The 68,684-nt window shown below is 62.3% G+C and overlaps 2 protein-coding genes across 2 annotated transcripts; both read left to right on the top strand.

Moving 5' to 3' along the window:
- Positions 1-35,934: 35,934 nt before the first annotated feature.
- Positions 35,935-46,446, top strand: CTSD (cathepsin D). Its single transcript, XM_066374538.1, has 9 exons — positions 35,935-36,121; positions 38,169-38,328; positions 39,989-40,112; positions 40,683-40,801; positions 42,766-42,992; positions 44,809-44,931; positions 45,194-45,338; positions 45,429-45,527; positions 45,611-46,446. Exons 1-9 carry the CDS (start codon positions 36,051-36,053, stop codon positions 45,776-45,778), a joined length of 1,236 nt encoding a protein of 411 aa, XP_066230635.1. The 5' UTR covers positions 35,935-36,050; the 3' UTR covers positions 45,779-46,446.
- A 204-nt stretch (positions 46,447-46,650) lies between these two features.
- Positions 46,651-62,190, top strand: IFITM10 (interferon induced transmembrane protein 10). Its single transcript, XM_066359992.1, has 6 exons — positions 46,651-46,676; positions 47,383-47,503; positions 47,675-47,786; positions 49,586-49,923; positions 50,793-51,245; positions 61,575-62,190. Exons 1-6 carry the CDS (start codon positions 46,651-46,653, stop codon positions 61,722-61,724), a joined length of 1,200 nt encoding a protein of 399 aa, XP_066216089.1. The 3' UTR covers positions 61,725-62,190.
- The last annotated feature ends 6,494 nt before the right edge of the window (positions 62,191-68,684 follow it).

Genomic DNA, 68,684 nt, shown 5'->3' with positions numbered 1-68,684 from the left:
CCAAAACCAAGCCCCAGGCTACAAGGATTCTCAACACACATTAATATCACCTGGGCAATGGCCTCTAACAAAGTGAGCATAATACATTTTATCTGCCCAACAGATGGGTCCCAGTGAGGGCTTGGCCCAGCCCCGGGCAGGGCAGGGACAGCCTTGGACCCCTGCCACCACCCTGCAGGGTGCTCAGGTCTGGGACTCCCAGGCCCGCCCCGGAGGAGGGGCAGCGGGGGCCTGTCTGCGGATGCCTTCGGAAGCTTCTTCCTGGTGACACTCATCACCTGCTGCTGGTCAGCTGGGCTGCGTGCTGGCTATGGTCAGCTACCTCGCACTGGCCTAGATGTAGCAGAGCTAGACGGCATGGGATGTGGGGCTACGGAGGGTCCCCCATGAAGCACCTCCCCCAACCCGGCCGAAGTCCTGGGAATAGACCTGTCTGGGGCGCACAGTCTGTGCGTCTCTGGACGAGGGTCCCACACTGAGGAACCCCTCTTGGTCTCAAAACCTTCTCCCTCTGTGGCTCTGCTGAGCCCCGGAGCTGGCCAGGGTGCCCCTGCCGGTGTTGTTCCGTCTGCTTGTGGGCATGTTCTGGGGCCAACCTCATCCTCTTGTCTGTGGGCACGTCTGACTCCCGGGGACCCAGGTGACACTGGCCTTTCTGTGGGTCTCAGAGACACGTGGGCATCCTCCACTTCATAGCCAGGCAACCCTGCACAAGCTGGCGACGGCCCACCCCGTTTCCTCCTCCGTGGCTGAGAGGGCAGCAGGGCCCCCCCGGACACCCCAGGGGTCTGTGGGATGATGGTGCGATGTGGTTTTTGTAAAGAGCATTCTTGCCCTGGCTGGGTGGCTCAGCGGTAGAGCATCAGCCCAGCGTGTGGAAATCCCGGGTTCGATTCCCGGCCAGGGCACACAGGAGAAGCGCCCATCTGCTTCTCCACCCCTCCCCCTCTCCTTCCTCCCTCCCTCTCTCTCTGTCTCTCTCTTCCCCTCCCGCAGCCAAGGCTCCATTGGAGCAAAGTTGGCCCGGGCGCTGAGGATGGCTCCATAGCCTCTGCCTCAGGCACTAGAATGGCTCCAGCCACAATGGAGCAACACCCCTCAGTGGGCATGCCAGGTGGGTCCCGGTGCAGCGCATACAGGAGACTGTCTGTCTCTCCGCCTCTTGCTTGTCTTTTAGACGTGAGAGCAGATCAGGGCCCGCAGACGAGGAAGACACACCTCTCAGGTGAAATGACATAGCACAGCGAGAGGGACTCCATGTGGCAAAGGAACACGACAGGCCGTGACTGCGGAATCCGGGCAGGGGTGGGACCCTCTCTGCGCCCTCGAATGTGCGTAAAACTCTCCGAACTGTCTCCGGAATGGCACTGACTGCCGATTTCTTCAAGTGCAAGCCCACACGGAGCTCACAGGGACACCTGCCATGTCTCCGAAGCCCCCTTTTATCCGTAAGCCCACCCCCGCCCCCGCCCCGATCACTGCCGGGCCTCCGCCGAGGGACCGAAGGCGTTCACGACTCTGCGTCTCTCGGGTCGCCCCGGCCTTGCTTCCCTGCGCTCTGGTTCTCGTGGGACCCGAGCGGTTTGAGGTCGAGTCTCCAGGCAACGCGGTTGCTGCTGCTTCAGTGGCAGAGGCCGTTTCCCGTTGCGCCGCCGCGGACAGCACCCCATGCCCACGCGTCTCCGGGCGCATGCGCCGCCGCGGACAGCACCCCACGCCCGCGCGTCTCCGGGCGCATGCGCCGCCGCGGACAGCACCCCACGCCCGCGCGTCTCCGGGCGCATGCGCCGCCGCGGACAGCACCCCACGCCCGCGCGTCTCCGGGCGCATGCGCTGCCGCGGACAGCACCCCACGCCCGCGCGTCTCCGGGCGCATGCGCCGCAGCGGACAGCACCCCACGCCCACGCGTCTCCGGGCGCATGCGCCCGAGCAGTGGGCGGTCGCTCACCATGCTCCCCTCCCAGCTGTTTTGCAGCCACTGGTGACATTGCTACACCAGGGGAAACGCACCCCACCTGTGTGTGTCAATAAAGCTTTATCGGCACCTGGCCCCGCTCCTCTGTTCACAGACCGTCTGGGCCTCTTTGGTGGTCCAGTGGCTGGATTCACAGGTGCCCCCTGAGTTCCTGTCTTAGTTCCTAGAGCTGTGGGACCACCGGGTGAAATCCCCACTCCTGTGCTTGGGGCAGGGGACCTGAAAACAGAGACGCCATCAGGCAGCCGGCTCCAACCCCACGAGGCTCTGAAAGCCATTGGCTTCTTCAGCTGGTGTCAGAAAAGCTCCCCGGCGAGAGTCCGATGTGAGCGAGGTGTCCCCACAGCTGACACGGAGGGGGTGTGTGCTTGGATGGAGCAGAGGGAGGCCCCCTGCTGACAGCCAGCCGGAAAACGGGACCCTCGGGGCCACAGCCACAGGGCACTGGATGTGACGCTTCTTCCCCAGGGCCCACGGGGTGTCAGTGGTGAGGTCCTGAGCAGACAACCGGAGGAACCCTCTCTCTGGACTCCGTCCTTCAGCCCCGCGGGCCTAACGGGGTCGGCCGGCTCCTCCGTCTCACAGTAGTGGAAAACCCAACGCGCGATGGACTCGGTGGCGGCGGCAGAGGTCACGCGGCCGGTGACAGTGGGAACAGTGGCCGTCCGGCTCTGGCAGGAAAGGGTTAGGGGAATCTCAGCCTGGGCACCACTGCCCGTGGGGCCCATGTATTCGTTCTCTGTGCTGTGTATCAAGTTGGCACAAATTTAGTGGCGTTGAACGACTCCACATCCGTTACTCTCCTGGGTTTAAGGATCGGAGCCCAGCGCCACCTGGCCGGTTCTCTGCGGCCCAGGGCTCGGGGGCTCCAGGCATGCGCACCTGCCGCCTGGACGGGGGAAGGGGCTGTGGGCGGAGCGACCAGTTCCTCATGGTTACAGAATGGGGGTCTTCACCTCCTCCAGGCCATGATGGGTCTCGTCCGTCCTGGGGTGTGATTCTTCAAGGCCAGTGGGACAGAGTGGCTCTGGCGTCCTCCGCGACACAGCCTCGTCACAGGAGACGTCCCAGCCCCTTCGCCTCGCTCTCTTGGCAACAAGCCGGGCACAGATGCCGGATGGAAGAGGGCTCCACGCAGGAAGACCCGGGCGTCACCCCAGGCCAGCCCGCCACCGCCCGGTCGGGCTTTCAGGAGCCGTCCTGCACACAGTAGGGGGTTTATCTGCAGCCCTGCGGGCCACCCACCGATGCCTGGAGCACCCCTCCGTCACGGTCACCGGCGAGGTTTCCAGAGATCGTTGCGGGTCCTCTGGGGACAGAGCCACCCCCCCACCCCCACTGAGGACTTCTGCCCTGGGGCCACTTCTTCATCAGGGTGACAAAGCGGCAATTTTGCCAAACTAGCCTTTCCTCAGCATTTATTTGTGAGAATTCTAAGAGGCACCTCCCCATAGCACAAATTCAGAACAAGGAAAACGCTGACTACTTCAACTATATATATATATATCTCATTATGAACTCATGGATGCAGACATTTATCTAAATATATTTCCTGTGTGGAGTCATTTCCCACAGCTGTGTAACAATTACCAGGAGCTTAACAGCTTACAACGTCACGTGATGCTATCTTGTGCTTCCCAGTGTCAGTCAGGAGTCCCGGTGTGACCCAGCCGGTGGTCTGCCCTGGGCCTCCTGAGGCTGAGGTCAGGGGATGCCGGGCTGCATGCTTCCCCATCTGGACACCGCACCGGAGATGGGTCCACGCAAGTCCCTGGCAGAAGTCACCTCCTACGCAGCTGCCGAGTTCGTGGTCTGCTGCCTCCTCCAGGCTGGCACCGGAGAGCAAAACACAGGCGCCGTACGTCGAGCCTCGCGTGTCAGGCAAGGCCCAGACACCGCTGGCGAAGGGCCTGCCCTGAAGGTCTCGTCCACCAGGAAACCCCTCCCTCCCGGACGAAGTTGGAAGTCCACGGAGGAGGGACCTGGACGACCTCCGCGGGTGACCTTCACCCCCGCCCTAGTCTTTTTGGTTAGAAGCCAGTCACAGGGCACCGCCCACCCCGAAGGGAAGGAGGCGGGTTGTGCAAGGGGGTGACTCACCGGGGGCCACGTCGGGGTGTGTCTGCCACCGTGCGTTTCAGGACGTGGTACTTATCCAGACTGCTGGCCACATCGCGGCGTCTGGGGCCAATGGGAGCCCGACCAGTCTGCCTCCTGCGCCAGGGTGGGATGACGTCACACCTGGGAGAGTTTCTGTGCGTTCCCCCGACAGGACCGGAGGTGCCAGGCACACCTCGGATCGGATCCTGTCCCCGGCTCAGCACCCGCCGGTGCTCAGGGAGGGAGCCCGGGCTTTCCTCCGAGTGGGACGTCACGGACGGTCAGGGGACCCACTGCCTGTCGCCTGCTCGGGGCTGCCGGTCTGGTCATTGTGTCCAGTCCGCTCTAGTGGACAGAAGTAGGAAGTTTATATTTTTCCAAATGTTGATTGTGGTGACGTACCCATCACACAGGTGACCCCCCTAACCATCGAGTGTATAGCTCGGTGGCATTGGGGAGCTAGAGAGACAGACTCCTCCTGCATGCGCCCCAACTGGGATCCACCCGGCAAGCCCCGTTTGGGACCGACGTTTGGACCCGCTGAGCCACTGGCTACGAGAGGAGAAGAGAGGGAGGAGAGGAAGAGAGAGGTGGGGAGAAGCAGATGGTCACTTCTCCTGTGCGCCCAGACTGGGGACGGAACCCAGGACGTCCACACGCTGGGCCAACGCTCTATCCACCGAGCCAACCGGCCAGGGCTCACTCACGCTGTGGTACAACCGTCATCACCATCATCATCCGCGTGACATTCTGTCTGCCCAAACTGACTCTATCCCAACTAAACAACGGCCCCACCGTCCCCCCCAGGCCCGGCCCCCACCACCTCCCTTCTGCCTCTGTGGATCCGACTCCCCCCGAGGACCTGCCGTGAGTGGGATCAGGCCATGGTGGCCCTTGTGTGTCTGTCTGGTAGAGGAAACATACTTTAAAATGTTCGTGTGCCCCCCCATCCCCGTTGATTTAAGAGAGAGAGGGAAAGGCCGGAAGACAGAGAGAAGCACTGATTTGTCCGGCTTAGCTGGGCACCCGTATAGCTTGCTTCTCACATGTGCCCTGAACGGGGATCGAACCCGCGACCTCGGTGTGCTGGGACGACACTCTGTCCACTGAGCCACCCGGCCAGGTGTAAAAATCGCATCTTTTTAAAAAATAAATTTCTGATTTGAGTGCAAAGCATTTCACTGTGGTCTTGACTCCGTAGATGCGTGTAATTGCTGGAGGTCCCAGATCAGACTGAGTTATATGCAGAGTCAGGGTCCCCTCCCCGTGTCTCTCCCCCAGCTGGGGTTTCCTCCCTCACCCGCCATTCCACCCTCTGACACGTGAATCCACCCAGACGGGCACTTTCTGCTTGGACTCCGCTGCCTGGCTCGGCGCAGCCTGGAGGGCCCTCCCGATGGGGTCCCCAAACCCCCCCACCCCAAAGTTTGCCCCGACAGGAGCTCCGTCGGCTCCTCCCCAGCGGGGACGGCTCCCAGGTTCCCCTGGAGACTGTTCAGAAACAACGTTGTTCAGAATTAGCCTGGTTTTCTGTAGAGGAGAAGTCTGATGCCGATTTCTGGGACCCAAACTGTCCAGACGATTTTGAACGTCACGAAGAAGCCAGACCCAGGAGACTGACCCGCGTGTCCCCCGGCACCGGACAAGGAGAGAATGACCTTCTCAGGCCCACTCTGTGACAGGTGACTCCCTGGGAGTCTGTCCCCTGTCGGGGACTGCATGTGGTGTCAGCCCCAGCCCCGGCCTAGACCGCAAGCCAGAGAAACGGAACAACGGGAAGAGAGTTCGAAAAGCGCCGTCAGCTTCCGGAAAAAGGACGCTGTTGTGTCCACCCGAGAGTCGCCTGCAGTGGGAGTGAGATGGGATTCAGAACGAAGCCAAGTAGGAGACAGAAGACACCAGCGGTCGGAGTCACCGCCGTGCTCATGGGAAGAGTGGGAGCCGCCCGGGGCGGACGAAAGGCTGAGGCCGGGGACGTGACCACCGAAGGTGGGACGTCAGAGGAGGCAGCAGAACAACCCGCCCCAGAATGCGAAGGATGCAGATTGCCCGAAATACAGTCGGAATCAGTGAAATCACAAACAAAGATGCGTGAAAGTGCTCACAATATCCACGGGAGTTCTGTGTCAAGATCGAGACAAGTTTTTTTGAGAAGAGGGGAAATGGTGAGACATTCTCGCATATGCCCTGACTGGACCCACCTGGCAACTCCATCTGGGGCTGATGCTCAAATCAATCGAGCTATTTTTAGTGCCTAAGGCTGATGTGCTTGGACCAACTGAGCTATCCTCAGTGCCCGGGGCCGATGCTCAAACCAACCAAGCCACTGGCTGTGGGAGGAGAAGAGGGGGAGAAGGAGGAGAGGGAGAAGGGAGAAGCAGGTGGTTGCTTCTCCTGTGTGTTCTGACCAAATATTGAACTGGGGACGTCCATATGCTGGGCCAACACTCTATCCACTGAGCCAACTGGCCAGGGCCGCTGGATAAGACCAACTTTTGTTAAGTCAAATCTGGGCTCATCACTGGGAAAGGGGGAGGGCTTGGTCCACAGCACGGTGAAAAGCGGACGGTCAGATGCGTCCAAATTTTCTTTCTTTTTTTTTTTTTTTTTTTTTTTGTATTTTTCTGAAGCTGGAAACGGGGAGGGACAGTGAGACAGACTCCCGCATGCGCCTGACCGGGATCCACCCGGCACGCCCACCAGGGGCAACGCTCTGCCCACCAGGGGGCGATGCTCTGCCCCTCCGGGGCGTTGCTCTGCCGCGACCAGAGCCACTCTAGCGCCTGGGGCAGAGGCTAAGGAGCCATCCCCAGCGCCCGGGCCATCTTTGCTCCAATGGAGCCTTAGCTGCAGGAGGGGAAGAGAGAGACAGAGAGGAAGGAGAGGGGGTGGAGAAGCAAATGGGCGCTTCTCCTGTGTGCCCTGGCCGGGAATCGAACCCGGGTTCCCCGCACACCAGGCCGACGCTCTACCACTGAGCCAACTGGCCAGGGCCGCGTCCAAATTTTCAAACCACATCAGAGCACGTGAGGGACACTGCGTGCCCAATAATTTGACGTTGTGTTTGAAATAAATAAATTTGCAGAAAAGAACATCAAACTGATCGGATGAGACACCAGAAAACCTGAATGTATCCACCACACTGAAGCCCGTTGGGTCAGAGCAGGGGTCGGGAAACGTTTCGGCTGAGAGAGCCACGAACGCCACATACTTAAAAATGTAATTCCGTAAGAGCCGTACAACGACCCATGTACGTTAGGCATTATCCAATAAAAATTTGGTGTTGTCCCGGAGGACAGCTGTGATTGGCTCCAGCCACCCGCAACCATGAACATGAGCGGCAGGAAATGAATGGATTGTAATACCTGAGAATGTTTTCTATTTTTAACGTTATTGTTTTTTTTATTAAAGATTTGTCTGTGAGCCAGAGCAGCCATCAAAAGAGCCACATCTGGCTTGCGAGCCATAGGTTCCCGACCCCTGGGTCAGAGGTCAGAGGTTATAACTCCCCCCCCCCCAGCGGGGTGGATACTGTTTCTTCTTCTTCACTCCCTGAAGGGATTTCACTTACTGGTACTGACGAAGCAATAGGTCTTCCCAGAAGACTCCTGGTATCACCCGGTCCCTTCATGCTCACTCTGAGATCCCCTGTACATAGAAAAATTAAAACACACGGGTTTTATTCTCTTTTCTCTTTTTCTTTGTCTGTTGTGCCGTAGAAGACAACCGTGTGGTGTTCTGAGCTTTTTTTTTTTTTTTACCTAACAACGTGTCTCAGAGATGCGTCCCTGTGAGTGCATGCGGGGACCCTGTCCATTCCTGTCTTTATGATAGTACGTGCCCTGCACACACGCCCGGGGATGTCTGTCCAGCCCCATCAGGAGGGACCTGCAGGTCTCGCCGACCTCGCCGTGGCGCGCTGGTGAGGCAAGGAATGACCCTGAGTGCGCCACGCTCGGCATGGGAGCGGGTAGGGTCCCCGACGAGACCCTAGGATGAGAAGGGCTGTGTCCCGGGCCACGTGCACCTGCAGTCCAGTGGGTTGTCACAGCCTCGCTCTCCACGGGGGTGGGTTCAGTGACCGCTCACTCTCCCCTGCCCCGCCCAGGAGGCAGCCGGACCCCCACCTCTCACACTCTTGTTGACAGACTCGTGTGTGTTACAGCTTGTGTTCTGACGCCGGCTGGCCCCGACCGATCGTGGGTAACCCACAGTCTCCGCCTGGGTGTTTCCTTCCTTCTGAATGTGGGTGGATCTCAGTGCTGGCGAGGTTTCTGTTGGGCTCATTTCTTTAAGAAATGACTTACAGGAGGTTCCTCTTATTGTCAGGGAAACAGAACCTGACTCTTACTCAATTCAGAGCTCGTCAGTGGCCTTTTGACTTGAATGTCTCGGTCTTTCGAGTCCTGGCTCCCGGGGTTCATGCCCTACTCGGCACGGCCTTCCCCCGCCCTGACATGCTCAACAGCCCAAACGAAAAACAGTAACAGTAAAAATGGTGAGTGACAGGGGCCGGTGGTGCGTGGAGTTGAGACGATGTGTGTGTGCGGGGTCAATGGAGGACACACAGCCAGCGTTCACAGGGCACGTCCCGGGGGCACAGAGCAGCTGGGGGGTGAGCCTCGGGCACCACCCCCACGCCGTGCAGCCCCCCCCCACGCCGTGTCCCTGTGCGTCTAAAGATAACACACCGTTGCCATGTCACGGCAGTCCCCTCTCCCAGACATCACCAGAGCAGGAGACCACGGAGCCCCTCACCCTGACCTTGTCCCCCATGTGCTGTAAATGTTAACTATCCCGCACCCACCAACGTAAAAGAAGTGACTATCCTGTTCACTCTTTTTGTTTTTGTATTTTTCTGAAATGAGAAGAGGGGAGGCAGACAGACTCCCGCATGTGCCCGACCGGGATCCACCCGGCTTGCCCACCAGGGGGCGATGCTCTGTCCATCTGGGGCGTCGCTCTGTTGCTCTGTTGCAACTAGAGCCATTCTCGCGCCTGAGGCAGAGGCCATGGAGCCATCCTCAGTGCCCGGGCCAACTTTGCTCCAATGGGGCCTTGGCTGTGGGAGGGGAAGAGAGAGACAGAGATGAAGGAGAGGGGGAGAGGTGGAGAAGCAGATGGGCGCTTTTCCTGTGTGTTCTGGCCGGGAATCGAACCCGGGACTTCCACACGCCGGGCCGAGTCTCTGCAACTGAGCCAACCAGCCAGGGCCTCCTGTTTACTCTTTAATCCCAGAGACGTCCCCACGGCACCGCCTCTTGCACCTGAATCTACCACCCATGAATTTCAGGTACCCCCCCCCCCCCACTTATACCTCCTCCTTCTATTCTAATGTGCATCATAAGCCACAAGGGAGTCATTCTCTGGAGCATTTTCTTAATTGCTGAGATCTGAGTTCCAGCAATTCTCATCAGTTCAGCTCTAATAAACACATATAACATTCTCTCTGGGTTTAGACACTTCCAGCCGCGTTGTGCTGGGTCTGACCAGAACTGGCCAATAAGGAGTCACGGCTGTTTAAGCCGCTGCACTGGTCCTGCGGCAACAGAAAACTAATGTAATATGGAAACAAAATAACACGTGAGCCCTGGCCCGGTAGCTCAGGTGGTCAGAGCTGCCCGCCGGGACCCCACCCGATACCATCACCAAGGTTGCAGGTTGGACTCCCTGGTCAGGGCACATACAGGACTCAACCCACAAAGGCATACATGAGGGGAACAACAAACCAATGTTTCTCTCTCTCTCTCTCTCTCTCTCCTTTCTCTCTCTCTGGAAAAATCAATCCATCCATTAAAAAATAGAACACGTTTTTGAAACGCGTGGAAACGAAAACCCCACGTAAAAAATCCGTTGGCTTTTGCCGACGTTGGAGAAAGAAGAAAAGCCTCCCGTCAGGGACCTCCACGTTCCTCCTTGGGGAATCGGAGAAAGTGTAAAACCAGTGAAGTCTGAACGAGGCGGAAGAAGGCGAGTAAAACACACGAGAGTAGAAACCTCTGAAAAAGGGAACAGAAAATCGATGAAACCAAAGCTTTTTCCTTTCTTTTTTTTTAATGGTTTGAGTAGATAAAAAGAAAAAATCTGAAGAAACTCTCTAGTTAGATTGATTCCAAGAAAAAAATAAATAAAATGAGAGAAGAAACAAATTATCCATATCAAGAATGAGATAGGCCTGACCTGTGGTGGCGCAGTGGATAAAGCGTCGACCTGGAAATGCTGAGGTCGCTGGTTCGAAACCCTGGGCTTGCCTGGTCAAGGCACATATGGGAGTTGAGGCTTCCAGCTCCTCCCCCCTGTCTCTCTCTCCTCTCTGTCTCTCTCTCTCTCTCTCTGTCTCTCTCTCCTCTCTAAAATGAATAAATAAAAAAATAAAAAAAAAAAAGAATGAGATAGAGGTGATCATAACAGAGCCTACAAAGAAAAGAAATAAAAAGGAAAGAAAGAAAGAGACTCGATGAACAACTTTAGTCCACCACTAAGGTGAAGCGGACGACCCGCGGAAGATTGTTGAAGGAGACAGACAAGCCCGATAGCCTCAGATCTACTAAGGAGATTGACGTTGGGATCTAAAACTGTTAAAAGAAACAAAATTCAGCCTGACCAGGTGGTGGCGCAGTGGATAGAGCATCGGACTTGAATGCAGATGTCACTGGCTTGAGTGTGGGATCATAGACATGACCCCATAGTCGCTGGCTTGAGCCCAAAGGTTGCTGGCTTGAAGTCCAGGGCCACTGGCTTGAGCAAGGGGCTGCTGGCTCTGCTGGACCCCGTGGTCAAGGCACATATGAGAAAGCAATCAATGAACAACTAAGGTGCCGCCACAAAGAATTGATGCTTCTTACCTCTTTCCCTTCCTGCCTGTATGTCCCTATCTGTCCCACTCTCTGTTTCTCTCTCTCTCTGTTGCAAAAAAGTAAAAGGAGAAACAAGATTCAACTGAGTACATGTGAAGATATAATTGACTTGATTGAGCGAGTCATGAATCCGGCAGCATCCCACCTAGAAGGAAAGGTTTATAGACTCAAAAGATGGGGCCAGGGGTGGGCGGGAAGGCTGAGAAGTTGGTCAAGGGTATTATTTCAGGCAAGGGACACCTCCCCTTAGGAGAAGGGAGGGGTCTTATCAGGCTAATGACCGGACTAATGGGTTTAAAATTCCACTCCTGGGAGAGACCGCGCGAAGGTTGGTTATCGATGCAGGTTTGGTACCGAGGGCTTTTGTAACAAGGGACCCCTTTTATGGCTTGTGGTTTCTGTCTTATTGAATAAAACCTTCCCTCAAGGATAGTTTCAGGGCTAGATGTAGTCACTGGTGGGCTCTACCAGCACTAGAGGAGGACGTAGTATGAGTTCGACACAATCTGTGTACCCAGAGATCGGAGAGAAGGAAGCGCTTCTGACTCCACAACCAGGAACACAGACAGACGGACAGACAAACGAAACAGAGGCGAACGTCAATGCAAAGGCAGAAACCAGATCCCAGAGAGCAAGAAACAGCGCCTCACGACCCACGGGGGTTGGTCCCGGGAACGCCAGGTCATCTTAACGTGGGGAAAAAATCAGTAATGTCCCCCGTATCACAAGAACAGACTGAACCAGAAAAAGAATAAAATCATCATCTCTAGAAGTGCGGGGGGCAGGGAGGGGGGAGCATCTCACAAAATCCAACATCCATTCCTGATTCAAACAAACAAACAAACAAACAAACGAACAAACAACCTCCCGGAAAACAGAGCAAAGGGGAATTTCCCAACTTGCTCACAGGCATCCAGGGAAAACGTCCAGGGGACGACCTCCTTCGTGGGGAAGACTGACCGCTTGTCTCCGACGGTCCGGAAGGCGGTGGATGCCGCTCTCACCGCCTCCGTCCGCCGGACCGGACCGGACGCGGCCCTGCAGGTCAGCCCGAGAGGAAACCACCACCGGAAGGAAAACTTCATGCAGCTCCAGGAGGGGACCAGGCAGGGAGTTCGTGTGCAAAATCAGCGACTTCGCAGAACTAACGTGTGAGGGGCGTGGCCTGGTAACCCAGACGGTCGACACACAAAACCAGTCTCTCTCTCTCCCTCCCGCTCTTTCTTTAACTTTTTGTATTTTTCCGAAGCTAGAAACGGGGAGAGGCAGTCAGACAGACTCCCGCATGCGCCCGACCGGGATCCATCCGGCACACCCACCAGGGGCTACGCTCTGCCCACCAGGGGGCGATGCTCTGCCCCTCCGGGGCGTTGCTCTGCCGCAACCAGAGCCACTCTAGCGCCTGGGGCAGAGGCCAAGGAGCCATCCCCAGCACCCAGGCCATCTTTGCTCCAATGGAGCCTTGGCTGTGGGAGGGGAAGAGAGAGACAGAGAGGAAGGAGAGGGGGAGGGGTGGAGAAGCAGATGGGTGCTTCTCCTGTGTGCCCTGGTTGGGAATCGAACCCAGGACTTCTACACACCAGGCCGACGCTCTACCACTGAGCCAACCGGCCAGGGCCTCTTTAACTTTTTGAATATTTTATTTTATTAATTTTAGAGAGGCAGAGAGAGAGAGGGGCGGGGGAGAGAGAGAAACATTAACTTGTTCCACTTATTCATGCATTCACTGGTGGATTTTTTACATTTGCCCTGACCGGGGCTGGAACCCTCAACCTTGGGGTATCGCGACGACGCTCTACCCTGCCAGGGCCCAGGGTGTTTCTATGCACCAGCCCTGAACACGAACGCTGGGAAGTGTTAATGAACTGAAGGATTCATTCGCCCGTACACACTGAAGCCCAAGCCACCACGAACAGGAGTTCGCTGCCAAGAGGCACAAGGCTTATTATTATTATTTATTTATTATTTATTTATTTATTTTAAAATTTATTTATTGTTAAATTTATTTATTTTTAATTTTTTTTTCTGAAGTGAGAAGCAAGGAGGCAGTCAGACAGATTCCCACATGCGCCCTACCGAGATTCACCCAGCATGCCCACCAGGGGGCGATGCTCTGCCCATCTGGGGCGTCACTCTGTTGCGACCAGAGCCACTCTAGCGCCTGAGGCAGAGGCCACAGAGCCATCCCCAGTGCCCAGGCCAACTTTGCTCCAATGAAGCCTTGGCTGCGGGAGGGGAAGAGAGAGACAGAGAGGAAAGAGGTGGGTGGAGAAGCAGATGGGCGCTTCTCCTGTGTGCCCTGGCCGGGAATCGAACCCGGGACTCCCGCACACCAGGCTGACGCTCTACCACTGAGCCAACCGGCCAGGGCCCCAAGGTTTATTTTTAAGGAGATGGCGCTGAGCCTGGAGTTCCAGGTGAGCTTGTGCCCTGAGCCACTGGGCTCCCGGTGGCTTCTGGGGGATGAGTTAGCTACAGGAACCCATGACAAGTCATGCTGGGCTCAGGGTCCTGGCCGCTGGTTGTTTACTGGTCAGGGCTGGGGTAGCCGTCTGGTCCTGAGGTCTGCCGCTGCCCCGACTGGTTTCGCGAGGTCAGCAAGGTCAGCGGGAACGTTCCGCTTCCCTGGGTCTGGGGCTGAGACCCAACCGAGGCCTAGATGTTATCTGCGGTTGAACCGAAACTCCATCTCCGTGGTCAGCAGACCCGAGGCTGAGTTCCCGTGGTTGTCTGATGTCGATCGGAACCTGTTTGTCCTGAAGGTTTAATGATTAAAGGAGGGGCGCGCAGAAGAGAGGGGCGGCGGTGAGTCAGGGTGCTGGGCGAGGCCAGTTTGAATCTAAAGGAGGCCCCGGCCAGGCGGCTCAGTGGATAGAGCGCCATCCCGGCCCACCGAGATCATCATGGGCTGGACCCCCGGTCAGGGCACACACAAGAAGCACCAACTAAATAGAACAACTAAGTGCAACACTGAGTTAGTTGATGCCTCTCTCTCTCCTCTCTCTCTCTCTCTCTCTCTCTCTCGCTGTCTCTCTCCCCCCTTCTCTTTCTCAAATCAATGGAAAAAAATAATAAAAAATAAAAAAAAGAAAGGAGAAAAGGTCATGTTAAAGAAATGGAGTTTAAGCGAGGTTACAGGCGTCGATGTTTAAAAACACCACTTACAAGAGGATAAAAACAGGAACTATTTAAAGAGAAATGTGACAAAAGCTACCCACGATTTGTACTCTGAGAACCCTGAAAATATCACTCAGAGAAAGTGAAAACTGGACCTGGGGTGGGGGTGGGGGACACGCAGGACAGTGTACAGAGAAGCCTTGTAGAGTCGGGCTTCTGAAAGCTGTCACCCGGATGCTCACCAGGGTCACCTCGACATACTCAATTAGAAACAGTTACTCTGATCATCCTTTTTATAAACAAAAGGAAGTGAAGGAAACAGAAATGAAACCAAGGGTGGATATCGTGTTTGTGGACAGGAAAAAAAAACAGGGAATGAATGCTGTGGAGATGCTGCTCTTCCCAACTGACCTGCAGGTTCGGCCCAGTCTCAACCAAACGCCCAGGAGATTCTCCTTGGATAGAACCGGACAAGCCCTCGAACGACGTGTGTACGGAGACGGTGCCAAGGACCCGTGGCCAGTGAGATCGCTCTGAAGAAGAGCATCGCGTCGGACCGCGGGTCTGAGCTGCCTTCGGACCTCACCGCACCGCGGGTCTGACCCGCCTTCGGACCTCACTGCGCCGCGGGTCTGACCCGACTTCGGACCGCACCGCGCCGCGGGTCTGAGCCGACTTCGGACCTCACTGCGCCGCGGGTCTGACCCGACTTCGGACCGCACTGCGCCGCGGGTCTGAGCCGACTTCGGACCGCACTGCGCCGCGGGTCTGAGCCGACTTCGGACCGCACTGCGCCGCGGGTCTGAGCCGACTTCGGACCTCACTGCGCCGCGGGTCTGAGCCGACTTCGGACCGCACTGCGCCGCGGGTCTGAGCCGACTTCGGACCGCACTGCGCCGCGGGTCTGAGCCGACTTCGGACCGCACTGCGCCGCGGGTCTGAGCTGATTCGGACCTCACTGCGCGGGTCTGACCCGACTTCGGACCTCACTGACCCGACTTCGGACCTCACTGCGCCGCGGCCGCCGCGAAGCCACTGCTGAGTGCTGTCGGTGTTCAGACGGCCGCGGACACGGCCCCGTGGACGGCCGGAGAGGAACAGTCCCCGGAAACTGACCCGCACACACGTGGTCCACGGACTTCCACCCGCTCAAGGCGGTGGGGTGGGGCTCTGTGTTTAGAAGGTGCTGGAACCATGGAATAAGCCGTAAAAACGAACATCAACCCTGACCTCGCACGGCCAACGGAAATGAATTCCAGGTCAGCAGTGCGGACCTGAGGGAAGAGCAAACACTCTCAGACTTCCCGAGAAAAGCCTCGGTGGGACCCAGTCCCACTGACCTTGAGTGCAGCCGAGGGAAAAAAGAAGAAAAGACTATAAAAGAAAAAAATAAAATTAAAAAAATTTTTGGCCCTGGCCGGTTGGCTAAGTGGTAGAGCGTCGGCCTGGCGTTCAGGAGTCCCGGGTTCCATTCCCGGCCAGGGCACACAGGAGAAGTGCCCATCTGCTTCTCCACCCCTCCCCCTCTCCTTCCTCTCTTTCTCTCTTCCCCTCCCGCAGCCGAGGCTCCATTGGAGCAAAGATGGCCCGGGCGCTGGGGATGGCTCCTTGGCCTCTGCCCCAGGTGCTAGAGTGGCTCTGGTCGCGGCAGAGCGACACCCCCTGGTGGGCAGAGCGTCGCCCCTGGTGGACGTGCTGGGTGGATCCCGGTCGGGTGCATGCGGGAGTCTGTCTGACTGCCTCCCCATTTCCAGCTTCAGAAAAATAAATAAATAAATAAATAAATAAATAAATAAATATTATGAAAATTTGACATCATCAAAACCAATGTTTTAAGTTCTCTTTGAAAGACGCTGCGGAAAGAACAGGGAGACAAGCCACAGGCTGGGAGGAAATATTTGTAATATATATATTATTTTGCAAAATACTAAAAGAAGGAATTTATATCTAGAAGATGAAAAGAATTCTTCCCACTCGATAACGAGACCAACAAACATCCCAACAGAGAAACGGGGCAGGTCTGAGTGAACACGTCACAGGCACGATGAGCCAGCGGTCCACGAGCACACGGGACGTCATGGGAATGTGTCAGAACCTCAGGGCAGGTGGCACCACACCGCACGGCTGGGCTGAGGGACCCCGGGCACGTCGTGCTGGGGTGGGCATGGGGCACGGCTCCTTCCAGCTGGGGGGGGGCAGAGGGGGACTCTCACTTTTAGACACCATGTGGACACATCCATACAAACCACCCACACCCCAATGGTACGCCCCGGTGTTCCTGCACGAAGACCTGTGCCGGAAGGTTCCGGTAGCCAGAGTACTAAACAATGGACTCACCCACGTGTGCACCCACATGAGCGGACAAATGGACGGTGGCGCGGGTGTTCAGGACACCGCTCGGCGGGAGGGAGGGAGGGAGGGAGGGAGGAAGGAAGGAAGGAAGGAAGGAAGGAGAGGGAGGGAGGGAGGAAGGAAGGAAGGGAAGGAGGGAGGGAGGGAGGGAGGGAGGGAGGAAGGAAGGAAGGAAGGAAGGAAGGAAGAGAAGGAGGGAGGGAGGAGGGAGGGAGGGAGGAAGGAGGGAAGGAAGGAAGGAAGGAGGGAGGGAGGAGGGAGGGAGGAAGGAGGGAGGGAGGGAGGAAGGAGGGAGGGAGGAAGGAAGGAAGGAGGGAGGGAGGAAGGAAGGAAGGAAAGGAGGGAGGGAGGGAAGGAGGAAGGAAAGGAAGGAGGGAGGGAGGGAAGGAGGGAGGGAGGGAGAGAGGGAGGAAGGGAGGAAAGGAGGGAGGGAGGAAGGAAGGAAGGAAAGGAGGGAGGGAGGGAGGGAGGAAGGAAGGAAGGAGGGAGGGAGGAGGGAGGGAGGGAGGAGGGAGGGAGGGAGGGAGGGAGGAGGGAGGGAGGGAGGGAGGAGGGAGGGAGGGAGGAAGGAGGGAGGGAGGGAGGAAGGAGGGAGGGAGGGAGGGAGGAAGGAGGGAGGGAGGGAGGGAGGGAAGGAGGGAGGGAGGGAGGAAGGAGGGAGGGAGGAAGGAAGGAGGGAGGGAGGGATGAAGGAAGGAGGGAAAGAAGGAGGGAGGGAGGGAAAAAGGAGGGAGGGAGGGAGGAGGGAAGGAGGGAGGGAGGAGGGAGGGAGGGAGGAAGGAGGGAGGGAGGGAGGGAGGAAGGAAGGGAGGAAGGAAGGAAGGAAGGGAGGAGTGACTCTGGGGGCGGAACAACGGCCCCTCAAAGATGTCCACATCGGCTCCCCAGAACAATGACTAGGCTCAGTGGCCGAGGGGAAACGAAGGTTGTGGCTGACACGCGGTTGCTAGGCAGCCGACCTCAAAAATGGGAGATTATCCTGGATTATCAGAGTGAGCCAGCAATGTCACCATAAGATGTTTAACGTTGGGGGGGGGGGGCCCTGCACACCCACCACTGCTGGCTTTGAAGGTGGAAGGGCCACCGGCCACAGTGTACGGGTCTTCGAATGACCGGAGAGGACAAGGGACCGAGCTTTCCTCCAGAGGCCCCAGGGATGGCGGGGGGGGGGGGGGGGGGGGGGGGAGGGGGGGGAGGAGGCACGGTCCTATGCCACCTGGTTGTCCACCGAGGGACCCTGAGTCCAGACGCAGGGATCCGTGTGCACGGTGCTCTCGGAGAACGGACACACTGGCCCAGACAGACACAGGCAGCCGCACGGTTAAACCTCAGGATAATGGTGCCGAGCGTGGTTAGGTCAGCCAGAAAGGAGCACCTGCTGTCTGAGTCCGTCCACGTGAAATTCTGGAACCGGCAAACAGTGCCGGGGGGGGGGGGGGGGGGGGGGGGGGGGGGGGCAGGGCGGGCACAGAACCGGCAAACAGTGCCGGGGCGGGGGGGGGGGGGGGGGCAGGGCGGGCACGGAACCGGCAAACAGTGCCGGGGGGGGGGGGCAGGGCGGGCACGGAACCGGCAAACAGTGCCGGGGCGGGGGGGGGGCAGGGCGGGCACGGAACCGGCAAACAGTGCCGGGGCGGGGGGGGGGCAGGGCGGGCAACGGAACCGGCAAACAGTGCCGAGGGGGGGGGCCAGGCGGGCACGGAACACGGCAAACAGTGCCGGCGGGGCGGGGGCACGGAACCGGCAAACAGTGCCGGGGGGGGGCAGGGCGGGCACGGAACCGGCAAACAGTGCCGGGGGGGGGCAGGGCGGGCACGGAACCGGCAAACAGTGCCGGGGGGGGGGCAAGGCAGGCACAGAACCGGCAAACAGTGCACGGAACCGGCAAACAGTGCCGGGGGGGGCAGGGCGGGCACGGAACCGGCAAACAGTGCCGGGGGGGGCACGGAACCGGCAAACAGTGCCGAGGGGGGGGGCAGGGCGGGCACGGAACCGGCAAACAGTGCCGGGGGGGGCACGGAACCGGCAAACAGTGCCGGGGGGGGGGCAGGGCGGGCACAGAACCGTCAAACAGTGCCGAGGGGGGGGGGGGCAGGGCGGGCACAGAACCGGCAAACAGTGCCGGGGGGGGGGGGGCAGGGCGGGCACAGAACCGGCAAACAGTGCTGGGGGGGACAGGGCAGGCACGGAAGCAGGAGGTGATACTGAAAGGTCGCCGGGACGCTGGGCCTCGGGGCGCTCGCTCCCTCGACCTTGGAGAGTGTGCTTGGCTGCGGTCTCAGATGGAAACTTGCTGTTCTAAGACTTCAGAGACCTGTTCATAGTGTGTCAGTCATACGGGGGTGGGGGTGGGGTGGAAAGATCGTCACAAGCATTTGAACATTCATGCAGAGGGGTCAGCACCCGAGGCAAGGGACAAGGCCACTTGTGAAGGGTCCCTGGGGTCAGCGGGGTGGAGGCAGGGGACCTTGGGGCCTGGGCAGCCACAGGTGGTCAGTCCATCAGTAGTGAATTTTTTGGAGGACAGGGAGAAGGGCCCCAGGCACCTGCACAAGACCCCGCAGACTGCGAGTTGGGGAGCCTGGGGTCCCCAGGCCAGAGGAGAGAGGACGAGGACCGGCGTGGGCCCTGGCAGAGGGGATGAGGAGCTGCGATGTTCGGGGAGATGGGAGAGAGTTCAATCTGTGTCCACTGTGGGAGGTCAGCAGGCGACAGAGACAGCCGGGAAGGGGCTCAAGGTCGTCACCCGGCAAAGGCAGGCCTGCGTACAAAGAATCCGTGTGTTGGGTGTGTGTGTGGGGGGGTGATGTGGGGGCGGACAGAGGGATGCCACCGATGGAGGCTGAGTTGTGTCCCGGGGATTCCAGTGTTGGGGAGTCCTGGCCCCCAGCACCCCAGAAGTGACTGCCTGTGGAGATGGGGGTCTTTCAAGAGCTGATTAAGGGAAGATGAGATCGTTAGAGTGGGTCCTTGTCCAAGGTGACCGGTGTCCTCAGGAGAGGAGATCGGGACACAGACACACACAGAGGGACAGCCGTGTGGGCACTCAGGGAGAAGGCGGCTACACGCCCAGGAGACAGGGCAGGGCAGGAAGCAGCCCGGCCCGCACCGGGGATCTCGGAATTTCAGAGCCAGGACGGGGCTGGTGACGCCTGTGGTTCAAGCCGCCATCCGTGGACTTTACGTGGACGCCCCGGAGTCTTAGGATACGGCTTTGCTGACAGACACGCCACTGAGAACAATCTGTCTCCTCACCCAGGCCGGGTGACCGTGGCCAATCAAAACCAAAGGATCCCTTGCCCTGGCCGGTTGGCTCAGCAGTAGAGCGTCGGCCTGGCGTGTGGGGGACCCGGGTTCGATTCCCGGCCAGGGCACACAGGAGAAGCGCCCATCTGCTTCTCCACCCCCCCCCTCCTTCCTCTCTGTCTCTCTCTTCCCCTCCCGCAGCCGAGGCTTCATTGGAGCAAAGATGGCCCGGGCGCTGGGGATGGCTCCTTGGCCTCTGCCCCAGGCACTAGAGTGGCTCTGGTCACGGCAGAGCGACGCCCTGGAGGGGCAGAGCATCGCCCCCTGGTGGGCAGAGCGTCGCCCCTGGTGGGCTTGCCGGGTGGATCCTGGTCGGGCGCATGCGGGAGTCTGTCTGACTGTCTCTCCCCGTTTCCAGCTTCAGAAAAATACAAAAAAAAACCAAAAAACCAAAGGGTCCCTTGGGTCAGGGCGGGGGAGGGGGTCTGCTGGCTCTGGGAGGCTGCTTCGGAACTGGTGAGGGTGGCAGGAGGTGGGCAGTGCCCTGGACTTTGACCCTGGCCTGCAGGTGAGTGGAGAGGACAGGAGAGGGGCAACCACCTGTGTCCCTCGTGGGTGGGGAGTGTTTGCCAGACCCCTGGGATAAAATGTCATTGTCATTCAGCCTGTCTGTGCCCCTGTCTTCTCACCTGTGACATGGGACAGTGGTCCGGCCACTCCGGAAGGCAGGCAGACGGACACCCCGTCCTGAGGGTTCTCCGGGTGACATTCGCTCTTCGGGTCCGTGACCTGCAAGTCAGGGGTCAGCCGAGGGCGAGGACCAGCAGGGTGACCTGCACGTCCCGCTGGCCTGGGAGGAGCAGGTTTCAGAGACAGGACTCTCTCTCTCTTCTGTTTATTTTTTTTCAGTGGAATTTATTGGGGTGACACCGGGTAACACAATTACACAAAATTATACAGGTGCCCAGATGTAGACAGCACACCACAGGACTTTCACTTTGAAACAGGGACAGCCCCGGGCCGGCCAGGACGCCTGGGCATCTTCCCCAGGACACTATCATTTTCTTATTGCCACGGGAACCGGACGCCGTAAACGCGGGGCTGACCGCGGCACGGATGATTCATCATCCCACACGGTTTGGGAGCTGGGTCTCACCGGAAAGGAGTCGAGGCCGCTGCGGGGAGGCCCCGGGAAGCCGGGGAGCGTCAGTCACCCCTCAGCTCCCAGCCCCGCCCCCTCCGGCTTCTCAGGCGGCCGCCGCGGCCTCTTCCTGACTCTCTGCCTCTGTCTGACGCTGACCCTCCTGCCGCTCTCCTGGGGGTCCCCCCGCCCCGGCACACCGGGACACTCTCCCGAATCAGGATCCTTCACTCAATCACATCTGCCTGGTCCTCTTGCCATGTGAGGTCACCGAGTCCAGATCCTCGGGATTAGGACGCTGTGTTAGAGCTCCCCAGAAAGGACCCGTAGGGCATCTATCTATCTATCTATCTATCATCTATCTATCTATCATCTATCTATCTATCTATCTATCTTCTATTATCTATCTTCTATCTATCATCTATCTATCTATCTATCTATCTATCATCTATCTATCATCTATCATCTATCTATCTATCTGTCTATCATCTATTACCTATCTATCTATCATCTATCTATTTATCTATCATCTATCTATCTATCTATCTATCTTCTATTATCTATCTATCTATCTATCTTCTATCTATCATCTATCTATCTATCATCTATCTATCTATCTTCTATTATCTATCTATCTATCTTCTATCTATCATCTATCTATCTATCTATCTTCTATTATCTATCTATCATCTATCTATCATCTATCTATCTATCTATCTATCTATCTATCTATCTTCGGGATTAGGACGCTGTGTTAGGCTCCCCAGAAAGGACCCGTAGGGCATCTATCTATCTATCTATCTATCTATCATCTATCTATCTACCTATCTTCTATTATCTATCTATCTATCTATCTATCTATCTATCTATCTATCTATCTATCTATCTATCTATCATCTATCTACCTATCTTCTATTATCTATCTATCTATCTATCTATCTATCTATCTATCATCTATCTATCTATTATCTATCTATTTATCATCTATCTATCTATCTATCTATCTATCTATCATCTTCTATTATCTATCCGTTATCTTAAGAGGAACTGGACCACATAATTACGGGGCTGACAGTCCCAGGACGTGCCATCAGCAGGCTGGAACCCTAGGGAGCAGGTGGGGTGGCTCCCGTCTGAAGGCAGGAGAGGACCGAGGTCCCAGCCAGCCCAGCAGTCGGGCCAAGACGTTCCCTCGTAGTCGGGGAGGGTGAGGGTTAGGGTCTGTCCAGGCCTTCGACTGATCGGACGAGGCCCACCCACACTTGGGAGGATGGCCGGCTTCACCGGGTCCACCTTCCGCCTCAGAGGTCAGTCTCATTCGGAAACCCTCACAGACTCGCCCTGGATAACGTCTGACCCCCGGGGCCAGTCAGGGCTCATAAAACTGACCCTCACAGACGTGGATATCTCTGGGGGCGGGGACATCATTCAACCCAGCACAAGGACAAAGGCATCTGTGTCAGGAAGGGACGGAGCAGAGTGGGCAGTCCCTGGAGCCCCGGGAGGCTCTTGCTCTGGGATGGGCCCTGGAGTCCACTCGCCACCGGACAGGCCACCCCAGGGCTTTGGGACACCTGCGTTTTCCTTCTGGGAGGGCGGGCGGCTGGGGTCCTACCACTGAGGAGCCGGAGGAGGGGACGCCCCCTGGCCCAGCCGTGAGCCCTCGGAGGAGCAGGGGACGCTCTGGCCAGAAGGGCACCGTACTCACAGGGCAGCTCCGCATGGGCACTGAGCCCTCTGCCCGTTAGGGACCCTGCCAGGCCACAGGGGAGGACAGGGGCAGCGGTTTCTGCAAAAGCAGGATGGGGGGGCGGCTGGGGGCGTCCGGTGCGCGACTGTCTCCGTGAGCAATTCCGGGTGTCCTCGTGTGTGACGGGGACAAGGCCGGGGGCACGAGCCTGGACAGGGAGTGACGAGGAGCGGGGCGGGCGGGGAGAAAGCCAGCATCTCTCCTGGGGCCACCGTCCCTCCCTCCCGGCGGGCGGCCTCCTGCTTTGCCGCGGGGGCCTCGTTCCCAGCCCCCACTCTGGGCTCCGGCGCCCTCTTCTTCACTCGCTCGGGTCCCGACCAGGCGGCCCCTCGTTGGAAACCGCCCGCTGGCCGCGGTGCCACCCTGGGCGTGGGCTGTGCAGCCCGTGGTTTTCCTGCCAGCCGCCCCCTATGGGGTGACGCCCCGTCATGGTCCCTGCAGATGGAAGGATGGCAGGGCCCGTGGGGGGGGGGGACGCAGCAGCCTGTGGGGTAAAGACGGGGCAGGGGGACAGGCCAGAGCAGGACCAACGGCCGTGGCCACTGTGGAAGGGCCATCAGGAGCCTCTGCCCCTCCCCTGAGAGGCACAGGCCTGTGGTCGAGGGAGACAGTGGGGGGCCCAGCAGAGGGGCTGCCTCGCCCCGGGTGGGGTGGGGGGTGTGCAAGGGGCCGGGGGCTGGCGGCCAACCGTGCAGCACGGACCCTGGAGGCAGCGGCCAGCCTCACATGACAGACTGACAGACACAGCAAGCGCCTCCGGACAGGGAAGGAAGTCGCCGGTGAAGCCCGTGACCGCAGGGACGGCCTCCGTCATGTGCTCAGAGGTCAGCAGGCCTGGGCCCCGGGCTCACTCAGCACAGGGCCTGGGGGGAGGAACAGCCGGGCGGCTGCCCCCTCCCACGGCAGAGCCAGGAGCCCAGGGACCCCGCGGTCACTCGGGGGGCCCCCTCTGCCTGTCTTCTGCCCCAGCTCCCCCACCTGTCTGAGTCTGTCTGCCCCCTGAAGGGCTCTCCCTGGGGACACAGCTCTGTGTGCCAGGCGAGCTGCTGTCCCCACCTGCACTGCTGAGACCCTTCCCGAGTGCCACCCCGCCCTCCTCTGCTCCCCCCAGACACACAGCGGTGGGGGGGGGGCAACAGGCATGGGCTCCCTCACCCCCTCCACCTCCGCCATCCGCCATCTCTGCTGAACCAGCCTCAGCCCAGTGCCCCTGTCAGCTGACCCCCACTCTCTGCTCATTCAGGGCCCTTCTCACTGGCCACCTGACCCTTCGCCGGGCGCTGGTCCCCAGCGGTCAGGAGTTTCCTTTCCTCCCCGGGGGGCCCCAGCCGGTGCTCTGTGCCCCTCCCCCCTGGCTGTATTTCCCATGCCCCCCCCCCACCCCAGTCCATCCTCTTGGAAGGCAGGGGGTTGTTTCTGTTCCTTCTGCTCATCTCAGGGTCCCCGGTGCCCACACAGTGCCCGGCCCTCAGGGTGCACCACACCAACTCTTCGCCCCTGGTTGGGGGAACAAGACTCGGGCTGGGGGTGTGGAGCCCGCTGTCTAACCTGCACCAGGTGCTCCAAGAACACTCCCGAGGGGCCACCCCCAGGACCCAGCCCACATGGAGCAGCTGGCTGCCCGGTCCTGAGCCTCCACCTGTCCGACCGACTCCAGCGCCCCCGCCCCCGCCCCCGCCCCCACCCCTGGTAAGGGGCACCCACTGTCCTGGACACCCAGAACAGACCAGTGAGCATCTGGGCCCAGAGGGTCAGTCAGTGTCCCCCCCGCCTGCCGGTATCGCCCATCAGAAACACTCAGAGCCCCCAACCTCAGCCTCAGCACTGAAGGCTCCTCCCAGTCAAGCTCCCTGGCGCCCCCGCCCCCGCCATCAGCCTCCGGACTCGCAGCCTCCCTTGCACCTGGGCACCCTCCGTTCCAGCCAAGCCAGCAAGGCCTGCGTATGGCTCGCCTGCCCTGCGGTGCTGGGGCCCACCCCGGGGCCTTCTCCCACCCTGCCGGCCTCCCTGAGCTCCAGACAGACCCCCTGGGGGACAAGGCAAAGCCCCTCACCTCCTGGGCTGCACCACCCACCCAGCAGCCTCCCCGGGCTGGGACAGAGAGCGGGCGGGTTCCAGCAGGGGCACCTGCCACCGTGTCCCCTGCAAGAAAGATTCTGTGTCACGTTCCCATTTGACAGACAAGAGACTGAGGCTTGGAGAGGCCCAGGGAGTGGGGGAGATGTCTGTGTGTCTGTCTGTCTCCAGAGCCATGTGTACCACCAGCAAGGGAGCAAGGACGCGCAGGAGGCAGCCCTGAGTCGTGGGCAGGATGGGCCCCCCACCCCGGGGGAAGGGGTGCTTCCGGGCGTGGCCGAGGCCCCTCCTCCCTGCTCATCCTCAGCCCCCCACCCCGGGGGGGAGGGGTGCTTCCGGGCGTGGCTGAGGCCCCTCCTCCCTGCCCATCCTCAGCCCCCCACCCCGGGGGGGGGGGGGGAGGTGCTTCTGGGCGGGGCCGAGGCCCCTCCTCCCTGCTCATCCTCAGCCCCCCACCCCGGGGGGAGGTGCTTCCGGGCGGGCCGAGGCCCCTCCTCCCTGCCCATCCCAGCCCCCACCCCGGGGGGAGGTGCTTCCGGGCGTGGCTGAGGCCCCTCCTCCCTGCCCATCCTCAGCCCCCCACCCCGGGGGGGGGGGAGGTGCTTCTGAGCGGGGCCGAGGCCCTCCTCCCTGCCCACCCTCAGCCCCCCACCCCGGGGGGGGGGGAGGTGCTTCCGGGCGGGGCCGAGGCCCCTCCTCCCTGCCCACCCTCAGCCCCCCACCCCGGGGGGAGGCCCTCCTCCCTGCCCATCCTCAGCTCACCTGTCACCCTCCTTCCTGCACCGTCCGCCCGGGGCTCCCGGAGAACCAGGGCATTGTTCGCGGAACACGGGCCTCCTGCCCCCGCACACTCTCCCTGCCCTCTGAGTCACCGCCCCGGAGAGAGGGCTGTCGCATCCCCAGACCCGTCTGTCCAGCTGCCTGGGAGGGGCCGGGTGCCACCGGGGAGCTGGCATCCCTCAGAGCAAGAGGGCATGGAGCGCCAGCCCCTGGCCCAGCCCTGGGAACAGGCCCGTGTGGCCCGGCTGGCCGTGGGTGGAGGGTGGGGAGGGCGGATGGAGAACTGATAAGGTCGGTTCCGGGAGCCGGACTCGGGCTGGGACAGAGCCGGTTCTCCCGGGAGTGGAGGGTGCGGCTTCCCCCGGGGGCTCCACCTCGACCCACCTCCGAAATTCACTGCTGTGAGGCCACTGGGTGGGGGTCGCGGCGGCCCTGCCCTCTGGGGGATGGCGCCGTGGGCACCCAAGGGAGATGAGCTGGGTCCCCTTCTCGGCAGGAGGGAGGTCTGGATGCGGAGGGGGGGGTCAGCTGGGGTCGCGTCCGGGGCCAGGTGGATGCATGCAGAGGGGTCCTCACTCACTCCGTGGGCCTCCAGCTGCCCGGGCACAAGTCACCCTCTGTTCGGGAGGACACTTAGAGGGCCCGAGAGCACTGGGTGAAGCCATCGACGTTGCTCAACTCTCAACATGCGCAGCTGGCACCGAAAAGCAAGCCACCAGCCAGCCCAGCCCAGCACTTGGGCAGAACAGCCCAGTGCCGTGCCCGCCCGCTCAGCCAGCCAGCCAGCCGCCCAGGGAGCCCCCCAGTCCCCTGGCCCCAGCCGACCTCGCCCACCCCCAGGGTCCTTCCTCCCTGGCCCTGCAAGCCTCCCCAAGCCCAGCCACCACCCCCACCCCACCCCAGCCCTTAACCCAGCCTCCCTGGGGGGGAGGATCTGTCCTCAGCCCCAGGCTCTGTCACCGGCCACTTCGATGCTGGGGGCCCCGGGAGTCCAGCCACCCTTGGCTTCTGTGCATGTGTCCTGGCCAGTCTCCGGCCAGCTAACTCCCACGATCTCTCTGTCCCCTGACCCTGTCCTGACTTTGCTCAGAGGTCCAAGCTCCTCGGGGACACCTCTTTGTGCCGTCCAGCCGGCCGGCACTGCCTGCGCCCTTGGCCCCCCACTGTAGTCCCGTCCTCACCCTAACGTCCTCCGTGTCGACCAAGGGCAGTGGGGGGCAGGGGGTAGAACAGTGCCCCTCAAAGACACCCACATTCTGATTCCCCAAACCTATGACCATGTGACCTCACAGGAGCAAAGGGGGCTCTGCAGATTAAGTTGAGGACCGGGAGGTGCGGGAGGACCCTGGATGACCCGGTGGGGACCCGTGGGACCACAGGGGTCCGTGTGAGAGGGAGGCAGGAAGGTGGGGGTCTCACAGGGAACGGGGAAGCCAGCCGGTGGCTCTGACGGTGGATGGAGGAGAGGGCAGCGTCTCTAGAAACCAGAAGAAGCAGAGGAGGGGCCCGCCCCTCAGAAGCCTCCGGAAGGGCCAGCCCTGCCCACCTTGCCTTTAGCCTGTGAGGCCTGATTTCAGACGTCCGGCCTCCAGACGGTGAGAATAGTAACTTTGTGTTGTGTTAAGCCTGCCCATCTGTGGACCTCTGTCATGGCGGCCACAGGACACTGATGTGGGGTTCCCAGCGACTCCCTCTGGAACCAGGATGACGTCCTTATTTTTAGGAGGAGCGGATGGGGGGAGGGACAATAAATGCTTTCTCCTCCCTGCACCCACCCCTTCCTAGTATCCGCCGTTGCTTCCTTTGTCCCATTTTTGAAAATTATTTTAATGTATTGATGTTCAAGAAAGAGGGAGACAGACAGACAGAGACATCGATCTGTTCCGTCTGTGCCCCGATGTGTGAGTGACCGAACCAGCAACCTCTGTGCTTCGGGATGACGCTCTGACCCACTGAGCTGTACGGCAGGGCCCTTTGCTCCATTCTGAACTTCAAGTTCCAAGTTCAGGTCCACCCCCGTCCACCTGGAGAGCCCCTCCTCCCCCCTGGCAGAAGAGCGAGTGGACACTTTGAGTCTGGGCCTCTGTTCTCTCTTCTTCCTGAGTCTCTGCTGAGACTCGGCCTCCACCCCCCACCCCTCACCCCCCGGGCCTTCACCCAGCCCTCCTCTCTGCACACCCCGACGGGTCACCACCACCCCTTGGCCTGGCCACTGCCGCTGCCTGGCTCACAGTGTCTCAGGGCATCTTTCCAGGGAGCCTTTACTGAATCTGCCTGTCGGTCAGAGTCCTCCCGAGAAACAGAACCAGTAGGGTGTGTATCTATCTGTCATCTGTCCATCTATCTATCTATCCATCTATCCAACTATCTATCTATTGACCTGTCCTGCTATCTATCTATCTATCTATCTGTCACCCATCATCTATCTGTGTGTGTAGATAGATAGATAGATAGATAGAGAGTGTTAATTGAAGGGAATGGCTCCCACGACCGTGGGTCCCGCAGACTGGGGGCCCAGGGAAGGGTCAGTGCGGCAGCTCCAGTCGGAAGACCATCTGGAGGTTGAATTCCTTCCTCCTTGGGGCCTCAGTCTTTTTTCTACGGCCCTCAACTGACGGCTGGGGGTGATCTGCTTCAGTCCCAGTAGATTAGAAATGTTAATCACATCTCAAGATCACCTGCACAGAAACACCCAGAACAATGCTGGAGCAGATAGACATCTGGGCACCACGACCTGGCTAAGTGGACACCACGTGATCCCCCCCGCCCCCGAACCAGCCTCCTTCTCCACCATGTCCCCCCCCAACACATTCTTCCACTCACATCGTCCCCCCACCCCTTGTCTGCACTGGTCTCCTGGCACCTCTGTCCTCTGCCACTTGAAGAGCCGGGCAGCCCCTGTCCTCACACCCCTGACCCTGTCACTTGGCAGAAAACGCAGGGCGCAGACCCCAAGGGCAGGAAGCTGTGCAGCTCAGCGTATGGAGCCCCAAACTCTCCACCACGGCCCAGGCACCCCTGAGCCCCAGCAACCCCCACATCCCAGGATTCCATGGGTGCCCGGCTTGCCTCCCTAATGAGTTGGGGTGGGGGCAGCTGCTGTGTCCCCCCCGGGGCCACCACAGCCTGGCCAAGTAAGTGCACATCTGCTCCAGGCCACCCTGCCTGGCTGGGTGGCCTCTGTTGTCCCTCTGACCCACTGTCATCACCCCCTTGGCCACAGCGGGCTTCAGTCCTTCCCTAGAGCTCACCTCAGAGCCTTTGCACATGCTGTTCCCCAAGCCGAGAAGGCTCTCCTGACCTCCCAGTCCCCCCCGCCAGCCGGCCAGGTTCCCGGGCCAGCTCCCCTCTGCACAGGCTGCAGCCCCTGACTGGGTCCTTCATTGGTTAAGGACCCTGCTTGGATCTAGTTGCCCCGAGAAGGCAGGTCTGCGTCTGCCTGGTTCGTCCTCAGCGTGCAGTGCAGGGGCTGGCGCCCCCAAACGCGGGGTGGGGTTCCGACCAAGCTTGACGTCGGGGACGGAACCTCAGCAGGTAGTCATTCCCGGCCCAGTGAGACAGATGCTGGGGCCAGCCCCAGACCCGTGGGCTGCTGGGGTCCCCAGGGGGCTGCCAGCCCCCCGCTCCGCCTCCATCTGCTGAGAGCAGCCATGATGAAGTAAGGCTGTGTGACTCGGGGGCCCAACCCCTGGCCCTAGAGTGTGCCGGCTCCAGAGGGCTTGTGAGCCTCTGGGACCCCGGTCTCCTTTTCACCAGCATCTTCTTTCTAGACGGAGGCCCTGAGAGACTGGTGTGTCCTCAAAGCCTCCGGGCTTTGTCTCCCTCTCAGAATCTAGGGTTCTGAGGAGCTCAGCACAGCCCCCCAGTGTGTGTGAGTGTGTGTGAGTGTGTGTGTGTGTGTGTGTGTCCTAGGGGCTGTGGGTAACCTGAAAGGTGAGCGGGCCCACCCACCAGACTGAAGAAGGAACTGTCCCTGTGATCCTGGGCTTCTCCAGCTGCCCGGAGAGCTCCAGGCTCTGCCCCCACAGCACTCCGCTGGTCTGGAACCAGCCCCCACACCAGGCATAGAACTGAGGGACACTGGTGGCTGGGGTGCAGCGGGAGCGGGGGGGAAGCAAAGCCCACTGGAAGAGGAGACAGGCCGGGCTCAGCCACTGTAGGCCCTGGGAGGTGTTTCTCCCTGTCGCACGGGGAGCTGGACTATGGTGCGGGGGGCACTGGGCAGGGTGGGTCGCCCTACATGATCCCGTCCTGGGGTGGGGGTGGGGGAGCTGAGGGTGGCTGACTCCGGTGGGGAGAACCGAAAGCCAACAGGCACCTTTAGCCAAGCCAGGTGCCCGGCCTGCAGGGCACCCAGGACCCCCACAGCCCGGCCTAGCTGAGCCTGGCATCCCTACCTGTGCCCCTTACCCCTGCCCCTGCTCTGTCCACCTGTGCCCATATGCCCACCGCCCTTCCTCGTGCCCTAACTATGCCAGCCACTCACAGGCCCCACCCGCCCCCACCGGCTTAGGCCCCTGTCCAAAGCAGCTGACCCGAAGCTAATTCCTTCAATGGCCTCCCTGCAGCCCTTACAGAGCCCGGGCCTGCAGCTCAGGCCCCAGGGAACTTGCAACCCCACCTCCTCCTGAGGGCGGCGGGGGGGGGGGTCCAGCTCTGAGGTCCTGAGAATGGAGTGACTCCTCCAGTGGCCTGAGGGCCAAGCAGGGAGGACAGCGCAGTAGGCATGACTCAGCACCGCAGCCGCTCCCGCCCACCCGCTGGGAGGATGGGGGGGTGTCAGAAACCACTTCCTCCCAGGCGCCGAGCAGCCCCCGCCCCAGGCCTGCCCTGCACCCTTCCTTTCCTTCTGGGCACCGGGCGGGCACTGCAGGCCCAGAGCTTGAGCCAAAGGGCAGAACCTTCCTCCCCTGAGTCCCACTGGAGGCTGCTGGCCCGAGGGGTGCGAGGGTGGGGTCTCTCGGCCTCCAGGTGAGACCCAGGCAGGCGGAGGGCGGGGAGATCCGGGCAGAGATGAGACCGCCCACCAGTCAGGGACCCGCCCCTCTCTGTGAGTGAGGGGATAGAGGGGGAGAGAGAAGGACAGGGCCTGCTCCGCTTTCGTTCACAGTTCACAGGGCTCATCCTGTCTGTCGTGTGTCCTGCGGTGGATCGTTCTCAACGCCGTGTAGCCTTCCGTCACCTCTCTACTGTCTTGGGGGTGGAGCTCCCACAGGCTCTGGGCACCTGAGGGCTATTGTCAATATGGCTGAGTGCCCGTGCTCCGCCCTGACCCCGTGACCAGGGGCATTTCTGCTGCGCCTACACCCCAGAGAGGTGCCGCTGACCGCTGACCGGCTTTCAGGACAGGGCCACGTGGTTTTCCAAAGCGCTCCTACCAACTCGCCATCCTGTTGGCTACACGTGTTCCCATCGCCCCACGTCCACACCGCACGTGGGGTTTCCCAGCATTTCCATTGCAGACGTTCTGGTGGGCTCGGGTGCCACTCGGCTCCAGAGATGATAAACACTTTTCCACACCTTGGCTGGGCACCCGGACTTCCCTTCTGTGTGTGTATAGAGTCTGGCAAATCATTTGTACTTTAAAAAAAGTTTTTTTTTCTTTTCCTATTGGGTTGTCTGTCTATCATCTCTATTCATTTGTGGTTCTTTTTATATTTCAGATTCTAGCTGCTTGTCAGATGTACGCAATGAATGTCTTACGCCTCCGTGGCTTGCCTTTTCTCCCTCTTAATACAGCATATTCTCAGGAACAGGAGTTATTAATATTAGCATAGCGCCTTAGCCTAAATTTATCATGTTTCTCCTAAAAGAGATTAGTGCTCCCTTTATCCCGTTAATAGACTTCTATTCTTTTTAAAGAACAGTTTTACACATACAAGAAGTTGGCAGAGAGGACAGAGGTCCCTTAAACCCCCACACCCTCCACACCACACATCCAGCGCCCCTGTGATTAACTCATGACTGCGGCCCACTTGTTACAATTGAAGAACTGACCTTGATACCTTTTTATTAACCAAAGCGCACAGTTTATACCTGACGGTTTTCCTCCCTGAGTTGTATCTTCTGTGAGTTTGGGGGTGGGGGGAGAATCTATAACGTCAGGTGTACAACGTTCTAGTCTCCAGCAAAGTCTCGCTGCCGTAAAAGTCCTCTGCGCACCACGTGTTAGCCCCTCCCCCACCGCAACCCCTGGTCTGTTCGCTGTCCCCAGAGCGGAGCTTGGCCAGAGCGGAGCTTGACCTTCCCCAGCATGTCTTAGGAGCTGGACTCCCACACAGTGTGTGGTCCTTCTCATATTGGTTCCTCCCACTTCGTAATAGGTATTGAAGTGTCTTTTTACGACCCAGTAGCTCATTTCTCTTTACCCCTGCCTGACTTCCACTGTCTGGAATGTTGATTCACTCATCCATGGAAAAGGGGCAACGTTGTTGCTTCCAAGTCTTGGCCATGATGACTAGAACAGTATAAACCTCCTCCTGCAGGTTTCTGTCTGGACGTAAGTTTCCAGCTCATGGAAGAGCACCCTTGCTGGATGTTTGGTTTTGTGAGAAACCGCCAAACGGCCTCCCGGAGCGGCTGCGCCCCCTGCGCTCCCCCAGCAGCGGGGCGGATGCTGGCGGCTCCATGCACGTCCTCCCGGCACTGGATGGTGTCACTATTTTGGACTTGAGCCATTCCGATAGGTGTGTCGTGGTGTCTCATTGTTGCTTTAGTGTGCACACTTCCCCTGTGACACAGGTGTTTTCTCGTCGGCTTATTTTCCTTCTGCAGAGCTTCTTCAGTGACGTGTCTGCTCAGATCTTTGCCCATTTTTTTTTCTTTTTAATTGAGCTGTTCGTTTTCCCCTTGCGGAGAGTTCTGAGACTTCTCCGCATGTTTCGAACACACACTCACACACACGTGTTTCCCTGGCTGTGGCCTGTCTTTCTGTCTTTTTATTATTATTATTTTTTTCTTTACTGGTATCCAGGTGCTTTGGGTGTGCTTCCTGTTTCAACCACAAATCCTGGCGGATTCCAACATTCCAGAGATGGTCTCCTTTGTCTCACTTGGGGATTCACTGCGGGCGTTTCTCTCTCTAACCCTCTTGGAATGGAGAGTGTGTGTGGTGTGAGGGAAGGACCACAGTGCTTCCATGGGACGGCACTGTTTATAGAGCCCCCTGCCCCCCACACACATGTTAGCGTCAGACCCTTCAGTTCCGCCCTCCAGCTGTCTTCTGGCCTATCCTTGCATCAAGGCCACGCTGTCTGGACGACTGGGCCTTTTTATAGGAGCCATTCTCTTCAACTTGACCTCTGCCGCGTCCCTGGAGCGGCTCTCCTCAAGGTCCAAGTCCCAAATCCAGCGGGTCAGTGCGGAGCCCCTCTTCCTGGGACTGCTCCCTGGGGTGGCAGCTGTCACAATGGCCACCCCTCCTTGAGCTGCTCTTCATTCAGTCCCGGCAGCCCCTGCTCCATCTCCTCTGCTGCCCCCCCCCCACCTCACCCCCACCCCAGGGCCTCTTATCTCTGCACACAGCCCTGGCCTGTGTCCAATCTCACCCCTTAGCTGCTGTGGACCGTTGTCGACTCAAGAGCTTCTATCTCAGCTTGGGCCTCTCCCCTCGACTCCAGACTCCGACAGCTGCCGGTGCTCAGCAGCGGCGGCACGGACCTCCAGACCCCCCCATACCCCCCGCCCGGGCATCTTCTCAGTGGGACGGTGCAGAGCGGAGCTCCGGGCCCGCCTCCCGCCCAGGCCCCTCCTCCCGCCCAGGCCCCTCCTCCTGCAGCCGGTTCACCCCAGCCGATAACACCCCATTGCTCAGGGTATTGCGGACAGACTCCTAGTGCGTAAGGACCCCGCCGGCACACACCATTGGCCCCCACCCGCCAGAGAAGCCTGCTGGCCCTGCTTCGAAAGTGTGTCTCGAAGCTGACCCTGTGCCTCAAGGCCCCCTCGCCCCTGCTTGGCCAGTTCAGGCCACCATGGCCTCCCGGCCTGGCTGGCTCCTACTCCTTCCCCCCAAGACTGTTCCTGACCAGGATCCTGAGCTCTTTCCTCTCAGACCCAAAGCAGGGTCCTCCAGTGGTTCCCCTCTGACCTCTGACCTCATCTCCCCCCTCCCCTCCCCTCCCGGTGCTCTGCTCAGCTGACTGACCCCCCCATGCACACACACACACACACACACACACACACACACACACACCCCGGGCAGGCCCCACCTCTGACCTCGAGCACGGACCCACCAGCATGCAGGCCCCACCTCTGACCTCGAGCACTGACCCACCAGCGTGCAGGCCCCACCTCTGACCTCGAGCACTGACCCACCAGCGTGCAGGCCCCACCTCTGACCTCGAGCACGGACCCACCAGCGTGCAGGCCCCATCTCTGACCTCGAGCACTGACCCACCAGCGTGCTCCCATGAGGTTTCGCCCATTGCGACACCCTCCTTCCTGTCACACTCTGTGTCCCTCCCCTGCCATGGTTTTCCGGGGCACTTGTCTCCTCCCAGAAGACCGTGTGACGTCTGGAGCATGCATTCCACGAGGGAGGGGTTCCTGTGTCGGTCCTGTGACTTCCCAGCACCCAGAGCACGTGGCAGGGGCTGGACAATCAAGTGTGGGACAGGTGGCCCGTCAGGTGTCTGAGGGGAGTCCAAGAGGAGTGGCTTCTAACCCCCTCTCGTTCCCTGATTCTCCAGGAAGGCCCTGCCCTCCTGGGCCCTGGCTCTCTCCCTGGAGTCCCCAGACCCTGGTCCTCACTCAATGGGAGCCAGGGGTCAGGAGTCAGGTGCTGACTCCTGATAGGAAGCCCTCTTCCCACCAGGCCTGTCTTTGGGCCCCTTGGCCAGTAGGTGATTGAGCATGTCAGAGGTCAAAGAGGCCCTGCAGTTCTGTGTTGGGTCCACTGCCTGTGGCCCAAGGGGCACCTCTTTCTGGCCCTGTGCCACATGTGGCAGAGCATAGGGGACAGGGCCCTCGGGGACCCTCTGGCCAATCACTGTGATTGACTCTGATGGGGTAACTGATGTGGAGGGGGAGCGGCTTTGGCCTGTGAAAGAGCAGAGACCCCTTAGGTGCCTGATCGAAGCCACGGGGTTACTTGGGGAACACAGGGCCCAGGCCAGAGAGGCTGCATCGGAAGGGGCCACAGGCTCTGTCTGGCGCTGGGCAGTAGAGGCCGGGCCCAGCCTGGGTCCCAGATCCTGCAGCCAAGTCCCATGGTGCTGCCCACCAGGGAAGGACCCCTGAGCCCACAGGACCTGTGGGACCGGGAGCATCCCTCTGTCCTTGTCACACATACCTGGTGAGCACCCACCATGTGCCGGGCATTGCTCTAGGAGCTGGGGAATCCTGGGAACCGCAGGGAGAGAAGGTCCCACTCTGTACTAGAGGAACAGTAATGACAAGCAGTCTTTGCAGGAGAATGGGGCCTCTCCACCTTTTGGGCCACCAGAGGGTCCCTTCTTAGCCGTTGTCTTAAAAAGAAAGCCCGGGATCTCAGCCTGGCTCCTGGCCAGATCAAACCGGCTGCCACTGCCCTACCCACCCCCAACCATCCACACTTCCTCTTCTGCCCACACACTCCGGTGACCTTGCCAACCTCATGAATGTCTCTGTGACAGTGGTCACTTTCTAGCACATTTGTCCACTTAATTTCCTTCTTGACACGATCTTCTCTAAAATGGCCTGTCCAGACTCCTGTCTTCCTTAAGGTTAAGGCCGGTGCCTCCTCTGGCTGGTACTGGGCATTGGAGACAGAGCGGGCCCTCTGCTCCGACAGTGAACTCAGCTCCAGACACCAAATGGGGCCACAAGGCGTGCACGGTCAGTCCTGGAGAGCTCAGCCCTGGTGGGAGCGGAGGGCCCCCTTCCCCAGGCCCTGCTCGGCTGGAGCTGGGAGACCTGATTCCTCACTTTGAGTCGGAGTCTGGAGGGGACGGTGCTGCGGCCAGGTTGGGGGTTCCCAGAGAAAGGTGGGCTCAGGGTAGCTGAACAGTACCAGGCCAGGTGTTGCTCTGGGGAGGTGGGAAGTGAAGAGTTGTGGGACAGGTTATGGACACTTGGAGGAGACTGAAGGTGGCTGGAGCTCCCAGAGTCAGTCCCTGGACATTCCCAGGACAAAGGAGGAGTGGGAGGGACAGGGGCCCCCAGCGGAGAGTGCAGGTGAAGGAGCAGTGGGCGCCCTGGAATCCGGGGGGGTGGGGTGGGTAGGGAGTGTGAAATCTCATCTGTGCGCAGCCCGTGGGGCTGGGACAGGAAAAAGCCAAGACCCCAGGGTCTCGCCCCGCTGGAGAGGCCCGGGAGGGTGGGGCGGTCCAGGCCCCGGCCCCTTTGGAGCAGGCCGGGTGGGTGCCCGTGCTCGCCGGGCACGCGTAGCGCCCACGCTGGTCCCGGCCCATTTTGGGCAAGGGGGCGCGCCCCGGCGAGCGCAGTGCGCATGCCCGGGCCGGGAGCGCCGGCCGCAGCCGGGGGCGTGGCCGGCGTGGCCCCGCCCAGAACCGCTCGGCGCACGCCGGCCGGGGCGCACGTGACCCGCCCCGTTGCAAACAAGCCGGTCAGCTGACCGCCCCGACTGCGCCGTCATCCCGGCTATAAGCGGGCGACCTCGGGGAGATCTGCTGTGACCCGGCCGCCCCGCTCCGTCCGACCCGGCCGCCGCCACCATGCAGCCCTCCAGCCTGCTGCTGCTGCTCCTCCTCGGCCTGCTGGCTGCGCCCGCCGCCGCGCTCATCAGGTGAGGTCCGCCCGTCCCGGGCGCCCGGGCTTCGGAGCCCCGCGCCCCCGGTGACCTCCGCGCGCCCCACCCGAGCCGGGATCCCGCGCGGCCTCCTGCAGGGCCACCCTCGGGCGCGGCTGGGGGCGCAGGGCTCGCTCGAGTTCCCGCAGCCGGGTGACACCCCTCCCTGCATCCTGTGGGGCTAGTAGCTACGACGGAGGGTGGCTGCCACTCCGGCTGACCAGCACCCCCAGGACGGGTGGGGCCGGATGGGGTGTCTGTGCTCAAGGCCCTTTGGTGGAAGTGGGCAGACCCCCCCCCCCCCCGGTGCTTGCCGGGGAGGCCCCTGAACCTGGGCAGGGCATTTTGCCACTTGAGGCTCCACTTGGCCATCTGTGAACTGGACTTGCCCACGCTGGTTTGTCACGTGGGATCTTACCACAGGCCATGGGCTGGGAGACCCTCGGGCCACCTTACAGAGCCCAGATGCCCAACAAACAGGAAGGGTGTTAGTTAAGGAGAGGGTCTGCGTGAGTCGCCTTAGGCCTGGGGGGGGGGGGCAGGGCTCTGACCCAGCGAGGCCCCAGGGACCTGCACCCCTGTGCCAGGTAAGGTCACCGACTGCCAGGCCTGGTCTGAAGCTGTGCCATGCGAGGCCAGCCAGGCTGAGGAGGGTCCCCACACCCCTTCCCTTCCTCCCCCCCCCCCCATTCTCCCACCTTTGAGAGGCAATCCTGCTCTCCCAGCAAGCCCACCCTTTTCTGCCTCTGCCCCACCCATCCCTAGGGGCCCCTTGTATCAGGCCTGAGCATGAATTCCTCCACCTGGACTGTGGGCCTTTTGCCCGTGGGCAGGTGGGTGAGGTCATAAGGCCGAGGAGCTGGCTGGGGGCCGAGTGGGGCTGAGCCTTGCCAGCAGGCTGCCCTGCGTGGGCTTCTCCGTGGGCTGTGGCCTGGGGGTGAGTAGCCCCAACTGGAGCAGTGAGCCTGCTCCAGCCCCGCCCACAGACCTCCCCAGCGGGGGGACGGGAAAGGAGAGCAGTAGGGAGGGGAGTCCCTGGCTTCTCTGAGCCCCTCACAGCGCCCAGGTCCTCTGGGACTGATGCCTGCAGTTTCCTTGGCTGCTGGAAGGTGTGTCCCTCCCCCAGCCTGCCAGCTCTTGGGCTAGAGTCCCGGTTTTTTTGGAGCACGCCCTTGGCATGCTGGTAATGGCCGTCGTCTTGCACTCCTGAGTCTTCAGGCTGGGGAGACATCTCATCCCAGTGGTTAACCTTGCTCTCCTGTCCTGCCTCCTGCACCATGGCAACAGGGAGCAAGCTCAGAGCCAGGGGAGCCAGGGACCCAGGGGAGTGAAGGAAGGGACCCCTCCCTCTGCTCTGATGGCAGAGCCCCATGCACATCACAGCCAGGACCCCTGACTTCCACCCCATGAAGGGCAGACCACCAAGACCACCCCGGCTGGGCTTGTTAACTGCGAGTCAGGGGCTCCAGGGAAGGGTGTTCTCACCGGGCACCATGGGGCAGGTGTGGCAGAGGACAGGCTGCAAGCACAGACCTCCCACCCCGCCTTCCAGGTGCCGTCCTAGCTTTCTGGGGTCTGTATGGTGGTGAGGAGAGAGTGGCAGGTCAGCAAGAAGTGACCGAGGTCACTGCAGTGTGGGGCGAGGGCAGTGGAAAGAGACAGGGTGATGTGGTCAAGGAGGGCTTCTTAGAGGGGGTGGCGTTGAAGTTCAATCTGATGCCCGAAGTTGGTCACCTCACAGAGGACAGGGCGGGGAGGTGGGGACCGTGTCAGCCTCAGGTCTGGTGACGGCGTGGCTAGAGGACCAGGGCGCAGGGGCATCTAAAGGCTCTGGGCAGAGAGGTAGCCACTGACGCCTAACAGACCCACCAGCCACTGTCACAGCAGGAACCAGAGGGGGTGGTCTTGGAAGCTCCTGGTGGTGGGGGTGGGGGAGCAGGGGCCATTTTCCTCCAGCTGGGATGTGGGTGTGGGCGTGGAGGGTCAGGGGGGAGACAGGAGGCGGGCACTGCCCTAAGGAGCCCTGACCCCCTCCTCTTGACAGAATCCCACTGCACAAGTTCACGTCCATCCGCCGGACCATGTCGGAGGTGGGGGGCCCCGTGGAAAACCTGATCGCCAAGGGCCCCATTACAAAATACGCCCAGGCGGGGCCTGCTGTGACCGGGGGGCCCGTCCCCGAGATACTCAAGAACTACATGGACGTGAGTGAGGGAGGGGTGTCCACTCGGGGCAGCTGGGCGGCCGCAGACACTGGGCTGTGGGGACGGTTCTGTGTGCGTGGCTTGCGTCTTGGTGACAGGCTCTTGGGGTCGGCACCCAGCAGTTTGGAGCCCTTACCTGTCCTGTGGGGGGAGGAGCTTCCCCTCCGGCACACGCCCCCTGCCCCTTGGCGGTCTCTCGCCTCCTCTGGGGTCTGCACGGCCTGAGGCTCTCCTGCCTGCTGAGAGGACAGCTTGGGGTGGCCCTGGCACCTCTGGGATGTATCTGCCTCCTGCGGGCCACTGACCCTGGGCTCAGCCAGGCAGGTGTCTCATTTATGAGGCCACCCTGTGGGAAGTGGGGACAGCGTCACCCTCGAGAGAGCCACCGGCTAGGCGTGGAGGAGCCCAGAATCAGATACTGGCCTGTCCCTGGAGAGAGGCTGTGGGTGGGGCCCCGGAGGACCCTTGAGATTGGGTCTCTGGGCCTGCTGCCAGGGTGTAATGAGCTCCCATGGAGCTTGTGTTCCCGCCCATCCTGCCGGAAGGCCGGGGCCCAGCCTGCACCACTGCTGCCCGAGTGGGACATAGGCTCTGAGGTGGAACACTCCGGAAGCCACACAGCAAGCTGGGGCCGGGGCAGCCTGCCCCCAGCTCTGGGGACCCACCCTGGGGACCCACCCCTGACCTGAGTTTTGGGGAGCCAGCCTGGCTGCCTCCAGCCCCTGCTCACACCTGGGGCTGTGACAGGTGTGGCCGTGCCCTTCGGGCTGGCTGGAGCCCCGGCCGCGCCAGGAAGCCGGAGCCTCACAGGCATGTGACTGGGCCGGTGGAGGGGGGCCAGCAGCCCAGGACCTACTGACCAGTTCCTGATTATCCTCGGTGCCCACACGCTCGGACATTTGCTGAGTCATTCTCCTCCCTTCCCAATCCGGACACTTCTGTTGGGTCGGAGTCAGCAGCTGCTCCCAGGGAGAGAGGCTTCGGGGGGCGGGTGTCCCAGGTCCCATCCCTGGGGGGAGGGGATGCCCAGGCAGGCAGGGCCCCAGCTGACCCCAAGGTCAAGAACACCCACACTCTCTGACATAGGAGAGGGCCAAAGGTGCGGCTTCCCTTTGAGGCTCGCGGGGCATGCAGCCCCCTTGTGCACACTGGAGCCCCCTCACCTGCCCCTGCTCCCGTGTGTCCACCCAGAGCAGTGAAGGCAGAGAGGCTGGGCCACTGGGGACTCGGAACCTCCAGGGTGTACCCTCTCCCCTTGCTCACCCAGACCCTTCCACCTGGGAGCCCTCCAGGCTCGGCCCTGTTGGGCAGGGTAGGAACTAAGGCCCCAGGGTCAGGCCCTGACGTGGCCCCGTCCTAGAGTGGCAGTTGCTCCCCTTCCTGGACCCCTGGACCCCTGGCCCTAGAGGCCCTTCCCCCTCGAGGCTCAGGAGGTGGTCAGAGCCTGTCCGGACTCTGAATGGACCACTGATTTCATGTTTCAAATGGGGTTGGGTGGTCTTTCCTGCTCTCACTGTGGCCAGGCAGGGTGGGGTTGTACCCCAGGGTCTGAGGGGTGGCAGGTGTGGACCTTGACTGTCCTTCGCCTGGGGTCTGGCACGCTGACAGCGGACAGGTGGGGGGCTCCTCCCCTGGCCCTGATGGCCCTGTGTCCCCCCAGGCCCAGTACTACGGGGAGATCGGCATTGGGACCCCCCCACAGTGTTTCACTGTCGTCTTCGACACTGGCTCCTCCAACCTGTGGGTCCCGTCAATCCACTGCAAACTGCTGGACATCGCCTGCTGTAAGTCCTGCCCACCTGTCTGTCCCGGGCCCTTCCAAGTGGGGGCGAGGCGGAGGGGCCGGACTCGGGAGCAGGCAGGGCGGTCGGGGCCCTGGGGGGGCGCCTGACCCTCGTCCACGTCACACGTGCACACTGTCCCTGTGGTGGGGGCTGCCGCCAGGCCTTGCCGGTCTCCTCCGGTCCTGGGATGTGGCATGGGCTGGGGGCTGGGAGGTGGGCACTGCAGCCCTGCCTTAGCCGCTGGGCGGCCTGCTGCTCCCGGTGCCCGCCTGCACCGGGCAGCCCCAGCCCCAGGGCTCCCGCTCTCCAGGTGGACCTGTTCCTTCCAGCCCTGCTTCTCCCCGGGCTGGGACCACAGTGGCCGAGGGTGGAGCCCGCCATGGGCCACCCACCTGCTGGGCGGAGGCTGAGGCCGAGTCTGGGGGTGTCAGCCTGTTGTCCTGAGCCCCTGGGAGGGCGGCCTGGTGACCAGGGGCCTGAGAGGGGCAGTCTGACCACCGTGTGGAGGTTGAGGGTCACGAGGGTCAGAGGCCACCGTGGGGGGCAGGCTGACGGGCTCCCGTGGCGCAGGGATCCACCACAAGTACAACAGCGGCAAGTCCAGCACCTACGTGAAGAACGGGACGACCTTCGACATCCACTATGGCTCCGGCAGCCTGTCCGGGTACCTGAGCCAGGACACCGTGTCGGTGAGTGTGCCCTGGGGTGGGGGTGAGTGTGTCCCCGCGGTGGGGGTGAGTGTGTCCCCGCGGTGGGGGTGTGTCCTGGGGTGGGGGTGAGTGTGCCCTGGGGTGGGGGTGAGTGTGTCCCCGCGGTGGGGGTGAGTGTGTCCCCGCGGTGGGGGTGAGTGTGCCCCCGCGGTGGGGGTGAGTGTGCCCCCGGGGTGGGGGTGAGTGTGTCCCCGCGGTGGGGGTGAGTGTGTCCCCGCGGTGGGGGTGAGTGTGTCCCGCGGTGGGGGTGAGTGTGTCCCGGGGTGGGGGTGAGTGTGCCCCGCGGTGGGGGTGAGTGTGTCCCGTGGTGGGGGTGAGTGTGTCCCCACGGTGGGGGTGAGTGTGTCCCCGGGGTGTCGGGGAGTGTGCCCCGGGGTGTCGGGGAGTGTGCCCCGCGGTGTCGGTGTGTCCCCGCGGTGGTGGTGAGTGTGTCCCCGCGGTGTCGGTGAGTGTGTCCCGGGGTGTTGGGGTGAGTGTCCCCGTGGTGGGGGTGAGTGTGTCCCCAGGGTGGCGGTGAGTGTGTCCCCGCAGTGTCGGGGAGTGTGTCCCCACCTCTCTGTGTGGCGGGGCGAGAGGGCGCTGGGACCCTCAGCCCCGCCCCAGGACAGGGGTCTCAGCTAGCGCCCTGGAGGGCTGTTGAGTTTGGACGGGCAGCAGCGCTGGTGGAGCAGAGAGTGGAGGGCACAGCTCGAGCGAAGGCCAGGAGGTCAGGAGGGGGAGCTGGGGTGCTTCGTGGAGAAGAGGCAGAGAGTGTGGACGGGGCTGCAGGCCCCGGGGAATGGCCAGGAGGCAAGGAGGGGCCGGTGGGCAGGGCTGCTGACCCAGCGAGGGTTTCAACACCCCAGTCGTCACCTGGGCCTGGCACACAGGTGCAGGCCTGGGAGCGGGGCCTGCTGAGTGATTAACGGGGAGGCTCGTGGGTGGGCCGTGGGAGGACTGGTTTCCCTTCTGACGCTTGGGTTTGAGGTGCCAGCTGGGTGCTCAGGGCAGCCCCGGGGGGTGTTCCTGCAGCGGGGGAGGCTTGGGGGGCAAAGGCAGAGGGTTATGACGGCACCAGGAGCCACAGGAGAGGAGCTGGGGTGGCTCTCCGGGGCCCCGCCTGCAGTCGTGGGTCTCGGGGGTGAGCGCAGAACATGCTCACCCTCAAGGGAGGGTCAGTGGGCCCCCGACGGTTCCTAGATGTGGAGCTGACTCCGGGCCGAGCTCAGGAGTTGTGGGGGGAAGAGGAGAAACAAGAAGGGGGTTCCTTCTCAGCCCAGCCCCCCCCCCCCAGAGGCACAGGAAGTTCCTATAGGGGGGACAGCGGCTCGTGGGTCTGTCCCTCGTCCGGACGATGGGTGGGCTCAGGCAGCCCCGATGGTGGCTTGCCCTTGGCCAGCATGAGGACCCTTGGGCACCTTCCCACGCACTTCAGCTTCTTGGGGGCTGCCTTCCTCCCCCACCCAGTGTCTCTCGGGCACCCCCACGACACACACCCCGCGTCTTTCCGCGCCTGAAGCAGGATGTGGCTCAACACGCTCCCCCCCTGTGGTGTCACCATGTGCGGCCGTTTGTCCCCACATCCTGCTCCTCTCTCGTCTGCCTGCAGCCGGGCCTGGCTGTGCCGGGGGGTTGTCATGGGGCTCCCGTCTCCCGGCCAGCCTGAGGGCCGGAGCTGCCCAGGCAGGACGGCAGGGCTAGAGCTGAGCAAGGGCCTCCGTCCTCCTCTGCGTCCCGGCTCCGGCCCCGCCGCCCTGCCCGAGCGTACACCCGTCCCGGACTGCAGGGCCTGACCCCCTAGAGTGTCCAGCCCTCTTCCCGCCCCCACTGTCCCGTTCCCCGTGCCAGATGATGGACAGCTCGGTTTTGTGGCTGTGACCTCCCAACACAAGGACCCTGGGGACGGTCCCCTGGGGCCGGGCTCTGAGGTCCGCGTGGCCCACTGACCGCTCCGCGGCCCACAGGTGCCCTGTAACTCCGCTGTGTCGGCCCTGGGCGGCGTCAGGGTGGAGCGGCAGGTCTTCGGGGAGGCCACCAAGCAGCCGGGCATCACCTTCATCGCAGCCAAGTTTGACGGCATCCTGGGCATGGCCTACCCCCGCATCTCCGTCAACAACGTGGTGCCCGTCTTCGACAACCTGATGGCTCAGAAGCTGGTGGAGAAGAACATCTTCTCTTTCTACCTGAACAGGTGGGCAGGCCAGGCCCACGTCTCTCTCCCCCCTCCCCCAGCCCAGCCACGCTGCAGTGAGGGTGAGGGGGCTGCTGGTTCCCCCAGCCCAGCCACGCTGCAGTGAGGGTGAGGGGGCTGCTGGTCCCCCCAGCTCAACCACGCTGCAGTGAGGGTGAGGGGGCTGCTGGTTCCCCCAGCCCAGCCACGCTGCAGTGAGGGTGAGGGGGCTGCTGGTTCCCCCAGCCCAGCCACGCTGCAGTGAGGGTGAGGGGCTGCTGGTTCCTCCAGCTCAGCCACGCTGCAGTGAGAGTGAGGGGGCTGCTGGTTCCCCCAGCTCAACCACGCTGCAGTGAGGGTGAGGGGGCTGCTGGTTCCCCCAGCCCAGCCACGCTGCAGTGAGAGTGAGGGGGCTGCTGGTTCCCCCAGCTCAACCACGCTGCAGTGAGGGTGAGGGGGCTGCTGGTTCCCCCAGCCCAGCCACGCTGCAGTGAGAGTGAGGGGGCTGCTGGTTCCCCCAGCTCAACCACGCTGCAGTGAGGGTGAGGGGGCTGCTGGTTCCCCCAGCCCAGCCACGCTGCAGTGAGGGTGAGGGGGCTGCTGGTTCCCCCAGCCCAGCCACGCTGCAGTGAGGGTGAGGGGCTGCTGGTTCCTCCAGCTCAGCCACGCTGCAGTGAGAGTGAGGGGGCTGCTGGTTCCCCCAGCTCAGCCACGCTGCAGTGAGGGTGAGGGGCTGCTGGTTCCTCCAGCTCAGCCACGCTGCAGTGAGAGTGAGGGGGCTGCTGGTTCCCCCAGCCCAGCCACGCTGCAGTGAGGGTGAGGGGGCTGCTGGTTCCTCCCAGCTCAGCCACGCTGCAGTGAGGGTGAGGGGGCTGCTGGTTCCCCCAGCTCAGCCACGCTGCAGTGAGGGTGAGGGGGCTGCTGGTTCGCCCAGCCCAGCCACGCTGCAGTGAGGGTGAGGGGGCTGCTGGCTCCCCCCAGCCCAGCCACGCTGCAGTGAGGGTGAGGGGCTGCTGGTTCCCCCAGCTCAGCCACGCTGCAGTGAGGGTGAGGGGGCTGCTGGTTCCCCCCAGCTCAGCCACGCTGCAGTGAGGGTGAGGGGGCTGCTGGCTCCCCCCAGCCCAGCCACGCTGCAGTGAGGGTGAGGGGGCTGCTGGTTGGGCTGTGGCGGTCCTGTGTCCTCCCTGCACGCTGGACCACAGCCCCCGACGTCAGGTAGAGGCAGGGACGGCCGCCCTTTCAGGGAGGCGCCAGCAGCCCCATGAGGCAGCTGTGTTTCCCCACAGGAGGGGCCCAGGCCGTGTGTCTGGAGTCTTGGCTCTGCTGAGAGAACCGGAGCCGGTTCTGGTGATAGGCAGGTGGGGCCCCTGGATTGCTGACAGCCCAGAAGGAACAAGGTCACGAGCCCCAGGGCAGGAATGAGCTGGCTCAACTCTCAAGGCTGTCTGGCACCTCCTCCTGGAAGCCCTCCTGGGTTCCCTCCTTGGGCTCCTGGCACTATTCCCTTCCCATCTGCCCACTGGCCTGACCCTGGCCGTTCTCAGCAGGCAGACCAGGAGGCCCTGAGACCCGAGCACGGCGTCTCCTGCTGGGCGTGGGGCTTGGCCTGCAGTCCACAGGGGGTGTGGGATTGGAGCCCCCGCCCCTGGGGGAGAAGAAAGTTCCATTGCTTTCTGTGCCCCTTGTAGATCCTTCCATCCCTGTGGACCCAGGAAAGCCCCGCCCTGACAGGCCTTCAAAGGTTGCCTGCCCACGCCCGACCCCTGGCCCAGCTTGTCCCTGTCTCACCGGTCCTCCTAGGGTGGCCGGGGCTGACCGTCCCTTCCTCTCCTCCCAGGGACCCCAGCGCACAGCCAGGGGGCGAGCTGATGCTGGGTGGCACCGACTCCAAGTACTACAAAGGCTCCCTCACCTACCTCAACGTCACTCGCAAGGCCTACTGGCAGGTCCACATGGAGCAGTGAGTCCCGGCTGTGGCCACCCCGCTGGGGGTCGGGAGGGTGGCGGCCACGGGCCGGGCTGGACCCTGCACCCCACCGGCCCCAGGTGCCCTCCTCTCTGCACGGCTGCGTGGTGGCTGGGACCCTGCTCTGGGTCCCCGGGCCCTGGCACCCAGCTCTGTTCACGGGCAAGTCCTAAAAGAGAAAATGTCCTGCCAAGGCCGTGGCCGGGCATGGCGGGGGTGCTGGTGGCCCTGGGGACCCACACCCACTTCCCCGTAGGGTGGACGTGGGCAACAGCCTGACCCTGTGCAAGAAGGGCTGTGAGGCCATCGTGGACACGGGCACCTCGCTGATCGTGGGCCCCGTGGACGAGGTCCGGGACCTGCAGAAGGCCATCGGGGCCGTGCCCCTCATCCAGGGCGAGGTGAGCGGGGCGTGCAGGCCGGGGTGGCCGCAGGGGCGCCCCACGCCACTGCCTGCTGTCCCCCACACGCGCCGTCTCCTCCTCCCTCAGTACATGATCCCCTGTGAGAAGGTGTCCAGCCTGCCCGAGGTCACCCTGAAGCTGGGCAGCCAAGACTACAAGCTGAGTGCAGAGGACTACACGCTCAAGGTGAGGGGACGGCCGGGCAGGAGCGGCCGGGCGCTGGCGGCTGGGGCGCCGGCTGGCCGGGTGGTGACCTCTGGCCGTTCCAGGTGTCACAGGGCGGGAAGACCATCTGCCTCAGCGGCTTCATGGGCATGGACATCCCCCCGCCCAGCGGGCCGCTCTGGATCCTGGGGGACGTCTTCATCGGCCGCTACTACACCGTGTTCGACCGCGACGAGAACCGCGTGGGCCTGGCCGAGGCTGCCAGGCTGTAGCCGCGCGCCGGCTGGCCGGAGAGAAGGCGGCGGCCGCCCACCCTCCCCCTGGCTGCCCACGGCACACACTCAGCGCTCACACACTCACACTCGCCTGCTCACAGTCTGGCTCCCCGGGCCGCCGGCCTGACCGAGCTGCTGTTCCTGTGGTTCCCTCTCCCTGATTTCAGAATGCCACCCGTCTGCCTGTCTGTCTGTCTGTCTGATAGAGGGGCGTGGCCCAGGGCAGCCAGTGGGGTCAGAGGGCTCAGAGCCCTTCCACTAACTTGGACCGAGCTTGGCTTGGCCGCCGGTCAGCTGTGCACCCCAGGACCCCTCCCCCCGGGGTGCCCTGACCCAGCCCGGGCTGAGCCCCACTGCACCAGGCTACCTTCCCGGTTTCTCCTCTGCCCAGACGGGGCCTGGAGCTGGGCACGGCCGCCCCCTCACCTGGCTGTGTGTCTCGGGCCTGGTGAGGAAGGGCCAGGCAAGGCCGGAGGGCCGGCAGGAGGGAGCTAGGAGGGATGGGAGGGGACAAAAGCCAGCCCTGTGAGACCTGTGGGTCATCCTGGGGCGTGACCCCACCTCGATCAGGCCATGGGTCCGGCACCGGTCTTCTCTGAAGCTGCCCCCTCCGAGTAGCCAGAGCCAAAGTTGACCTGATAATAAAAGTTGGCCCTTTCTGTGCATCGGCCTATTTTGTGCTTGGGGCAGGTGGTTCTCGATTTGGACAAAGGCAAGGGGGGGGGGCATTTTGGAGGCGACTCGGAGTCTTGAGGGGGGGGGGTTTGGAGATGCCCTATGCCTGGGGCCCTGGAGGCTTGAGCTGGTGGCCCTGCCTCGTGGCTGGCAGGGTCTGGCTTGGGCTGCGGCCTGTAGCAGTGGCCGGCACGATGGGGCCCGGGCTGGAGGAGGCAGGGTGGGGCTCAGCGCAGGCCTTCTGGGGGCGCCTGATGGAGGCTTGGTTTCCGGGTGGCTGCCAGACTTTCTGGGGGAACTCTCCTGCCCTTGGAGGAGGCCCCAGCAGAGGACCCCAGTGTCCCCTGACCCCCTGGCACACCCCCCTTGGGCTGGGGACGGAGCTGAGGTGCTGGCAGCTGGCCTCTCACCTGGGCTTCCTTGTTGCCCGCTCTGGAGGTGGCCTCTCCGGGGGATACCAAGCCCGTGCTGGGCAGGCCCTCCTGGGGTCTTGGGGTCCCAGGGTTCAGGGACCAGCGTTAGGAATGCCCTGGCAGTCCTGGGGGGGCAGGGCTCCCATCTGGGACCCTGGGTTGGAGGTGTGGGGTTCGGCACACGTGACGTTTGTAGCTGTCTTGGTGTCTCTGCAGCCTGCAGGGCTCTGGCTGCTGTCGGGCCAGCCCTGGAGAGTGTCGGGGGGACGGCACCCCAAGCTGAGCCTCGGTGGACACCTTCTCCACGGCAGGAGGCTGGTCCATCTGATCCGGTGCTCTCTGCGCCTGAAACATGAGCAGGGTGCGGGCGGACTGCAGGCCTGGCAGGGCTTCCGGGAGCCGGTGTCATCAAAGCCTTTGTGTGCGAGGCCCCGAGGGCAGAGCCTGGGGGGAGGCAGCCCCCCCCTCCCGCGGGCTGCGACTGCTGCCTGCTCCCTGCGGCCCACCCACCAGGCCGGCACGCCTCACGGGGCCAGGCGCCCCGGGACCCACTGCCCACCCGATCGCCGTGTATGTGACCCTCTCAGTTGGCAGTCTCGGGTCCCCCGGAGGGCGAGACCCCTGGAACATGGGGGTGAGCACAGCCAGAGCCCTCTACTCTGGGTCAGTACAGAGTGAGCCCCCAGCCCCACCCAATCCAGGCCACCTGGTCCTGCAAGCTCCTGTGCAGAGCCCAAGGCCCTGTGGCCGCCCTGGGCTCAGCTCCAGCCTCCCTGACCCCCGCCCTGTGAGTCTCTGTCTCCAGAAGGAAGGTAATGACAGGACGCTCCTCACTGTGGACCTGCCAGATGCCCAGAGAGCCCGGCACAGCGCTGGCTCTGGTCCTGGCTGGCTGGGCCCTGCTCTGCACCGGCCCAGTGGGCCGGGCGGGTGGGGGTGGGGTGCCTCTCCTGCCCCGCACCCCTGCCTGGAGGACACCCAGCCTCAGGGGCTGAACTGCAGCAGCGACCCAGGGCCAGCTTCTCTCCTCGTCCACTCAGGGTGGAGGCCAGTGTGTGGGGGCGATCAGAGAGAGGCAGCCCCCCAGTGGTCTGTGGGAGAGAAACCGGACCCCACAGTGACCTGAGGACCAGGTGCACTTGTGTGCAGACGAGGCCCCCACTGGTCACCCCTGCAGCCCCCTGCCCAGAGCAGCCCGGGCAGGGCCTGTCTAGGGAAGTCCAGCTCAGACCCCAGGGAGACCCAGTGGGGTGGCACACAGGCCACATGCGGGTACCCGAGGTCAGGCTCAGCGCCGGGAGAGGGGTCTGAGCGCCCCCATGCCAGGCCCTTGAGAAGGGGGCAGTGGGTGCTGGGTGAAGGAGAACTGAACCCTGGCTCCCTGGCAGACCCCAGCGGCCCTCATGCCGGAGGCCCTGGTCCTGGGGGGAGTGGGGAGGCTTGTGTTTGGGAAGCCCTCCCACACACAGAAGGTTTTATCAACAACGTTCAAGGCTGACTCGGTGCTCCGGAGTCCTGACGAGGGTGGACGAGGCCGTCCTGGGGTGGGGGTGCTTGGAGAGAGGGAGCCCAGAGTTTCCGGGAGAGAAGGGGGTTCAGAGAGGACCAGGCAGAGGCAGGCGGGACTCTGAGAGGAGAAGGGGTCTGAAGGAAGGACCCAGGCTTAGAGGCGGGAGGGTCGTGGGGAGAAGGGGAGGCAGGTGGAAGGAGTCAGAGGAAGAGAGGGCTTTGTGGGAGGAAACGCTCAGAGCACTGGAGGGGTCTCTGGGTGGACAGATGTGAGGAAAACAGGCGGTCGTACTTCGGGGCAGCTCAGGGGATGCTTTGGAGGGTCTGGGTTCGGCAGGGACCCGTGGCTGGGAAAGAGGACCCAGTGCAGAGAGGCACCTTCGTAGGTGTGCAAGGGTTCCTCACAATGGAGAGGTCGCTGGGACTCTTACAGAAAGGGGAGGTCAGCTGGGGACATGGGAGAGTGTGCGTGGAAGGGTGGACGGAGACACGGATGGGGAGGCACTGCTTAAGGCAAGTGATTTGTGGGGACAGAGCACCTGCAGGGGAGGGGACCCAGGTAGGACAGGCAGGGCTCACAGAGAGACGGGCTGGTGTGCGGACTGAGCTCCAAGGAGACTTGGAGAAGGACATCCGACCCCACAGGCAGAGGCACCAACTGGTCAGAGTGGAGGCTCGGAGACGCGACTTTGTAAGGGAACTAGATGAGCAGGGATGGGGTTCCGGGGCTCGGGATGCTGTGTGAGGGTCAGATCTGAGGGGACAGACAGGAGCTCAGACGGGGGTGGGCTCAGCAAAGACAGGGCCACGTAAGGCCTGGACTTGGTGGGGTCAGGAGGATGGCGTTCTGAGGGTGGCCACCGATTCGGGACAGGATTGTGCAGGATGAGCACTGGGATGAGTGAGGGCTTGGTGAGGGCCATGCCGCCCAGAGAGGGACTGCAGCTGGGGGCTTGGGGGCTGCGAGGCATCAAACTCAAGAAGAACATGGGCCTGCAAGGAGCTCAGCTGGGGCCATGAGTGCGCAAGGACAGCAGGAACGGGGTTCTTTGGGGAGGCAGTTAGGAGAGTCCCCGGAGGGGACCGGTTCCAACAGAGGTCGGGGGGCTTAGCAAGAAGGAGGGGTCAGGGAGTTGGCTGGGGTCCTGGGAGACACAGTGACGCCGACACCGGCTCCAGCGCTGTAGGGGGACCCATCCCCGGCCAGCAAGGCAATCCCTGAGGGTCCGGCTTCCGGCACGCGCCGCTGGCCCCCACCCTGCCGGCGGGAGGAGGCGGGGAGGTGGCTGCGCCCGCCGCTGCCGCCGCCGCCGTGAGTCAGGCTTGGGCTGCAGCCGCGCGGCCAGGCTGGCGCTGCGGAGGGAGCGCCGGCAGCGGGGAGGCAGCGCCGCCAGCCCCGCGCCCTCCCCGCCCCCCTACTCCGCGCACTTCCCGCACCGAGGCTGGGACGCTGGGACGCGGAGCGGCCAGACAGAGGCCCGCGGGAAGGCAGAAGGACGCGCGGACGGAGCGCAGGAGTCGGGCCCACCGGCCCAGGAGTCGCCCGTAAGTGAGAGCGCAGCGCGCCGTCCGGGGGGCTGCGACAGATGGAGTCCTGCTGGGGACCTTGGGGGTGGGGGCTCGGCCGCAGACCCCCCAGGGGGGTGCAGGCGCGCCTTGGTGCCTCTTTGGGGAAGTGTTTGTTTCAAAGTGTGTCGTTGTGCATCCGTTCGTGGCACAGGGTGGGTGGGTCCCAGCGAGTGCGCGCGCTTGGGGTCCCGGGAGCCGCTCTGGGCCAGGGTTCGGGCGAGGACATCGTTGCGCGCGAGTTTGGAGCACCCCCCCCACCCCCCCACCCCGCCCCCCAGCCTCCGCATTCGTTCTCCGGCGATGGTGTGCCAGCCTGTGTCGCTGTGTCCACGCTGCGTGTCACGGTGCGGAGTTGTTTACCTAGCCGCGGCTCTGAGCGCACGGGACCTGCCGGGGTCTGGAGAGCCGGGGGCGGCAGCGGCGGCAGTTGTGTCCGATGTGTCAGCGGTATAGGGCTGCAGGTGTCCAGGCAGCGCTGCTCCCTCTGCCAGACCGCGTTTGAGGCGGTGTCATTGTGGGTCTGCCGCCCTGTGTGTGCGCCCTGGGCCCGCTGGCGCGCTCTGCTTATTGCAAAGCCATCAGTCAGGGCCTTGTTGGGTGTGTGGGGGGTGTTGCTGTGGTGCGTCCTGGGTGAATGTTTGTGCGCAGATGGCGAAGCGATGAAAAGCCCCCAATGTTCGTGCCAGGGCTGCTGTGAAGGGCCTTGGCATGCCAGCGGCTGGGGGGCGGGGGAGGCAGGTGGCAGGCTGGCAGCTGGCTGCCTCGCTGGGGATTTCCATCTCCTCCGGGGCTGCAGGGGAGATGCTGAGGGACGCCCGGTCATTCGTCCTCTCCGCTTCCTCCAGGCCCAGGGCCCTGGCCAGTGCCCAGCCCTGCTGGGAGCCCCGGCCAGCACCACGGACGGCACCCAGGAAGCCCGCGTGCCCCTGGACGGGGCCTTTTGGATCCCCAGGCCCCCAGCAGGCTCGCCCAAGGGCTGCTTTGCCTGTGTGTCCAAGCCCCCGGCCCTGCAGGCGCCCACAGTCCCCGCGCCGGAGCCCTCCGCCTCGCCCCCCATGGCGCCCACTCTGTTCCCCATGGAGTCCAAGAGTGTCAAGACGGACAGCGTGCGGGCCGCCGGCGCCCCCCAGGTCTGCAAGCACCTCGCGGAGAAGAAGACGATGACCAACCCCACCACGGTCATCGAGGTCTACCCGGACACCAGCGAGGTGAACGACTACTACCTGTGGTCCATCTTCAACTTCGTCTACCTCAACTTCTGCTGCCTGGGCTTCATCGCCCTGGCCTACTCCCTGAAGGTAGGTGGGGCTGGGTGGCTGTGGGGGCTTCATCGCCCTGGCCTACTCCCTGAAGGTAGGTGGGGCTGGGTGGGTGTGGGGGCTTCATCGCCCTGGCCTACTCCCTGAAGGTAGGTGGGGCTGGGTGGGTGTGGGGGCTTCATCGCCCTGGCCTACTCCCTGAAGGTAGGTGGGGCTGGGTGGATGTGGGGGCTGGGGCTGAGCATGACAGACCCCCCCCCCCCACTGCAGCATCCTGCCGTCCCTCTCAGAGGAGCCATGAGTGGCGTAGGTACAGCCCAGGGGGTGCTGATGAACAGAAGGATGGGGGGAGGGGACAGAGGACGATGTGGTGAGCTCTGGGCTCCCTCTCCCTGTGCTGACCTGGGAAGCTTCTGGGGTGTCTTGAGAGGGCTCAGGGTCCTCAGGGCCAGGTTCTCTGCTCAACAGGCTTAGTTGGGGGGTGGAGGGGACTTGGGGGTCCAGGCTCTGTCCTCTGGGTGGGGGTGTGTGTGGAAGTTAGACCTGGACACAGCTGCCCCTGGGTCTGTGAGGACGGAGCCACACAAAGGTGAAGGGTCCTGGGCGTCCTTTCCTCATTGACGGGGGGCAGGGGGACGGTGAAGTCAGGGACTGCCGGAGACCCCCTTGCTGGGGAATCTGACCGCAGGCAGGCACTCGGGGGTGGGGGGTGGGGTCACCAGTCACAGCTCTCTGCCTTGTCCTCTTGCCCCAGTTTCTGTCTGGGTGGCCGGGAGCCAGAGGGAGGGCTTGGGAGCACACGCCCCACACACCTCTGACCTCACACCCCGCCTGGGTGGGTGGGACTCCCAGCCCCTCACTGCTCTGAGGGGAACCAGCCAGGAGCAGACAGGACGCTCCCCCCCCCACCCCCAGGGCACCGTGGAGACAGGTCACAGGAGGGAAGCTGTGGTCCCTCACACGTGGGGCCGAGAGACCGGCGTGTGTGTGTGTGTGAGTGTGAGTGTGAGGACAGAGGGTCTGAGGCTGCGTGAGCCCTGCCAGCAGGAAGAGGAGTCCCCGCACCCCTCCCACCTCGTCCCTGTCATGCCGGAGGAGCTTGGCTCTTGTCTAGCCTGATCATCCTTTTTTCCCAGATTTGAGTGTCCAAGGTCAGGTGTGTTTCAGTGAGGACAGCTGCCCGGCGAGGCGAGGCGAGGACCGCGGGGGTGGGGGAGGTTGGAGCACGGGGGCTGCGGGGAGGGGAGGACGGACAGGGGGGGCAGCTCTGCCTCTGTCTCCCGGCCCCACCGCCCCGACCCCGTCTTACCGTCTCCCGTTCTCCTGACTCACCCCGGGGAACGCCACCACGGACGGCCTTCGTCCCCTTGTCTCCAGGCCTGGGCACCTGGTCCTGGGTTTCACCACAGGCCACGCGTGTGGTGTGCGTGACTGTGCGTGAGCGTGCGTGTGTGTGTGTGTGACTGTGCGTGAGCGTGCGTGTGTGTGCGTGACTGTGCGTGAGCGTGCGTGTGCGTGCGTGACTGCGTGAGCGTGCGTGTGCGTGTGCGTGACTGTGCGTGAGCGTGCGTGTGCGTGTGCGTGAGCGTGCGTGTGCGTGTGCGTGTGTGTGTGCTGCAGGGGCAGCCAAGGGAAGGGTCCTTGCGAGCGGAGGGTGGAGCCTCCGGGGCCAACCTCAGTCCTGCCTCCCCTCCTGCCCCGTGGCTGGGCCCTCCCTGCCCACAGCCCGTGGACCTGGGTCCAGCAACACGGGCTCCTGTCCTGAGCGTCCCTTCTTCCCCTTGGCTCAGCTGCGGACAGCCGGCTGGCACGGGGCAGGCCCATCTGCTGTGGCCGTAGGTAGGTCACGGAGCGGGGCAGGCTCTGTGCGGGGCGGCAGGTGGGGAGGCGTTGGTGCTTCCGAGGGGCAGCGTGGCGCTCAGATGCCCCCACCCCGGGGCTGCTTCCCCGCGGTCCCCCTCCTCGGAGGCGGCGAAGGTGGAGGGATGGGGCGGGGAGGACTAACCCGGGAGGCGGCATGCAGCGTGACCCGCCTCCGTCCCGGGCAGAGGGGAGGCCGGCGCTGGCCGGCGCGGGCTCTCACAGCCGCCGCCGCGCACTCGTCCATCTGTCCGTCCAGCTGCACGTCTCCTGACCTGCTGCACCCACAGCGTGTGCAGCCAGTCACGGGCACAACCAAGGGCACCCGGCAGACGTGGGGTCAGGAGGCCTTGGCTGCAGGCCCAGCTTGGCCCCTTGAGAGTGTCTGAGGTGCCACTTGGCCTCAGCGATCCGGTCCAACCCTTCCTCCTTCACAAATCAGCTGGAAACCGAGCAGGGTCCGTGTCAGCGCCCGCGGGCCGGGCAGAGCCCGCCTTCGGTGGTCGGTGTGAACTAACTACCCACCGCGTCCCTGCCTGCCTCCCCCATCTGTTTATCCACCCCCCCCCGCCACACGTCGGGCCCTTCCACCTCCGCGGGTCAGCCGGTCACCTCTGTCCACTTCAGGCTGGGTCTGCAAACACGGGCCGCAGCCCGACTTCGCTCAGCCTAGCGTCCGGGGAAGGCGGAGACAGACGTCCGTTCTCCGTTCATGCCTTCAGCACAGGCTGCTCGCGGTGACCACTGTCCCCCTCCCCTGGGGTCACTGGAGGAAGACCAGACTCCTTGTCTGGAAATTCAAGCCCCCACCCCCAGATCTATTCCAATGACCCCTGGCCTCACCAAACGCCCCCCGGCCCTGGCAACGTGCTGCTTCTCCAGCCCAAGGGCGTGGGTGAGATCGGGGTCTCTCCGCTGCAAAGTCCCCCCCGGACTCCCTCTGGCTGAACCCCGTCCCCAGCAGAGGCGTTTGCCCCAACCATGGCTGTCCACCCACCAGACCGGCATGACCACGGCAGGGCCGAGAGTCAGCAGGGGGTTGAAAGATGCTGGGTGAGTGGGTGGGTGGACAGAGGGCAGGTGGCAAGGGGGAACAGGCAGCCTAGTGTTCCAGGAAAGGGCCCCGGAGGGTGGGGTTGGGGTCAGGTGCGGTCAGGTGTTTACCTGTTTGTTAAACGTCCTCCTCCCTCTCTCCCTCCCCCCATCCCGGCCTCCCCTCCCTCATGTGATGCTTAACTCATCTTAACTCGTTGTCTGACCTCACTTTCTCAGTCACTTCCCTCACGTAATGACTCTGCCTGTCCTTGTCCATCCATCCTCTGGTCCATCTGTCAGGACATCTGTTTATCCTTCAAGCCGTCAACCCTTCCGTCTCTCTTTGCTCTCCGAGTTAGACCCCAGTGGTCTCATCATCACGACCACTCGTCATACTCACCTTTGCTCGTTTGTACCCTTTGACCCCTCAACTCATCCCATCGATCCATGTAGTCCACCCACTGTCCTTTTTCCTATTTTTCCTCCCTTCTCACCTATCCACGTATCCAGCTACTGATGCATCCATTCACTTACGTTTTTGTCTTCTCTTCCTTTTCTTGTCCTCGTCCCCTTCCACTCCATATGCTGAATTCATTAATTTGCCTATCCATCCATCATCCATTCATCCATCCATCCATCATCCATCCATTCACTCATCCATCCATCATCCATCCATCATTCATCCATCCATCCATCATCCATTCATCCATCCATCCATCCATCCATCATCCATTCATCCATCCATCCATCCATCCATCATCCATCCATCATCCATCCATCCATCATCCATCCAACCATCATCCATCCATCCATCATTCATCCATCCATCCATCCAGCCAGCCATCTATCCATCTATCCACCATCCATCATCCATCCATCATCTGTCCACCATCCATCCATTATCCATCCACCATCCATCCATACATCCATCCATCCATCCACCATCCATCCATCCATCATCTATCCATCCATCTATCCATCCATTCATCCTTCCACCAATCTATCCATTCATCTACCAGTCCATCCATCCATCCACTCATCATTCATCCATCCATCCATACATCATCCATCCATCCATCCATCCATCCACCTGTCCATCCATCCTTTCCTCTATGTCTCTGTGCTCACTATACCCATTTGTTTCATTCATCCATCCACCTACCTGCCCACACTCACTCACCTATTTCTCATCATGAAACTTCATACTCTCACCCGTCTTTCAATCCATCTGTCCACTTCCCTTTCCTCCCACCCTCCCTCCTGGTCCTCTTTGCTTATTCAGTTCACCCCACAATACCTTCCATCAACACACCAAGTAAATCATCCACACCCAACACATCATCCACACACACCCAACACGTCATCCACACCCAACACGTCATCCACACACACCCAACACATCATCCACACACACCCAACACATCATCCACACACCCAACACGTCATCCACACACACAACACGTCATCCACACACACAACACGTCATCCACACATATAACATGTCATCCACACACACAACACGTCATCCACACACATCCAACACGCCATCCACACATGCAACACGTCATCCACACACACCCAACACGTCATCCACACACCCGTTCATTTTTCCACCCTCCCCCGACCCCATCAGTCTTTTCATACGTCTCTCCTTCCTCCCTCCTTTCCATGTCTTCCTTCTTCAGATTATTTCTGCTCTAGTGATCCATCCATCCAACTCCCTCTGACTCTCTTCACCCTTCTTCTGTCGTCTCTCCCCGCTTCTGTCCACATCTTCCACTTTTATTTTTAGATGAGAGGAAGGGAGGCAGAGTCCCACAGGCACCCTGATTGGGATCCACCCAACAACCCCATCTGGGGCCAATGCTCAATTACCGAGCTATTGTTAGCACCTGGGGCTGGATGTGCTCAGAACAACTGAGCCATCCTCAGTGCCCAAGGCTGATGCTCAAACTGATTGAGCCACTGGCTGCGGGAGGGGAAGAGAGAGAAAGGAGAGAGTAGGGGGTAAGAAGCAGCTGGTTGCTTCTCCTGTGTGCTCTGACTGGGAATCGAACTCCGGATGTGCCTACACCAGGTCCATGCTCTATTCACAGAGTAACCGGCCAAGGCCCTCTTCCACTTTCTTAATATGCCACATAGCTGTACCCCTGATTCTTCATGGCAGCTCTAGTTTACAATGTGGGTTTGAGTCCCGGGGCCTTAAGTTAGTAACTACATCTCTTTGTGCCTAACTTTTCTCCTTGTGAAAATGGGGGTGAGCCCACCTCACAGTGGTGTTCTCGAGAGGATTAACTGAGTTAATAGCAAGTCACACTGTTAGCGCAGCACCACACTCATAGACCTTTATTTTCTCAGCATTTTTACGATTATTCCAAGCGTCATTCTCCTTCTCCGTTCTCACCTCTGTCACCTCTGTCCCTCCACCGGCCCCGCGGATGATCTCACCCATTTATTTATCCGTACACAGATCCAACCGTTCACCCCTTTCCTGGCCGGAGGTCTCTCCCCATCTTCCTGCCCTCTGTTTCCTCCCCCTCCCTTCCTTCTCCCCTTTAATTACTCACTCTAATTACTCCTCGGTTTACGAATTCCCCACCTACTGATGAAAGTATATCGGTCTGCCCCTTTCTCCTCCTCCATTCTGCGATTCTCTCCCCCACTCACCCAGCTGTCTCTTCCAGACTTTGAACGCCCGGTTGTCCCCACACCCGTTCATCTCTTCATCGCATCGCTTGTTACGGTGTACGACCCCTTCGTCCAGCCGTCCGTCCGTCTGTCCGCCCGTTCTCCATCCACAAACCTATACGCCACCCACATTCCCACCTTCTTCTGCCCACGCACCCACCCCAGCGTTCCCCGGGCCTCCCTGTCAGCCTCTCTGTCCCCACGCGCCCACCCCTCCCTTCCCGCCGCCCACCTGCCATCTTTTCCTGCCTGCTCCACCCAGACGCCAGCAGTGGGTGTGTCTGATCTCCTCTCTCCTTCTCTCCCGTCCCTCCTCACTGACCTCCATCCGTCATCTCTCTGCCCCCCCCGCCCCCGGCCGTAGAGTCATCCGTCCTCCCTCCCGCTCGGATGACCAGGCCTGACCTCTGTCCTATCTTCCCCCTCCCTCCCTTTTCCACACGTGTTCCATCATCAATTCCCCTCATGGACTAGCTGTTCGGTCACCTGATCATCAGCCCCTTCCGACTTCCCAGCGTTCCTCCCATGATGATATTTACCCCCGTGTGATAGGTGGTTGTCCAATGACTGACAGGTGAAAAGCAGCCCACGGCCCCACCTGCCAGGTGCCCGTCGTCGTGGGGGCAGTGAGGAAACTCACAGTTATGCACATCAGGGGTGAACCTCGGCGGGGAAGCATGGTCAGGGGTGGACCTCGGCGGGAAGCATGGTCAGGGGTGGCCCTCGGCGGGGAGGCACGGACCTCGGCGGGGAGGCACGGACCTCGGCGGGGAGGCACGGTCAGGCGTGGCCCTCGGCGGGGAGGCGTGGTCAGGGGTGGCCCTCGGCGGGGAGGCGTGGTCAGGGGTGGCCCTCGGCGGGAAGCACGGTCAGGGGTGGCCCTCGGCGGGAAGCACGGTCAGGGGTGGCCCTCGGCGGGAAGCACGGTCAGGGGTGGCCCTCGGCGGGGAGGCGTGGTCAGGCGTGGACCTCGGCGGGGAGGCACGGTCAGGGGTGGCCCTCGGCGAGGAGGCGTGGTCAGGCGTGGACCTCGGCGGGGAGGCACGGTCAGGGGTGGCCCTCGGCGGGGAAGCACGGTCAGGCGTGGCCCTCGGCGGGGAGGCACGGTCAGGGGTGGACCTCGGCGGGGAGGCGTGGTCAGGCATGGCCCTCGGCAGGGAGGCACGGTCAGGGGTGGACCTCGGCGAGGAGGCGTGGTCAGGGGTGGCCCTCGGCGAGGAGGCGTGGTCAGGCGTGGACCTCGGCGGGGAGGCGTGGTCAGGGGTGGACCTCGGCGAGGAGGCGTGGTCAGGCGTGGACCTCGGCGGGGAGGCACGGTCAGGGGTGGCCCTCGGCAGGAAGCACGGTCAGGGGTGGACCTCGGCGGGGAAGCGTGGTCAGGGGTGGCCCTCGGCGGGGAGGCGTGGTCAGGCGTGGACCTTGGCGGGGAGGCGTGGTCAGGGGTGGCCCTCGGCGGGGAGGCACGGTCAGGGGTGGCCCTCGGCGGGGAGGCACGGTCAGGGGTGGCCCTCGGCGGGGAGGCACGGTCAGGGGTGGACCTCGGTGTGGAGGCACGGTCAGGGGTGGACCTCGGTGTGGAAGCACGGTCAGGCGTGGCCCTCGGCGGGGAAGCATAGTCAGGCGTGGCCCTCGGCGGGGAGGCGTGGTCAGGGGTGGACCTCGGCGGGGAGGCGTGGTCAGGGGTGGCCCTCGGCGAGGAGGCGTGGTCAGGCGTGGACCTCGGCCGGGAGGCGTGGTCAGGGGTGGACCTCGGCGAGGAAGCATGGTCAGGCGTGGACCTCGGCGGGGAGGCACGGTCAGGGGTGGCCCTCGGCGGGGAGGCGTGGTCAGGCGTGGACCTCGGCGGGGAGGCGTGGTCAGGGGTGGCCCTCGGCGGGGAGGCACGGTCAGGGGTGGCCCTCGGCGGGGAGGCACGGTCAGGCGTGGCCCTCGGCGGGGAGGCACGGTCAGGGGTGGACCTCGGTGTGGAGGCACGGTCAGGGGTGGACCTCGGTGTGGAAGCACGGTCAGGCGTGGCCCTCGGCGGGGAAGCATAGTCAGGCGTGGCCCTCGGCGGGGAGGCGTGGTCAGGGGTGGACCTCGGCGGGGAGGCGTGGTCAGGGGTGGCCCTCGGCGAGGAGGCGTGGTCAGGCGTGGACCTCGGCGGGGAGGCACGGTCAGGGGTGGCCCTCGGCGGGAAGCACGGTCAGGGGTGGCCCTCGGCGGGGAGGCGTGGTCCGGGAGGGGTGGGGCGCTGTTTTATAGAGCGTGGGCACGGAGGCCTCGGTGATGGGATGATCCTTCCGAGGAAAGCCTGAACTGACTCGTGGGCGTCACCCGCACTGCCCCCCCCCCTCGGGAGGCGGGTTCCAGGGAGGGGCGGCAGGTGTTGTAAAAGCCCCCGGGCAGAGTTGAGTTGGGGGACCAGGAAGGAGGACTCGGAGGAGGAACTAGAACTGCTATTTACTGTGGAAGTGGTGTATTATGTAGGAAACTTGGTTAAATTTTTTAATACAATTTTTTCTTTCTTTTTTCTTTTTATTTATTTATTTATTTATTTGTATTAAGTGAGAGGCAGGGAGTCACAGAGACAGATTCCTGCATGCATCCCATCAGGGATCCACCCGGCAAGCTCACTAGGGGGTGATGCTCTGCCCATCTGGGGCCACTGCTCTGTTGCTCAGCAACCAAGCTACTTAGCGACTGAGGTGGAGGCCACGGAGCCATCCTCAGCGCCCGGGCCAACTTGCTCGAATCATTCAAGCCATAGCTGCGGGAAGGGAAGAAAGAGAGAGAAGAGGTAGGAGGAGGGGTGGAGAAGCAGATGGGCGCTTCTCCTGTGTGCCCTGACCGGGAATCGAACCCGGGACTTCCACACGCCAGGCCGACAGCTGGGGCAGAAGGCTTGGTTAATTATCACACCTAACTAATACGCTGGTTTAGCCAGATTCAGAATCAACCCACAAACGTCCCCGTTGAATGTTTATACCCCGGCAAAAATAAATAAATAATAAATAAACGCATTAGAGACGTATCTTTCGGTGCAACAACCGGAACCAATGGGCTAAGACAAAAATCTAACGAGACGTCACAGCTCTTTCTTGAGAAAAACTGTAAAACTTAATTTGAGCCAGAGGGGACCCTAAATAGGTGGGAGATCAGGAAGAGGAAGCTCAGAGAGGCTGCTCGTTCTCTCCGGAGTCCCTAGAACAAAAGCCCCGCGTGGGCGCGGACCCGCCCCCCTCCTCCCTTCCCCAGGCCCTCCGCGTCTGCACCCGCAGTGGCCCGCCTCGCCCTCGGCCTGTCCATGTAACCCCCCCCACTAGCTGCCCACCCGGCCTTCCCTCCACCCCTCCTTCCCCGCCTGACCTCTCCTCCACCGGCCTAAGCCACCCGGACGTCCGTGCGTCCACCACCTCTGCCCACCTTCCTCCTCCCTTTCAACCCGGCCACCTGCCTTGGTCCGGGGGCCTGTCTAGCAGAGTCCCCTCATGCAGAGACGTTCTCTTCCTGTCCTGTCCTGTCTCCCCTCCCCCTCTCTCCTCTCCTCGGAGGCTTTGTGGGAGGAGCGAGTGAGGAGGGGGACCCTCCAACTCATCCTGGGGCTGCAGGGGCGGGGGGGGGGTGGCCTGTGTCTCGGGTCCACCTCTCTCTGTCCGCTGCCGCCCAGGACTTCCAGAGCTCCAAGCCACTCCCTCCCCTCTCACCAGCTCAGTGTCCCTTCCCAGAGCCCTCAGGCGGGGGACTGCCCCTCGCCCTGTCTGTGCAGAATGCTCGTTCTCAGGGACCCCACTGGACCTGACCCGAGCCCGGACCTATCCATGTCGGACACACAGTGGCTCTGAGACCAGTTTCCTCTTGGTTTATTCAGTTCTTTCTTTTTTTCTAGCTTAATTGACATTACAACTGACAGGTCCCACAGTGCCAGTTGAAGGTGTGCAATGTTGCAAAATGATTTCCATGATAGGGCTTCTGCTGATACTACATCAAGGCAGGAAATGATCTTTGCTTCTTTTGTTGGTGGCGAGGACTGGGAAGGTGACCCTCTTAGAGTCTTTGGAAAATGGAACAGTAACTGTTAACCAGGTCTTTTTTTTTTACATAATTTCAGAGTAAAAATATCTATATCTATATCATCTATGTCTATATCTATATATCTTCACCTATCTATCTATAGATCTATTTCTATATCTATATATATATCTATATCTCTATATATCTGTATCTATATATCTCTCTCTATATATATCTGTATACCTGTAGGTATAAATATATATATATATATCTATATATCTTCATCTATCTATAGATCTATCTCTATATATCTCTATCTCTCTCTATCTATATCTGTATACCTGTAGGTATAAATAGATATACACGAGGAGTTCCTGTATCCTCTCTGCCTTTCCTTTTCCTCTTCCTGTCAATGCACATTATTTATTTCATAGACTATTGGGGGGTGAGCGTGGGACTTTGGCCTGCCGCCCACGGAAAGGACCATGCCCTGCGGAGCTGCAGGTCCGTCACCAGGGCTGTGCCCTCGAGCCCTGGAACGTGCTCTCTGCCCGCCGCCCGCTGCCCGCTGCCCGCCCTCCAGCCCCCGGCCCCCCCCCTGGGCTCACCTCTGCTCTGTGCCTGCCGCCCGCCCCCCCGGGCCCCCTCCTGGGCTCACCTCTGCTCTGTGCCCGCTGCCCGCTGCCTGCCCTCCAGCCCCCGGCCCCCCCCTGGGCTCACCTCTGCTCTGTGCCCGCCGTCCGCCCCCCCGGGCCCCCTCCTGGGCTCACCTCTGCTCTGTGGCCCCCGCAGGTGCGGGACAAGAAGCTCCTCAACGACCTGAACGGCGCGGTGGAAGACGCCAAGACGGCCCGGCTGTTCAACATCACCAGCTCCGCCCTGGCCGCCTCCTGCATCATCCTGGTCTTCATCTTCCTGCGGTATCCGCTCACCGACTACTGAGGCCCCCGGCCGCCCGCCGTGCGGACAGAGCGCCCTGGGGGCGTCCACGTCTGTGACGGACGGACCCCGGAGGCTGCAGTGGGGGCAGAGCAGGGCGTCCGCTCTGGCTCCCCCGCCCCCGACCCCGAGGCTGTGAACCGGGCGGCAAGGCCTGGAAGCTCTGTACAGTAAGGGGGGGCAGGAGCTCCGTGCGGCCCCCCCCCCGCCCTGCTTCCTGGCCCTCCGCCTGCTGCTGGGCTCTTCCTGGGCCCCTGCACCCTGGCTTCCCTTCCAGCGGCTGCACCCCTGTCTTCCCGCGCCCCCTCCTGGGGCTCCCTCACCCCCAACCTGACATCCAGCAAGAAGGGCTTCCGTGGGAGCTTCCCAGGAATATGGGGAGGCTGCCGGCATCTGGGGACTCCCTCTGTCCTCCCTGACCCAGCCTCCTCCAAGCTGTGACCCTGCTCAGAGCTCCTGTACCTGTGTGTTTTCAATAAAATTCCTGCCCAGTGCCCCCGGGCTCAGCCTTCTGTCTGCCCCACGGCCAGGGCTGGGGGAGCACCGTGGGGGGGCTCTGGGCTCCATGTGGATGCTGTGTGCTCCCCAGCCCAGGGGGCCTGTCTGCTCTACACAGCAGGGGCCGGGGGGAGCACCGTGGGGGGGCTCTGGGCTCCATGTGGATGCTGTGTGCTCCCCCAGCCCAGGGGGCCTGACTGCTCTGCATGGCAGGGGCCGCGGGGAGGTCTTTTGGAAGAGGATGTCGGGAGGGGGGACCAGGCAGCCCCCTTAGAGAGGAAGGGGGCGGGCAGTGGAACGAGCTAGCTGCCAACCGGGCTGAAAGCTCAAAGAAGACACAGGAGGGCACAGCACACCATCCGATCCCCGTCCATCCGGGGGACCTGGGACCTGGCAGCGAACCCCCTTCTGCCTGTGTCCTCACGGGTGACACGGGGACAAGGCCTTCCCGTCCCTCGGCGTCGCTGTGAAGGCCAGCTGAGGGGAAAGAGAATTGAAGGTGGCCGGTCCCGTGGGCTGGGCTGGCTGCTGTGCCGGAGACCGGGTGGGGGCGGGGTGAGACAATCCACCGCCCAGCGGGGACGCCGGCCTCTGAAGACACTGTCTGGTGGCTGAGATAAGGAAAGTGCAGGCAGGCGCTGCTGGGACGCAGGCGAGGGGACACGAGTCAGCCCCGGGGTCGGGGGTTACTCCAGGAGGGGACACGAGTCAGCCCCGGGGTCGGGGGTTACCCCAGGAGGGGACACGAGTCAGCCCCGGGGTCGGGGGTTACTCCAGGAGGAGGCACGAGTCGGCCCCGGGGTCGGAGGTTACCCCAGGAGGGGACACGAGTCAGCCCCGGGGTCGGGGGTTACCCCAGGAGGAGGCACGAGTCGGCCCCGGGGTCGGAGGTTACCCCAGGAGGAGGCACGAGTCGGCCCCGGGGTCGGGGGTTACCCCAGGAGGGGACACGAGTCGGCCCCGGGGTCGGGGGTTACCCCAGGAGGAGACACGAGTCGGCCCCGGGGTCGGGGGTTACCCCAGGAGGAGGCACGAGTCGGCCCCGGGGTCGGGGGTTACCCCAGGAGGAGGCACGAGTCGGCCCCGGGGTCGGGGGTTACCCCAGGAGGAGGCACGAGTCGGCCCCGGGGTCGGGGGTTACCCCAGGAGGAGACAGGAGTCGGCCCCGGGGTCGGGGGTTACCCCAGGAGGAGGCACGAGTCGGCCCCGGGGTCGGGGGTTACCCCAGGAGGAGGCACGAGTCGGCCCCGGGGTCGGGGGTTACCCCAGGAGGAGACAGGAGTCAGCCCCGGGGTCGGGGGTTACCCCAGGAGGAGGCATGAGTCAGCCCTGGGGTCGGGGGTTACCCCAGGAGGAGACATGAGTCAGCCCCGGGGGTTACCCCAGGAGGGGACACGAGTCGGCCCCGGGGTCGGGGGTTACCCCAGGAGGAGACATGAGTCAGCCCCAGGGGTTACCCCAGGAGGAGACACGAGTCAGCCCCGGGGGTTACCCCAGGAGGAGACACGAGTCAGCCCCGGGGGTTACCCCAGGAGGAGACACGAGTCGGCCCCGGGGTCGGGGGTTACCCCAGGAGGAGACAGGAGTCAGCCCCGGGGTCGGGGGTTACCCCAGGAGGAGCCAGGAGTCAGCCCCGGGGTCGGGGGTTACCCCAGGAGGAGACATGAGTCAGCCCCGGGGGTTACCCCAGGAGGGGACACGAGTCGGCCCCGGGGTCGGGGGTTACCCCAGGAGGAGACATGAGTCAGCCCCAGGGGTTACCCCAGGAGGAGACACGAGTCAGCCCCGGGGGTTACCCCAGGAGGAGACACGAGTCAGCCCCGGGGGTTACCCCAGGAAGAGACACGAGTCAGCCCCGGGGTCGGGGTTACCCCAGGAGGAGACAGGAGTCAGCCCCGGGGTCGGGGTTACTCCAGGAGGAGACAGGAGTCAGCCCCGGGGTCGGGGGTTACTCCAGGAGGAGCCAGGGGCGTCCTGCGGAGGGACTCGTGTGCGCGCGGAGCCCTGGGGGCGAGGGGGCACGGCCGTGGGAAGCCCGAGGGCGTTCCGTGCAGCTCAGGCGTGGAGGGGAAGACTGTGTCCTGTCGTCGGGTGGGACACGGTCTGCGTCCCGGGACCCGCTGAGCGGGGCAGGTGTGGGCGCGTCAGGACCAGCTGGCGGGGGACCGAGGGGGACAGGGAACGCTGCAGGAGCCGGGGCTCGGAGAGGGTGGGGAGGGGCTGCAGGGTCTTGGGACAGGGTCCCAGGGCACCAGGGGCCACACACGGGGCTGTGAATCGTGAGGTCAGCGTAGGTCCCCGTCCGGGTGGCTTTATTACGCCTGGAGGAGGCAGGAAAAACAGAGAAGGAATGGAGGGTGGGGAGGGGTGCTCGTTTTTCTTACACCTCTGAGACCGGCAGCTGGCCGACGGCCCAGACAGGTACCAGGAGGGGACGCACTGGAATGGAGGGGCCTCGGGGACGTCCCTCTGACACCTGCCCGCCCAGGGGACGCTCACGCTCCCGTCTGACAAGTGAGGCATTTGTCCTGCAACCGGCGAGTCATCTGGGCTCACAGACGCCTGCGTCTGTCCCGGGCGGCTGGAAGGACTTACTGCCCGGGCCCAGCAGCCCCGGCGTCCACCCCGTCGGGCTCAGGAGAGGAGTCACTGCAGCCCGGCGTCCACCCCGTCGGGCTCAGGAGAGGAGTCACTGCAGCCCGGCGTCCACCCCGTCGGGCTCAGGAGAGGGGTCACTGTCCCCTGGCGGGTGTCCCTGCTGGGGTCAGCAACACTGCTGGCAGGCTCAGGAGAGGGGTCACTGTCCCCTGGCGGGTGTCCCTGCTGGCAGGCCCTTCCCCGGCCTCCTCACCGCATTTTAGCCTTGATTTTTGCACAGGGCCTGGCACAGGCGGTCCGGTCCGGTCCGGTCCGGCCGGTAAGTCCTCATGCGACCGGATGGACGAATCACCCTCGCTTGGCTTCCCAGACCTGTCCACCCGCCCCCTGCCCCCCGGTGATGACCGGAGCTGGGTTCCACGCGTGCACTGGCCGAATGAGTACATACATCAGAGCTAGTGGAGTCAGGGGCAGACTCGGCGGGATTCTTACTCCCCCCCCAGTCCCCTCCACAAGGGGGGGCTTCCCGCTGTGGACCCCCACAGCAGCACGCTCACCCCGGGCCTGGGCATGGGCTCCTCAAGGTCATTCGCACGAACAGGACCCGGGACGTCCCTCGCCGGGGGCCGTAAGGACCACCGACCGGGGAGCGGCTGAGGGACAGGGGAGGACATGAGCAGGCCGTAGGGCCCCCCACCCCCGGCCCACAGCTCCCGCCCACAGGCCCGTCGGGGAAAGGGCGGGGGAACAGGCGGCCAAGATTAGAACCTACAGGATGAAATGGGAAACGGCGAGTCCAGCCGGGCCCGCTCACAGAGTCCGCAAGGGGGTTCAGGGAACACGGGGCTCCCCCTTCTGAGAAACGCCCGACCTGACACCAGTCTAAGGACTGCAGAGGGGGACCCAGCAGCCGCCTGGGTGCAGCGCCCCTCAGGGTCGTCCTCCTGAGACCCAGGTGGGTGGACACCACCTGCCCCGGTGGGTCATCTCCCCTGACGGAGACACGAGTGGGGCGCACACGTGAGGGAGACCGGGGCAGAGCCTCCGGGGTAGTCAGGTCAGAGGAGGGTGCATGTGCGTGTGCATGTGCATGCGTGTGTGTGCGTGTGTGTGGGGGGTTAGTGTCCTTACAGGAAGGGGAAGGGAAGAGCTTCCTCTCCCACCAGGTGAGGTGGTGGCCATCCCTGAGCCAAGGAGAGAGCCCCCACCAGGCACCAGAGGTGCCTGAACCCCAATCTTCACATCCACCCTCCAGAGCCGTGAGACACCCGTGTGTGTGGTCATTGGTCACGGTCACCTGCACAGGACACCTGCCTGTCCCCCTCCTGCGTGCCTCCCTCATGCTCACACGGCCCCCGCGTGCTCAGGGCGACCGGGATCCACCCGGCACGCCCACCAGGGGGGCGACGCTCTGCCCACCAGGGGGCGACCCCGGGCCCGGGGTCTGGGGGACGCTCCCCGCTGACAGCTCTGTGGTGTCCACATCGGCTGGGTGTCGGCCACGGAACTCCGTTCTGACCAGATCTCCCTGGAGACGGCCTCGCGCCCACACGCAGGACCGGGGCCCGGCCGCACAGGCCCGCTCCTGCTCCAGGCGCCCAGGACTCGTCCAGGCTGTCACCTGGGTCTCCACCAACGGGCTGTCAGCGGGAGGCTCCCGGGGACAGCGCCCCTCGGGTGTGGTGAGTTTGGTAACGCGGCTCGGCTGGCGGAGCTCGGGCCAACAGTCGCTCACGTTGACCAGTTTGTAGTAACGGGGTGCAGTGCGGGACGTGCTGGTGGCAGGTGGGAGAGCTTTGCAGGGCAGGCTGCGCGGAAGAGGGCTCGGAGCCCCGTGTCTGCGGGCACCGCTGCTCCAGCACCACCCGGGGGCTCTCCAGAGCCCACCCTCCTGCTCTGGGGATTTTACGGAGGTGTCATTGCATGGACGTGTTTTTAATTTTTTTTTTTTTTTGTATTTTTCTGAAGCTGAAAACGGGAAGAGACAGTCAGACAGACTCCCACATGCGCCCGACTGGGATCCACCCGGCACGCCCACCAGGCGGCGACGCTCTGCCCCTCCGGGGCGTTGCTCTGTTGTGACCAGAGCCACTCCAGTGCCTGGGGCAGAGGCCAAGGAGCCATCCCCAGCGCCCGGGCCATCTTTTGCTCCAATGGAGCCTTGGCTGTGGGAGGGGAAGAGAGAGACAGAGAGGAAGGAGAGGGGGAGGGCTGGAGAAGCAGATGGGTGCTTCTTCTGTGTGCCCTGGCCGGGAATCGAACCTGGGACTTCTGCACGCCAGGCTGACGCTCTACCACTGAGCCAACCGGCCAGGGCTGGACGTGTTTAATTATTAACTCTACTCCCAGCCCCTCTCCTCTCTCTGGGCTGAAGGTTCCAAGCTTCTAACCACGGCCTGGTCTTCCTGGTGACCAGCCCTGTCCAGAACCCCCACCCCCCACCCCCAGAGTCACCTCATGGGAACAAAAGGCACTCCTGTCACCCAGGAAATTCCAAGGGCTTCAGGGACCCCGCGTTAGGGACGAGGTCCAGGACTGAACAAGAGAACAAATGCTCCTCCCAGCACTGACGCCTGGTTCTGTTCTAGGAGCTTCCAGGCCAGGGGCCGGGGGGAGGCCAGTGTGTGCGTCCTCTCCCGTGTCCAGTGCAGCCCGGGCTGACCGAGACCCGGCCACGGAGGCACGGTCACGCACCAGACAGCCTCAAATGAGGGATGATGATATATACCCGTCCGGCACGCTTCAGAGGGCCGAGGTTAAGGGAGTCGAGGAGTATCACGGTGCCGTTCCAGACTAAAGAGCCGCAGTAACTAAGGAGAAAGACATACACTTTTTTACTTTGTGCCCTTGCCTTTTCACTCTTTCTTAACTCTAAGTTCTTACGTTTTATTAAAACCCATTTAGAATTTTTTTTGAATGGGTGTTCATTTTTTGTTTTTTTCTGTTTCCTTTTTATTCAGTGAGAGAGGAAGGGAGGCAGAGAGACAGACTCCCGCATGGGCCCCGACCGGTGGGATCCTCCACCGGGGGCAGATGTTTTGCCCATCTGAGGCCTTTGCTCTGTTGCTCAGCAGCCAAGCTCTTCTTAGTGCCTGAGGCGGAGGCCATGGAGCCATCCTCAGCGCCCCGGGGAGCCAAGTTGCTCCAGCTGAGCCATGGCTGCGGACGAGAAAGTGAGAGAAAGAGAAAGGGGAAGGGGAGAGGAGAAGCAGACAGGCCCTGAATGGGAATCCTAGCTGGGACATCCACACGCCGGCCTGTGCCACACTCTCACACCTCTTCCTCAGCATACGGTGTCTGGGTTGTCAGTCTCACGTGATTGCACAGGCGTCCAATCTGCCCGCGGTTCGTATCTGGCGCCACGGCTGGAGAAGCCGCACAGCGCCCCGCTTGGCGGGCTCTCCCGCCACGGGTGTTACTCTGCGTGATGTCCTGGTGCCGTGTTCCTGCCGCCAGTGTCTTGTGCTGAATACTTACCTCCTCTTTCCTCCCGTTCCCGGGAGACGTCACCCCCACCCCCTGTGCCGTCGGTGACTCTGCAGCCATCACGGCTGCTCAGAGTTTTGTCCCGAAATAATGCATTAAATAAGTACAAGACGTGAGATTTTTGTCATTCATTCTGGTTTCAAAGAAGCTTTTTGTTTGTATGTTTGTTTGTTTTTGTATTTTTCTGAAGCTGGAAACGGGGAGAGACAGTCAGACAGACTCCCGCATACGCCCGACCGGGATCCACCCGGCACGCCCACCAGGGGGCGACGCTCTGCCCACCAGGGGGCGATGCTCTGCCCCTCCGGGGCGTCGCTCTGCTGGGACCAGAGCCACTCTAGCACCTGGGGCAGAGGCCAAGGAGCCATCCCCAGCGCCCGG

This window comes from Saccopteryx leptura, chromosome 1, assembly GCF_036850995.1.
Source record: "Saccopteryx leptura isolate mSacLep1 chromosome 1, mSacLep1_pri_phased_curated, whole genome shotgun sequence".
NCBI classification, from domain to species: Eukaryota; Metazoa; Chordata; class Mammalia; order Chiroptera; family Emballonuridae; genus Saccopteryx; species Saccopteryx leptura.
This window is presented reverse-complemented; position numbering and strand designations above follow the sequence as displayed.

Coding starts and splice junctions, on each gene's coding strand:
- IFITM10 (XM_066359992.1), top strand. CDS start 46,651: ATGGGGCCCGGGCTGGAGGAGGCAGG. Junction 46,677..47,382: donor CCCGGGCTGGAGGAGGCAGG/GTGGGGCTCAGC, acceptor CCCACCCACCAG/GCCGGCACGCCTCACGGGGC. Junction 47,787..49,585: donor CCCTGCTCTGCACCGGCCCA/GTGGGCCGGGCG, acceptor ATCCCCGGCCAG/CAAGGCAATCCCTGAGGGTC.
- CTSD (XM_066374538.1), top strand. CDS start 36,051: ATGCAGCCCTCCAGCCTGCTGCTGCTGCTCCTCCTCGGCCTGCTGGCT. Junction 40,113..40,682: donor ACTGCTGGACATCGCCTGCT/GTAAGTCCTGCC, acceptor CCCGTGGCGCAG/GGATCCACCACAAGTACAAC. Junction 40,802..42,765: donor TGAGCCAGGACACCGTGTCG/GTGAGTGTGCCC, acceptor CGCGGCCCACAG/GTGCCCTGTAACTCCGCTGT.